Genomic DNA, 72,089 nt, shown 5'->3' on the forward strand with positions numbered 1-72,089 from the left:
CTGGTGTTAGTTGATACACATACAAATTCCTAAACCCTATCCCAGAAAAACTCATTCAAAATTTGAGTAGACAGAGCCCAGGAACCTGGTACATTAAAGTCTGAAAAACCACCCCAATTGAAAAATATGGCTACTTTTAGGTCCCATAGAATGCAGAAACAGAAATGGAAGGATTGGGGAAAATGAGTAATTAAATAACATGCCCTTTAAACCATCTCTTGATATTAATTGCTTCCACTGTGCTTTTGGCAGCCAATTAAGTGCTGAGTTCTTTGGTAAGTGCCTGGGGTGCAAACCTTCAATATTATTGACTGAACCTTGGCAATTTAAATACTTTGAAGTGTGTAAGTCTACCAAAGAAGCCGTACTATAGATCATCTCTTGAAAAAAAAAGTCTCAATAAACACTTGAATTAAAAAAAAAAAAAAGGTTGATCATATTTTCACTTCTATTTGCCCAAAATGCATTGGAGAAGGAAATGGCAACCCACTCCAGTGTTCTTGCCTGGAGAATCTCAGGGACGGGGGAGCCTGGTGGGCTGCCATCTATGGGGTCGCACAGAGTCGGACATGACGGAAGCGACTTAGCAGCAGCAGCAGCAGCACCAGCTGTAAGCATGTTAGCACACTGCATTACCCATCACAAATGGGACATAAATATTTTTGTGAAAGTGAAAGTGAAAGTTGCTCAGTCATGCCCGACTCTCTGCAACCCCATGAACTATAGACTCCATGGATTTCTCCAGGCCAGAATACTGGAGTGGGTCGCTGTTCCCTTCTCCAGGGGGTCTTCCTAACCCAGGAAACAAACCCAGGTCTCCCCCATTGCAGACAGATTCTTTACCAGCTGAGCCACCAGGGGCTTTTTAAATTTTACATATTTGTTTTTTGCTGTGCTAGGTTGCTTGGGTTTTTCTCTAGTTGCAGCAGGTAGAGGCTACACTTCTTTGTGGCAAGCACTGGCTTCATATTGCAGTGGTTTATCTTGTTGCGGAGCACAGACTCTAGGATGCTCGGGCTTCAGCGCTCCTGGGCTCTAGAGCACAGACTCATAGCCAAGGCCCACGGGCTTAGGTGCCCCGAGGCATGCGGGGTCTTCCAAGGTCAGGGACTGAACTCGTGTCTCCTGCCTTGGCAGGCAGATTTTTTACCACCAAGCCACCAGGGAAGCCCACAGATGGGACATAAACACAGAGCAGGAGGCCCTTAACTTGGAAATACCTTGCCTGAAGCTTTAGTTCCCGTATGAGCCAGAAAGTCACAAACCATAGTTTTTTAAAACTATTCTTAAGTTTAGATTGTACTCCCACACTTCATTGAGGTTATTGAAGTGTTACAGTCTACGTTTTGTGACTCTCCTCGTTCTTACTTCAGTAAACCACAGGAGGATTAGTCAATTTTCTTGTTAAAAACAGGATAAACAGAAGAGGCGAACCGGTGAGAAATAGAAATTTCAAGTCTAGAAAACATACTGCATTTATTTTATAATCCCATTTATATTTAGATCTAGCGCATGCCCAGAAGACCTTGATATACATTTATTTCCTTGGGAGGAGATGCCAGCCTGTATAACAATATCTGCAGTCATTATCTCTGTCTGGTAGCAGATCACATTTGTTAAGCCCTTGTGGGCATGTGTGAATGCTGGATGAGTTATAATTCCTCTATAAGTGTTTACATTCTAGGGGTGGTAAAAAAAAATAACCTCCATGTTAACATTGAATGTTGGAATAACTTGGATTCCTAAAACCCAGTAGAAAACTAGGAAGACAACTCCCACTGAAAATAACATGCTTTTGAACTTTAAATCCACGCAATTAAACATACCACTCTTCCTGTCAGAATATGCAAAGAAAACCAATAACCACCACTCATTGTTTGCTTTGGAACGATTGGAAAAACAAAATATGTGAACATTATATTTGACTTATGATTAGATTTAACTTTCATTGCTATTTAACCCAATCCTTTTCACCTCATGAGCTGAAAAATTCTGGTTCTCATTCAATACAGACCATCCTTTCTTCTCCCCACCCCCAACTTGAGCTCTCAAGGAATGTATTTCCTAGAGGAATTTTCTGGTCGGTGTTCTCATTCCTGCACTGCACACTGTTATGCATACACATAAGTATATACTTTGTGCCGTTTACCCTTAAAGGACTGATGTGGATGGTTACCCTAACAGTTGATTCTTTTTCAATCATGCAGTTGATAATAGCTGGAAGTTCCCTTAGAGTTCCCCAATTTTTAAACATTAAGTGTTTTAGACTCATTCCAGGCCATTTCCTTTTCTAGTCTTTGACTCTTTCTTGAAATGACCCCTTTTAGTTCAGCCAAATGTAAACAGAACTGAATTTTAGCCCTGCTCTTACAGGGCTGTGTTTAGATTGCGATTCACTTCAGGCCAATGCTTTCCAAAGGAGGAGATTTTGATCTCTGGGAATCCTTGAAGGTGAATAATGACAAGGATCGGGAAGGCAAAATTAAAATTATATATATATATATATATTTATATATATATATATTTGTTCATCATTCTTGCTAGAGGGGGAAAAACTAGATTTAGATGCAAGTAAAAAGCATCTAAGCATGAACAGACACTGTCATAATTCAAAAACACAGAACTAGTAACCATTAAAATAACTGTTTACTTATACATCCATATTATTTCAAAATGGATTTTATTATGGTGCTCAGTCTCTCAGTCGTGTCCGACTCTTGTGACACCACGGTCTGCGACCCACCAGGCTCCTCTGTTCATGGGATTTCCAGGCAAGAACACTGGAGTAGGTTGCCATGCTCTCTTCCAAGGGAACTTCCCGACCTGGGGATTCAACCTGAGCCTCCTTTGTCTCCTGAATTGTAGGTGGATTCTTTATCATGGAGCCACCAGGGAAGCCCTTAATTTTATTATATGATTCCATTTAAATGAAATATCCACAATAAGCATATTTGTAGAGTCAGAAAGGAGACTGGCAGTTGCCTAGGTCTGGAGGGTGGAGATGGGGAAAAGTGGGGAGAGGCTGCTCGGGGTGCAAGGCTTCTTTTGGAGATGATGAAAATGTTCTGAAACCAGACAGTGGCGATGGTTGCCCAACTCTGTGCAAAGACTGAAAACCACAGTATTGTACACTCTGAAAGGGGGGAAGTGTTACGGCTTCGTGCATCAGATCCCAATAAAGCTGTTATTTTTAAAATGTACATGGTTCCCATCCTACCATAAGAAGATAATAAATAACCCAAGAGAAAATGCACAAAGGATATGTATTGAGAACTCTCAGAAGAGGAACCAGAATTAGATGAATAAGTGGTTTCCCCCCAAAAAAGGTTGGGGAAAATGCAGAGAGCAGACAACAAGGAGATAGGTAAGCCCACTATATTGGCAAAAATGGTAACAATTCCAAATGATATCAGGATGTGAAAGTGAAATTCTCACTTTCCCACACAGCTGGTGGGAATGTAAATTGGCACAAGAGCTTCAGAGGGCGATTTGGCAACATCTCAAAGGTAAAGATAAGCATACCTTCCCACCTGGCACTTCCGTTTCACTCCTCAGCACACTCTCCCACAGCAGCATGAAGATATATGGACAGGGACATCCGTTAGCATCGTTTGTAATAGGGAAAAAAGGCAACAACTGAAGGATCTATCAATAATGGGATGGGGAATTAAATTGTAGTACATGTTTACAACAGAATACCGTAATATTAAAGTAAATTAGATTCACTAGGGGAACCTTTAGTAGCCAATGCAAAAAAAGGAAATTTGATCAATCACAGAATCAGACCGCGATGGAAAAACACACAACTCTTCCTGACACTAAGATCCAAGGGAAACTTCCCCCAGGGTTTTCAGAAAGCGACAACAACCACAGTAGTGGAGTAATTAACATCCTGGCTGTCATTGTCTCATTCATAAGAGACCCTCATTTCCACAAAAACACATCCCTATGCTTCGGTCTCCAAGTGTCTGGCTTTGTCAGAAGATTCATTTTTGAGAACAGAGGTTAGAAACTGGGTGCCAAAATACTTTGCTTGGCCAGCATGGTGTTTAAGATTTTTTAATTTGAATGCCTCCAGGTGGGACATGTAGTCCTTGGAGGAGCCTTGGTAAAAACTTTCTGCTGTGATGAACATGCTCTGTTATCTGCACTGTCCAGCGTGGTAGCTGACAGTCCGATGCAGCAACCTACTAAGTATGTGAAACGTGGCTGGTTTAGTAGAAGAACAAAATTTAAATTTAATTTCATTTTAATGTAAATAGTCATGTGTGTCTCGTGGTGACCCTACTGGGCAGTACAGCTCTAGAAGACCGCAGGTCCCGCCATTTTCTACTTTATTAAACCTCCCATGCTCAACATCACACATTTAGGTTGTCTGGCCCCTAGAGGTATTTTTGTGTGTCACTCATGTTCTAAAGTACCACGTTTTGAGGAAGGACAGATCGTCATTTTATTGTATATCCTCTTTTGTTAATTGATTCAGCACTCTTTCTACATATATCAGTCTGGGGCAACACAGCACTTACCATCTCGGGGGCAGCACAGACAAATCAATCTATGACAGCCCTGCAAGGATGGGTGATGTGTATGACGGGGGAAAAGCAAGGTCCATGGGGGCCACACAGGATGGAGAAGCTCTGTAAGGGAGAACGAGGAATAAGCATAAATCAGCTGTGGGGAGGAGCAGTTTTCAGAGGAGGGAACAGCATGGCCTCCTCTACAGATTCAAAGAAATTCACTAGAATTTAGAATGTGGGGGTAGAGGATTGTGAAAGATTGTCAAAGGGTGAGATCACGCAGGATGTTTGACCTGACTTTGGACTTTGTCCTGAAGGCAGCGGAAAACCACTGAAATATTTTACACAGAGAAGAAGATTCTTATGATCTCTACATTCAAAGAAATCCACTAGAATTACCATGTGATCCATTAATTCCACTTCTGTAGATACCAAAAAAATTGAAAGCTAGGTCTTGAATATGTATTTCTATGCCCATGTACATAGCACCACTATTCACAATAGCCAAAAGATGGAAACAACTCAAGTGTCCATCAAGATGAGTGGATAAATAAAACATAGTCTATACATACAGTGGAATATTATTTGGCCTTAAAAAAGAAGGAAATTCTGGCACATGCTACTATATGGATGAATCTTAAAGACATTATACTAAGTGAACAGGTTAGAGACAAAAAGAGAGATAGTATATGATTCCACTTACATGAGGTAACTAGAACAGTCAGATTCATAGAGACAGAAAGTAAAACGGTGGTTAGCAAGGACTAGGGGGAGGAGAGAATGGGAAATTACTGTTTAATGGGTACAGAGTTTCAGTTTGGGAAGATGCAAACTGTTTCAGAGATGGATGGTGGTGATGGTTGCATAACAATATGAACATATTTAATGCCAGTGAACTGTATACTTAGAAGTGGTTAAAATGGTAAATTGTCTGCTATGCATATTTTATCAAAGAAAGGCAATGCCAAAGAATGCTCAAACTACCGCACAATTGCACTCATCTCACACGCTAGTAAAGTAATGCTCAAAATTCTCCAAGCCAGACTTTAGCAATATGTGAACCATGAACTTCCAGATGTTCAAGCTGGTTTTAGAAAAGGCAGAGGAACCAGAGATCAAATTGCCAACATCCGCTGAATGATCAAAAAAGCAAGAGAGTTCCAGAAAAACATCTACTTCTGCTTTATTGACTATGCCACAGCCTTTGACTATGTGGATCACAATAAACTGTGGAAAATTCTGAAAGAGATGAGAATACCAGACCACCTGATCTGCCTCTTGAGAAATCTGTATGCAGGTCAGGAAGCAACAGTTAGAACTGGACATGGAACAACAGACTGGTTCCAAATAGGAAAAGGAGTTCGTCAAGGCTGTATATTGTCACCCTGCTTATTTAACTTATATGCAGACTACATCATGAGAAACGCTGGACTGGAAGGAACACAAGCTGTAATCAAGATTGCCGGGAGAAATATCAATAACCTCAGATATGCAGATGACACCACCCTTACGGCAGAAAGTGAAGAGGAACTAAAAAGCCTCTTGATGAAAGTGAAAGAGGAGAGAGAAAAAGTTGGCTTAAAGCTCAACATTCATAAAACGAAGATCATGGCATCTGGTCCCATCACTTCATGGGAAATAGATGGGGAAACAGTGGAAACAGTGTCAGACTTTATTATTTTGGGCTCCAAAATCACTGCAGATGGTGAGTGCAGCCATGAAATTAAAAGACGCTTACTCCTTGGAAGAAAAGTTATGAGCAACCTAGATAGCATATTCAAAAGCAGAGACATTACTTTGCCGACTAAGGTCCATCTAGTCAAGGCTATGGTTTTTCCTGTGGTCATGTATGGATGTGAGAGTTGGACTGTGAAGAGGGCTGAGCGCCGAAGAATTGCTGCTTTTGAACTGTGGTGTTGGAGAAGACTCTTGAGAGTCCCTTGGACTGCAAGGACATCCAACCAGTCCATTCTGAAGGAGATCAGCCCTGGGATTTCTTTGGAGGGAATGATGCTAAAGCTGAAACTCCAGTACTTTGGCCACCTCATGCAGAGTTGACTCATTGGAAAAGACTTTGATGCTGGGAGGGATTGGGGGCAGGAGGAAAAGGGGACGACCGAGGATGAGATGGCTGGATGGCATCACTGACGCGATAGACGTGAATCTGAGTGAACTCCGGGAGTTGGTGATGGACAGGGAGGCCAGGTGTGCTGTGATTCATGGGGTCACAAAGAGTCGGACACGACTGAGCGACTGAACTGAACTGAACTGAAATAAACTCTTCATTATTTCTTGCACAAACTCTGCAAAACCCTCCTTACTGATCTCTTTTGGACCATTCTTGATCCCTTCTACAAAGTTTATTTTCTACTCAATAGAGCAAGTGATGGATGAAACATGAGTCAGGTCACCTCCTCTCTGGCTAAACAGTTTTCAGCGGCTGGACAGCCTCTAGATATCTGGTCCCTCATCACCTCCGTGGCCTCCTTTCCTCCACTTACCAAAGGCTGATTCTACTCCAACCTCACTGGTCTCTTTGAGCTTACCAAGAAAGCTCTTTACTTTAGGTCTTCCTCATTCTGGAACATCCTTTCCTCTGATGTTCACCTAGTTTTCTTTCTTATTTCATTCTGAAGGTAATATTACCCTTGGAACAAATTCCTTGACCTCCTTACCTAAAAATATGGCTACCTTGCTTTCCTTCATAGCACTCAACCCACCCATCATTTTAGTATATATCCATTTGTTAATTTCTTATCTGTCTCTCTTGCAATGGTAAGTTCCATGAAGACTAGGACTTAGTTTTGGGTGCTACTGAATTCCAGTCATTGGAACAGAGGCAGTCATGCAGGAAACGTTCAATATATATGTGGTGAATGAAAGAATAATGATAGTTCTGTTTCAGCAAGATAGTGAGGATGGATTGCAACGGGGACTAGAATGGGAGAAACCAGGTTGGGTGGCTGCTTCTTAATCACACAAGTGGTTAAAACAGCCAGGATGGATGATGGTGGGGGTGGTACACAAGAAGATTCCGGGAGACAGATATTTAGAAGAGGAAATCAAGAGGCGGGATGGTGGGTTCTCTCAATGAAGTAGAAGAGTCAGAAAGAGGAACAGGTTTGCAGGAGAAGTGAACTCCATCTTAAACTCAGAGTGGACTTTCTTCATAGAAATATTCAGTGGGCAGTTCAATTTCTTCAACAGAGAAATCTGGGTTAGAAATGCAGATTTGGCAGTTCATAAATATAATCTGAGTGGAAATTTTGATAACTGTTGAGCAGCATTTAGTTGGAGGTTATACTGTTTGAATTAGTATTTAAATGTACATATTCACTGCTGCCAATTAAACAGACTCATGTGCTCTCATAGTCAGCCAAGCTGGTCATATTTTTCAAACTGTAAGGAATGCAGGAAATGAAACTTCTATTTAAAAAAACTTGGGGTAATGCTACTCTTTTTTTTAATTGCAACTGGGTCAATTTTAATGGATGATATCCAATCTTAAACTATATATTCTATAATCCACCTAATTAAAAATACAGATTAATGTTTGGCCTTTATAGGAACATCGTTATGCTTTATATTTTAAAAATTATCTCCTAATCCAACTCATCATTTCACTTATGTGGAAATAATATCCTTTGGATGCTAGTGACCCACCCATCTGAAAGTGAAAGTGTTAGTTGCTCAGTCATATCCAACTCTTTGTGACCCCAGAGACTGTAGCCCTCCAGGCTCCTCTGTCCATAGGATTTCCCAGGCAAGAATACTGAAGTGGGTTGCCATTGCCTCCTTCTTTGACCCAGGGATTGAACCAGCATCTCTTGCATTGCAGGCAGATTCTTTGCCACTGAGCCATCCGGGAAGCCCAACTCACACAGTTGGATGTAACAAAATAGAACTGGAATCCAGAGCTCGTACTGTTTCTCAGCAGTTCATAATTGTGGGCACACTGTTTTGATTTCTGTTTCGGTGTATCCTTGGAGGATACCTTCAGAACTGCTCATCACAACTGTGTGTGGTTTACCAAGGCCAAAACTACCCAGAGATCCTACAGTTACTGCTGTCCCACTCAGGGAACCATTGTTAGACACCAAGTCTTCACTCTTCATTAGTTTTCTGCAAAGGTGAATATGTACAAGAACTGCTTGAAAACAGAGATATGGCCTCCAAGACATGCTCAGGATTTCACATTACTAAAAAGGACAAGGCATTTTTGCCTTCTTGATTTAAAGTCTGGACTTTACAACCACTCCATGCTTCTTCTCCAGCGTATTTCTTACTTCATGGAAATACACTTTTAGATGACATCCCTAAGGATCAAAGTTAAGTGCCCACATCTAGCAATGAAACCTCACCTTAGAAGCAGAATAAAGAGCCATCTCAATTGTGAGGGTCACTCAATCAGAGTTGGTCATTTTCTAACCATAATGGAAACTAATTATGGCAGACTCTTTTATCACATGTGTAATTACAAAGGCAATCAACTTTATTAACTTTTTGTTTTGTATTGGGGTGTAACTGATTAACAATGTTGTGATAGTTTCAGGTGAAGAGCAAAGAGACTCAGCCATGCATGTATATGTATCCATTCTCCCCCAAACTCTCCTCCTACCCAGGCTGTAACTGCAGCAAACTTTAAATGGCCACCCCAAGCCTCCCCCACTTCTCCTTAGACCTTCCTACTACAAATTCCTCACTGAACTGCAGATACCCAAGGGACTCAATTCAGATCCATGATACATAGCAGAAGTCTTCCCAGGCAGATGCTGGTAGTTGGCATGATCCTATTCCCGTTTCCCTTTCCTCCTAATGGATGTGATGGCTTGAGATATGGCAGCTTTCTTGCGTTTATGAAGGAAAGGGCCAAGCAAATCACACAATAGGGGCCCTCCCATTGTCTCACTGCTGAACCAAAACCCGCCAATGCCAGATCTCTCAAGTGAGAAAAGTTATTTTCTTTTTGTTTAAGCCACTGAAGATGTATTTTCTGTTTCCCACACCTAAATGCAATTATATTAGATTATTCAATCTAATTATGGGGAGGTGGTGGTGAAGCAGTAGAAGAAATGGGAGAATTGGGTTCTTTTAGTTTAAGTAAGTTTTATTATTTTAATTTTTTAAAATAAATGAATTACAAATAAATACAAGTATAGCCAAAACACTAATGAAACAACTCAAGTTGAAAGTGTTGGGGACGGGGGTGGGATCTATCAGAATATTTGTAGTTGGAAACTAGTGTGTATATGAATATACACATTATAACTATGTGTGTGTGTATATATGTATGTGTGTGTGTGTGTGTGTGTGTGTGTGTGTGTATAGCCCCCAACACCTTCCCTCCCAGTTGGGAATTATTTGTGTATAAGGTTTTCTTATGAGGTCCAGTTTTATCCCTTTATACCACCATAATCAAGCATCAAAATAAAATTTAAAAAAAATTTAAAAATGACCTAGAAAGTCAATATCTGAAGACAACTTTCATACACAGGGAAACTTTCCTAATTTGTTAAAGACTGAAAATTGCCCCTAAAATTTCAGAAAATATCCTAGGAGTATGAAATTGTACAAACCATTAGAGATCCTCTTAGGCCATTTGTGAAGCTCTCTAGGGCTGCACCCGCAGGACCATGTGCTGAAGAGATTAGGGAAAATCTGCTTTGCTCAGCCTGGGACTCGGGCTCCACACGTGTCCTGACATGACCCTGGGACAGCCCACTCCCTCGTCTGTGCAGTACGAAGGGCCTCAGCTGACGAAGGAACTGCGAGCCCCAGGCTCTGTTGCTATCAACGCCTTGGCCACATCACTGCCAACCATCTGCTGGTTTTCTTTGCCTCCATCACTCTGTGAAGATCACGGTTCAATCTGTTCTTTCACACCAGGGCCAAAGCTTCCTGATTGACAATGCTAGTCGACCCAGAAGTCAAGATGTTGTCAACAGTGGATTTTTTCTTAGGTCCTTGGTGGTTTTCCACCCAGTTCTACAAATAACAAGGGTAGGAGGCCTTTGAAATCCAGAGGCATTTTCTTGGTTCTCTGACTTTGCAGGTAACCGCTGAGCATTATGTTGTCATCCTTGATTTGATTACCAGGCTAGGAAACAGTGAAATGGGTGAAGTCAGCCCACCCTGGCTCTGTTAGGACACCTGCTGGCACCCTCAGAGCTTCTTCTCCCAGGTGCCACCTGATGACTCTCTGCCCACCCAGAACCCTCCCCAGCCACACCGGGGACAGAGGCCCTTAATGAATAACTTAGCCTAGACTTAAGGTTGTATGCCTTGTGGGCACTGGCTCTTTAACAACGACCCCAAATCCAAAGGCATGAATCGGGTGGTACTATTTCAGGCACCAGTTGACAGGCTGCTGGGAGACATTCTTCAGCAGCAACAACCCCAAGCATGTCGAGATCCAGCCTGCCTTCATTAGAAGCCTCTGCATTCTCACTTTTGTGAGACATTTTGATTACTCTAGCACTGACAAATAGCAAAATAAAAATAAATACAATCTGCACACGTTTTATGTGTCCTCTTTCTACTATCAGCTATTTCTTAAATCATCTTTTTTTATTAATCATAGGAGTTGTAAAACAGTGTCAATGTTTGCTGGAAATCCTAGAAGATCACCAAACTAGCCAACCTGTAGGTATACCACACTGTTGTAACCACATACAGGCAAAACTTGTTCAAACAAGGCAGAAAAACAGCCCATTGGGTCACTTTCCTTCACATTAGTGGCATTTCCCAGTGGCCACTAAGAGTCATCTGGTCAGCCTCTCTAATCACGAATGTTCCCTATTGTGACGTTGTTGTTGTTCAGCCGCTCAGTTGTATCTGACTCTTTGTGACCCCATGGACTGCAGCACACCAGGCTTCCCTGCCCTTCACTATCTCCCAGTTTGCTCAAATTCATGTCCATTGAGTCAGTGATGCCATCCAACCATCTCATCCTCTGTCGTCCCTTTCTCCTCCTGCCCCATTCTTTCCCAACAGCAGGGTCTTTTCCAATGAGTCAGCTCTTCACATCAGGTGGCCAAAGTATTGGACTTTCAGCTTCAGCATCAGTACTTCTAATGAATATTCAAGGTTGATTTCATAGTCTATATTTTTGTTTCATGAATTAATTTCTTTGTTTTTCTAGCTAACACAAATGAAACACCACCTGATTTTTCTCTCATTCAATGCAGCATAGACTCCCCCACTAGCTCTGCAAATTATTTTTTTCAGTGGTGTGTGGAAGCTGGCAGAATAAGCGATCTGTTATTTGTCCTGCTGCAGTGGCTTATAAAGAAAAAAGCATGACAATTACAAGAGCAATGTTTTGAGTACTTAAGATTGATGTAACTAATTTTAAAAGTCCTTCTAATTTTAAAAGTCCTTCTGATCATCGTAAGCTCCTCCCCTACCTTCTGCCAGATCTTTTAGGTCCTGTTAAAAGAGCCTCTAAAATCATGGGAATTGTGTTCAAAGTAATTTAAGAAAACAAACTTTACACCTTTGCAAAAATAGTCCACTGGGAATTATTGGTGTCAGTTTTCAACCCCGGCAGACTGCCTGGTGTGAATTTCACCTGCCATTTGTTAAGGATCCCAAGGCTTGATTCAAGGCAGCCGGGGGAGTCAACAGGCAACTCCTCATAACGTAATTAGAAGGGAACTCTTTGTCCCAGGAGTATTTTTTTCTTTCTTTCCTGCCCTCTGCAGTATGGGCTCCAGGTCTAAAAATGCTGCTTCTAAGAAGAAGCATAACAAGCAACAGGCAAATGCATTCTTGTCTGTGATGGAAAGCAAGCCCGCACGGCTCATTCTTACTGGGATAAAAACAAACCAACACGGAGACAAAATGCATTACGAGGCGTACGAGCCCATGGGTGGAAGATTTCACCTCAGAGGCTGTTTCTGTCATGTGATGGGCAGGTGCTCAAAGGTACCAGTTCTGTTAACCAGTCCTGCTGTGTGTGCCCTTCTCTCTCCCTACTTCCCTGGGTGAGACATCACACGAAGCCTCTGTTCTCCCAGGTGTGAAACAAGCACAATGATAACCTCACACATAGTACCTCCTTGAGCCCTGGGCTCACAGTCATGCCGCTGTCTACGTCTGTGTCACTTTCCTTGCCTGCACCCGCAAAACCCCCATGAAAATCTGCAAGGGGAATTTCTGTTTCTTTCTCTGTCTTTATCACAGCCTCTTTTTCTATTCCCACTGTTGACACAGTCTCTCTAGTTCTACTCACTTCCATCTGGCTGCCAATTCATTCCCACAAAGCCAGATGGAATTACAACCCAACACTGTACCGTTCAAATGTGGATTTCCTCCTTGTCCCATACATCCTAGCTGTACTTTGATAAAATGAGACTCTTTGGACATCATAAAGTGATGATTACTTTGTAGTGTTACATGTTTGAAGGTCAAAAAGAAATACAGGAGGGAGAGTCTTATCCAGTTTCTTTCTTTCTTTTCTTTTTTTTAAAATTTTTTCTTTTTGACCACACTGCACAGGATTTTAGTTCCCTGACCAGAGATCAAACCCATGCTCCTTGCATTGGAAGCACAAAGTCCTAACCACTGGACCACCAAGCAAGTCCCCAATTTCCTTTTTAAACTGTATACTTCCAGTCAATCTGATGGGATTACACAGTGAATTTGTATAAGAAGTAATTTTGCATCTATTGCCTGCTAATCTGCAAAAAAAAAAAAAAAAATAGGGGGAAGAATAGGACTATTGTGCAATGAATTAGCTCAGTTTTAACAAGTTTTGTTAGGTAAATGATATCCTCAAATGGTTTATGGATTAGAAAATCCCCGCACTGGAGGCACAAAAACATATCTGTAAAACAACGCCAACCCCATCAGCTGTTTTCCTTACCTTTGCATCTGAAGGGAATGGAATTCAGTACTAATTTCATGACAATTTTTTTCTAAAGCTAGGGTCAAATCATGGCTCTTCAAAAAACTTTGAGAACGAAAACATTTTTAGAGGTAGGGTTGTGAAAGTCCCAGAGTTATGTCCGACTCTTTGTGACCCCATGGATTGTAGTCTTCCAGGCTCCTGTGTCCATGGAATTTTCCAGGCAAGAGGCAGGGTTACCTGGAAGTATGTAGAGGCTAAGAAATGACACTTTAGACTAATGTAGGTTCAAATTCCCACTCTTCTACTCATCAGCTATATAACTTGGACAGATTACAAAGCTTTGGTTTTCTCATCTCAAAAAGAGGAATGAGAGCATTTTTTGTAAGATTTGTGGCATTGTGTATATAAAAGAGGCTGAGCACAAATAGTGGAGTTTTCGACTTGGGATTGGATCCTGGCATTGTTATGTGACCTTGACCTTGCTATGTATTCTAGCACCATTATAATTTAAATGGAACCATGATACATGTCTTACAAGACTGCTGTAGAATTAAATGAGACTCTAGTACAGGGGTCAGTAAACTTTTTGGAACAGGGTAAGATAATAAATATTTTAGACTTTGCAGGCCTTGAGGTCTTTGTCACAACTATTCAGTTCTGTCCTGGTCACAAAAATGCAGCCATAGATAATGTCGAAATGAATGGGCATGGCTGTGTTCCCACAAAAGTTTACTCATGAAAACAAGGCATGAGCCAGATTTTGTTTATAGGCTATACTTTGCCAATTCCTGCTCTAGAGATGATTAATAAAAGATAAAAACTGTAGTAAGGAACACACTCTTTTTAATTCACATAATGGATAATAGATGAGAGAGAAAGAGAAAGAACTGAAGATTCAATCTTTCCTTAGACATCAATATCCTTTTACATAATTATTCCATGTTATGGTAGCTCAGCTGGTAAAGAATCCACCTGCAATGCAGGAGACCCCAGATAAATTCCTGGGTTGGGAAGATCCCCTGGAGATAGGCTACCCACTCCAGTATTCAAGCGCTTCCCTGGTGGCTCAGACAGAAAAGAATCTGCCTGCAATGCAGGAGACCTGGGTTCAATCCCTGAGTTGGGAAGATTCCCTGGAGGAGGGCAAGGCAACCCACTCCAGTATTCTTGCCTGGAGAATCCCCATGGACAGAGTTGCCTGGTGGGCTACAATCCAAGGGGTGGCAAAGAGTCAGACACGACTGAGCAACTAATGAACAATAATAGTGCATACGTTGTTGTATAGCAGAAACTAGCACATTATAGACTAATTATATTCCAACTTTCGATAGTTTTAAAGTAGTGCAATAAACAATAAAAATACATGTACTCCAGTATTCTTAGCAGCACTGTTTATAATAGCCAAGACCTGGAAGCAACCTAAATGTCTGTTGACAGATGAATGGATAAAGATGTGAAGATGTGGTGTGTGTGTGTGTATATATATATATATATATATATGTATATGTATATATATATGTGTGTATATATATATAGGACTATTATTCAGCCATAGAAAAGAAAGAAATAATGCTATTTACAGCAGCCTGGATGGACCTAGAGATTATCACAGTAAGTGAAGCAAGTCAGACAAATATCATAAGATATCACTTATATGCGGACTCTAAAAAATGAACTTATTTGTTCTGTAAAACAGAAACAGACTGACAGATATAGAAAACAAATTTATGGCTATCAAAGGGGAAACATGGACAGAGTGATAAGACAGGAGTTTGGGATTAATAGAAACATACCAGTATACATAACATAAAATAAACAAGGTCTCACTGTATAGCATGGGGAACTATATTCAATATCTTATAATAACCTATAATGGAAAAGAATCTGAAAAGAAATATATGTATATCTATATATCACTGGATCACTTTGCTGTATATCAGAAACTAACAGAACGTTATAAATAAACTTCACTTTAAAATGATTTTTAAAGTATTTTCATAGGCTGAGTCCAAATAAAGCAAGGTCATGTGGGTCACGATATATATTTTGGGATATATATATTCCCTTCATCCTGAGGGAAATGGAGACCTACTGTGGGGTTTTAAGCAGGACAGTAGCAGAAGTCAGATTTGTGTTTCAGAAGACACGGTGGCTATAGTGTAGAGAACGGACCCATTAGGAATCTATTGCATAGTCCAGGCATGATGTAATGGTAGCCGAGACAGGATTGGGAGAAATGGTGGGGAAGAGCTAATGGACCAGAGAAATATTTAAAAGGTACAATTGACTCAATGTTAGGTTGGTTTCTGAGAATCAGAAGGCATGGGAAAGACTACAGTGAAAAGAGCATAACAGTCTGGGAGAAGACGAGGAGTGGATAGATGGTGACGTTATCTAGGGAGCTAGGGAAGAAGAACAGGTTGATTTAGGGCCAAGATGCTTTCGTTTTGCACTTGTGTCTGATGGAACCATGAGATGCCCAGTTGGAGAAAGCTTTTACCACACCTTCTCGGCTGCCCACCTCCCGCCATGTGCCTCTGACCTGCTTCCTTTCTCTTCCTTGTTCTCTTTCTCTCCTGAGTTTAAGGCCTCCCAACCTCAGGTCTTTGAATTCCCAACAGAGTAAACAAAAATAAAAACATATTTATGAGAAGGACTCATAATTAATTCTCCCTAGAGAAGACGTTTGGAGAAGGCAACGGTACCCCACTCCAGTACTCTTGCCTGGAAAATCCCATGGACGGAGGAGGCTGGTGGGCTGCAGTCCATGGGGTTGTGAGGAGTCGGACACGACAGAGCGACTTCACTTTCACTTTTCACTTTCATGCATTGGAGAAGGAAATGGCAACCCACTCCCGTGTTCTTGCCTGGAGAATCCCAGGGGCGGGGGAGCCTGCTGGGAGGCCGTCTATGGGGTCGCACAGAGTCAGACACAACTGAAGCAACTTAGCAGCAGCAGCAGCAGCAGAGAAGACATTTGACAATCTCATATCAGAGTCTGACGCATCTCCCTCCATTGATTGGATAGTGTTCACTGGTCTGGAATGTCCCCACAATAATGGTTAGTTATATGGTTCATCTCATATCTGTTGATTAAAAGTGGTCTCCAGTGGCTTCTTTCTCAGAAGACAGTAAGATCACTGAAATATGAGTTCTAACTTCTTTCCTAGAACCACCTGGGATTCCACCTACCCTGGTAGATGTCTCACAACGTATTTATATTAGAGCTATGATTTTTACCCAATATCTAGTTGTGGAACCCTTTTGTCTAAAGAAAGTTTTCCTAGAATAGAAGTTCCCTAGCACAGAAGCTGAGATGGAGATTCTTGCACAAGTGATTTATAGAGGAAATGCTCTTGGAGAGGAGGAATAAGAGAAGAAGGATAGGGAAGGATGAAAAACCTAAAAAAGGACAAGGATGCTGTCTCAGCTGGAGCCTAGCTTCAGTTTGATCCCCAGGGAGCCTGGGAGCCTATCTACACCAGAGTCAATTATGCATTAGGCAAGGGGTCAGCCTTTTGCATCCCACCAATTGGTCATTGACTGGGGGTGGCTGAGAGGGGTAAAACTTCCAGTCAGCTCCATGCCGAGGGCAATTCTTTGGACCAGGGGGGCAGCAGTGGGTCATAAACAGTCAATGTTCCCTGCAGTGAGGGGATGGGTGCACCCATCCCCCTAGATTAACTGGGAAAGGTAACCCAGACAGGGAACTCATGGCTTTCTTCAAACAAGATCTTATCAGGAAGCCCAATGCATGTAAAAGAAAACACATGCTCACGTACAGTGCTGATGCATGGCATCTTCACCGAAAACTTTCTGACTCCTCGTCACCCCCAGAAGGAGAGAAAGCTCACCAGTTTGTATGAGAAGCCTACATAAGTAAATAGTAAATATTGTGTTTAAATACTTAATGTTTAAAAATGTGAGAAAAGTAACCAAATTAGATAAGATGATCATCATCTCAAGATATAACAAGCTTAAAGCACATTCTAAAAACCCGATGAATGAAAGAAGAAAGAATAGCAAAAATAAAGATAATTTTACAAGGAGATGCAAGAAAAGTGTGTGACTAGTTTGATTATTGAACCCAATCCACACTGGATACTTAATAAAGATTTGCTGAATTGAATGGTTGAATTGAATATCTCCCTCAAAACATCATCCTCTGAATGTTTAATGTTTTAAATTCATTCACTGAAGTCTTAACCCCCAGTATCTCAGAATGTGACCTTATCAGGAGACAGGTCTCCACAGAGATAATCAAGTTAAAATGAGATCATTAGGGCGGGCGCTGATCCGGTATGGCTGGTGACCCTATAAAGGGGGAACTGTGGACACAGACACATAGAAGTAAGACAGTATGAAGAGAGATTGGGAGAAGACGCATGTCTGCGAGCCAAGGAGAGAAGCCTGGAACCACTCCTTCCCTCATAGCTCTTAGCAGCCTGCCAGAGCCTGGAGAACTGTGACTCACCTTTGTTGTGTAAACCGCCTGGTCTGTGGCCCTCTGTTAAGGTAGTCCCAGGAAACCAATACATGTGCCAAGGAACATGTTTGGGGAAAACACTGAGGGAGGGGTTGACAAGTGGTCTAGTGGTTAAGGCTTCAGCTCCAGTGCAGTGGGTGCAGTTCCGATCCCTGGTCGGGGAGTTAAGAGTCCCACAGACAAAAATTTGAAACATAAAACAGAAGCAATAACGCAACACATGCAACAGACTTTTTAAATGGTCCCTGTCAAAAAAGAAGAAAGGAAACTAAGAGTTGCTATCTCACTGCTTGATTTCAAAGTGAAATAAAGTCATTAAAGAATAATCAAAGTTATAGTAAACAGCAAAAAGTCTAAGAATACCAGCATACCATGCAAGGAAAATATAGACAGAAATAGAATTGTACTTTGAGATGATGGTGTTCCATACGACAAATCCGAAGGATCGAGATTGAACAAAGAAAGTGTGGGATTGATTATTATAATAAATTAGGTATAATTAACAGGCTTAGAATCACAGAAGTAAAACTTTGTTTTAGTACAATGGGTCATCAAAAATATCAATCAAATAAAGCACAAAAAATTTTCTTCACTTGAATAACAACAAAAACAGAGATTCTACACACCACATTCCCAAGGTAAAAAATAGTGCAACTTGAAAGAATAAACAATAGCAGAGTTGATTAAAATTTTAAATAATAACCTACATCAGAGAGGAAATCCACTATATAATTCAGTATATTTTAAACAACACATCCGTTTGGTCTAACACCCACATGTGGTCGATAAAGCTTATACATGACTGTCACAAAATTTTGCAAATGCAAGTAAATGCATCAGAATAAACGTAGTTGTCTTTGGGTTGTCAGACTCAGCCCTAATTTTCCTTATTTAATGAATTTTCTAAATTATCTGTTTTCTAAAAAGAAATAAAATCATTAAGAAAAACTAGGAAAAGGAGAACTAATAAACTAAGCATAAATAAAGAAGCAAAAGCTACAGAATGAGTAACAGGAGGTTCTTTGACAATTTTTAAAAAAGTGTTTATCAATGAAATAAAAAGAAAATCCGGATTAATAATATTCAGTCCAAAAAAACATAGCTATCACAATTCAAACCCAAATTCTTTTATTTCACTAAAATGGAGGACTATTATTTTCAATTGTATGTTAAAATATTTGATAACCAAAACAAAACAGATGAGTTTTCAAAAATATAAAAGCTAATAAAACTTGCAGAAATAAAAGGTCTCATTTTGATTAGTGTATTGTCCTAAAGAATACCTCATGAGGTTTTCTGAGAATGTCTTCAAAAATCAATCTCCAAGCACCACGTACCTTTGTTACTCCACCTTAGAGTGAAAAATTAACAACAGGAGATGATTTATTATAACACACTTACTATATTGAGTTGGCCAAAAATTCCATTCAACTTTTCTGTAAGATGTTACAGAGAAACCAAGGCAAACTTTTTGGCCAGACCAATAGCAGAGAAAAAAACTCCCCAGCAGAATTAAATAGAAGGGGAAAAAAAGGAAAACCTTTTACAATAAAATGAAAAAAAAAAAAAAAAAAGGAGAAAAGGCAACTGACCCTGCTAAATTTGCAGATCTTTCCAATAATAAATAATTCTGTCACATATTGTTTCAAAAGTGGAAAAAAACAATATGTTTCTGACCTGACTTTATAAGTTAAACATGAATTTATGGCCCAAACCTAAGGCCAGTAACAAAGAAGAAAACTATAATTATCAGCATAGATGCAAAGGAAGAAAGGGCAAAAGGAAGGAAGGGGAAAAGGTGAGGGAGTAAGTGAGGTAGTAGGAAGGAGAATGAGATTGTTCCAAACATCTAAACACAAATAATCACTGATGGCTGAGTTTGGTTTATTTTGGGAATGCAAGGTTAATATAACAAAACATGATCAAGACAATCATATTAACGGGAAAGAGTAAAGATCATATAATTACATGAATAGGTACAAAGAAAGTATTTCATTAATTACAAAATATTTTCTTGATTAAAACTCTAGGAATTTTTCTTTCTTAATTTGATAAAGAGTGCATACTTAAAACTGATAGTAACTATCACACATAGCATAGAACTTAGCATTAGAAATGTTCAACTTCAAAATAGGAAGATGACAAATTTCCCTTTGTCATTAATCCTACTTAATATTGTACTAGAAAAGTTGTCCATTGTATTCTAAATAAAAGAGATGCAAATATAGACAAAGGGAAAAATAATCTATGACTTTTTACAAAATGTTATATATGAGTTACATGAAGAAGCAGGTTATAAGGAAGATCCATGCATCTTAAATGGATTGTCATAAATTAGTGACATGCCTTTAAAAAACAACCAATGAAGTGGTGGTACTAGATGTTTGTTCTAGAAACCAGGAAACAATGATTAACCAAAAAGAATAGAAATCAGGAAAAGAGTCACTCATTAATGAGTATTATTGGGATAACTAGACATCCATATCAAAAATTATGTGGATTACTATGTTATATCATATAATGAAATAAAGCCTATTTTAAAAATAGAAGCTATAAGAGTATTACAGCTATGGATGGCTGGTTATCACTGTTGTCAATCAAAGATAAGATTTCAAAAGAGATGAATGGGTAGGATGAGAAAATACAACAAAACAAGGCATACAAAATTCACAGGCTTATCATTCATTATGAAAATCAAAATTTAATAACTCTAGGATCCACCTTTTAAATCACCTAAAATTGATTTATATAGCAAAAATCCAATACATTGGGACTGCATGCAGAAGGGCATACTAACAGCTAAGTTGGGGCATGTCTTTCCAGAAAGGAATCTGACAATATTTAAAAACATCATTAAACTCTTCTGCACGTTGACAAATCTATTCTTATTCTCCTCCAAACTCCGAATTTTAGGAATAATAGTTTACATAAGAATGTTCATGGCAGCCGTTTAATAGCAAGCTATTATAAACAGCCTAAATGCCCAACCAGGAGTAGATGCTTAAGCAGATGAAGGCGAGGGCTGTGTGAAGTGCTGGCTTTTCTCCTTCACCCCCTCTCTCAGTGAATGACAGCACCGCCCACACAGGAACCCAATAGAGAAACCTAAGACTTCTTTCTTTACCATATTCCAGCCCTCCCCCCATCTGTTAGCTTCCTGACTGGTCTGGGCCTCCAATCTCAGACTCCTCCAGGTCATTTTCCGCAACAGTGCCAGAGTGCTAATTCTGAAACTCGAGTCTACTTAAAAGTCCTATAGCGCCCATCCCCCTCTCCCCAATCGCCCATAAAATTAAAATCCAAACAGCATGATATCCAAAGTTCTCCCAGACCTGACCCTACCTACCCGGTTTATTTCTTCACACCACTCCCCATCCCCCACTCCCTACACACACACACACACACACACACACACACACACGCATACACCCTGTTCCTAACCATCTGGACCATTTTCAGTTCAGCAAGTTCATCACGCTGTTGACAATTTACAATGCTGTTTCCTTTGCCCGGAATGCTCTCCCCTCCCCTCTTGTCCTCCTGACAAACACGCCTCACCTTTTAACCTTCACTCAAGCTTTACTTCCTTATAAGTCCTCGGTCACATAGCTGGGGTAAAATGTGTGCATTTTTGTCTCAGATAGGTAAAAATGCATTCCTACGTTGATTTCCCCTCTGTTGGATTACTCCTGCTAGTGATAGGGGCAGTACCAAAATGTATTGATAATTCCGGCTCTTGGGGTTTAAAACTTAACTTTCAGGAAGATGGGGAAGGTTCCAACACCTCATGAGTCAATTTCTTCTTTTTCAAAGAGACTCATGCGCCCCCACCACCCCCACCCAACACTGCCTGCAGGGACATCCCATATCTTCACCACTTTCGTCTGAAGATAGGAGTCTGAAGATACCAGTCTCCTTCCTGGCTTTGCTGAGATGGCACCTGCCTTGTCAAGTCTCTGAACATAATGAACTAGTAGTTGCTGAGATACGGTGTCGACCCGGTCTGAGGAGATTGTAATAATAAGAAATCCATTACCTTTGGCATCATGCCTATATTCTAAAGCCTCCTCAGTCTGAGCCCAGGAGTCTTTCCAGTCTCCTGGCTGAACGAACAGTCCTGCTCTGATGTGTGTGTGGAGCTTCTGGAACCCTCATGCCAAGTACAGGCTTTGGGCACCTGGTACTCTGCAATCAGGCTCATCCATGGTCCATCCTCTGCCAGTGCCATCCTATTGTTCTTGAGAGATACAGGGTGGGATGGTGTGATGAACTGCCCCCAGATAATACCCAAAGAAACAAGGGATCTGCCCCAATATAACACTAGACTGTTTCTACATCTTTTGCCAATCCTGAAGATGAAGTTCAACAGTTATAACTCAACCCTTGCCCTTCACCTCCTCTCTCCTGAGTGCCTTCTCCTAGTGCTGGAATGGGTTTCTGATGGCCCTTCCCAACTTAACAGGAATTACTCACATCAGTGCTTCTCAAACGTTTATGTGAATATAAACCCCCGGGGATGCTATTAAAACGCAGATTTCTAATTCAGTAGTTCTAGAGTGGGACCTGAGGAGTTTCCAGGTGACACCAAGCAGGTTGGTCAGCTGCTGCTTTTTCAGGAACCAGGCTGATCCATCCTCCTTCACTGGATTGTATTTGTTTCGCCCACTCCACTTCCCTGAGACGATAATAGCAGAGATGGCTCAGGGAAAGAAAGTAGGCGCTCAATGGGAAAATGTCTCAGAGAGTGTTCCACAGATATTATCTCAGTCCACCACCTTTTCCTCTCCCACTGGAATCCTCCTGCTTCTTATCTGTTGTACAAATTTCAGCCACTGCTCCTGTATCTGATTCTCTGCATTTCTCTAAGTTTCTTGAAAGTACAGAACAGAATTCCCAAACTGGTGGCAAAGGGCTGCATATGGTCCCACAGATGTTTTGTTTTACCATCACTGTTTTTAAAATATATGAATGGGTTGCCAAAGGCAAAGCACTGATTCTCAACCCCAACTGCACATTAAAATCACCCGGAAAACTTTCAAAACGTGTCAGTGTCTGAATGCTACCCTCTGAGCAATTCCACCTTAATTTAGTGCAAACACCTCAGTGCTTGTTTTTAACAAACTTTTTTTTTTTTCCTTGTCATGCCACACAGCATGCAAGATCTTAGTTTCCTGACCAAGGATCAAAATCCTTGTCCCCTGCATTGGGAGTGTGGAGTCTTAACCACTGGACTGCCAGGTAAGTCCCTTTAATAAACTGTTCATTCTAGAACAATGTGAAATGTAGAGAATTATTGCAAATGTGGTGGTTTAGTCACTAAGTCATGTCCGACTCTTGTGACCCCGTGGACTGTAGCCCACCAGGCTCTTCTATCCATAGCATTTTCTATAATAACAGGCAATAATTTTTATTCTAGTTACAACCACATTTCCTAGACTCCCACACAGCAATCAGGGGAGGGTGGTCCTGACAAACTTACTTTGCCCAACTTGGAAGGAGGCATGAAGCCACAGAAGGAGAAAGCTGGGCATAGGGAGAGTGGTTTTTCTGGCCAGCACAGTCATGGAGAAACATTTGGTTATTTGGAGACCGGCAGACCTGATTAGGGCCTGGAAGCAGCAGCCAGTGGAGCAGGCTAGTCCTCAGTGTGGTTCTGGGAGCTGTTCCCCCAAACACAGCCTCCTCGATCTATTCTTGCATCTTCCCAACAATTTCTCCCTAAATTTACAGCCTGGATTCTGTCATCTTCATTTACTCCTCTTGAGTGATAGAGTAATTGGTCCGAAGCTGCAAATTGCCTACCCTGTATCTATTCTCTTCTTCACTAACTTCTATATTTGGGAGGTGTAAATATGTCCTGCTTTAAAAACATATGCTCCATCTCCATATCCCTTTGCAGAATGAATGGCCAAGGAGATGAAATGGAAGAGTCTGGACAGCGCTTCTGGGAAAGATCTAGAGGCAAGACCTCAGAGATACCGCAGGGTCGGTCCAGACCACCGTAATGAAGCATATAGCACAATAAAGCCAGTCACACCAATTTGGGGGTTTCCCAGTGGATCTAAAATTATGTTTACACTATACTGTAGTCTCTTAAGTGTAGTCTCTTAACTGTGTAGTCTGTTACGTCTATACTGTAGTCTGCTAAGTAGCACCATGTCTTAAAAAATGTATAGACCTTAATTTTAAAATACTTTATTGCTTAAAAACATAAGTTAACCATCATCAGCTCATCCTGCTGAGCCTTAAGCAAGTCATAATCTTTTTACAATAGTCATATCAGAGATTGCTGATCACAAATCACCATCACCCATATAGTCATCATGGACAGGCTTGAAATCCTGCACAGAGGTACGGAGTGAGCAAATGCTGTTGGGAAAATGGCACCGACAGACTTGCCACAAATCCGCAATTTGTTTAAAAAAAAAAAAAAAAAGAGTCCAGTATCTGTGAAGGACAATGAAGAGAATCGCCATAAAACGAAGCGTGCCTGTACTTGCTGGCAAGCACTCATTTGTCCAGACCATCCTCCAACTTGGACGAGATGTTTTTAACACCAGCTCTTGTGAAGATGGAAGCCACGTGCTAGGGATGGCAGAGAAGAAAGCCAGGAGGAAGAGGCTGGATGCTGATGCCACAGCGGTGCTATCTCACCAGCCCTCAGCTGCCTGCTTCCAGGCTTCCTGTTATGTCAGCAACAAAATGATCTTGTTTAAGCTACTATTATGGGGACAGGGTGGGAAGGGGTTCTCCTCTCCCAAGCATTTAGAGCTGTTCCTTCATAATATCAACGTAATGCAACAAAACATCCAGCTGGAAATGAAACTTTTTGAGTGATTTTTGCTCTAGGGAAAGGGGAACTAGGAAGTCAGCTTGGTCTTTTCACCTAAGCAGTCTAATCTCCTTCGAGCAGTCAAAAGGGTCTCCTTTCATCTTCAGAGCCAGTTTAAGGTCACCCAGGTGGTCAAGGCTGAGATGATGAAAGATTGCCCTATTATCTGGCAAGGGAATTCTTTCATTTTAAAAATAAAAATTATTTATTTTGTGTGTGTGGAGTGTTTTTAACTTTTTCTAGTATACTGTAGTATAGCCGATTAACAAGGTTGTGATAGTTTCAGGTGGACAGTCAAAGGACTCAGCCGTACATACACCTGTATCCTTTCTCCCTCAAACTCCTCTCCCATCCAGGCTGCTACATAACACTGAGAGGAGTTCCCTGTGCTATACAGTAAGTCCTTGTTGGCTATCCATTTTAAATAGAGCAGTGTGTACCTGACCATTCCAAACTCCCAGACTATTCCTTCCCTTCATCCTTCCTGCAAGGGGACTCCCTCTCATCAGCCCTTTATCCAGACAAAGCCCTGTAGAAAGCCTGACTTTGGATTCATTTGTTTATTCAGGGCTTCCTAACTATTCATTGTGTGTCACACACAAACACTGTGTATGCCAGACACGGTCTGGGTAGTAAGTGGCAACAAGGAATGAAAGATCAGGCTCTACCCTCAGGGAGCGGGCACTCTGGTGGGGCTCCTGCTGGGAAGATGAGCTGAGTTATAGAATCAGCCAAGAGAAGGTGACTGCGTGGGTGAAAATAGAGAAGAAATCTCTGCCTATGACGGCTCTGCAGCCTGGGACAGAGCCCCCTCGCCCTTTAAGGGAGGGTTTCTCTCTCAGGCCAGCTGTCGCTCTCTAATTTGCCCTCCCCACCGTGATCCCAGCTGGACTCACCGGCTTCCCTGTTCCTTTGTAAATTATGGATAGGAACTCTAGGCGTCATGTTCTGGGAGTAGGAGAGTAAGCTGGGGTACAGTGAGCTTAGAGAAGGGGGAGCAGAGGTCTGGTTAGGTAGTTATTAAATCTTGGCTTTTAAAGACAGGTTTCTAATAGAATATACGCACTGATTATAACCATTTATTTTATAATGAACACAGACCGAGGCCTGCCACGTGCAAGGCACTTGATCTCACTCAGTCGTCACAGAAACCCAGAGAGTGATACACTATTATCTTCATTTTACAAATGAGATCAGTGCTCAGAGAAGTTCATTATCTTGATTGGGTGCAGTAAGAAATCAAAATTGATCCATCAGGCCCTAAGGTCACGTTCTTTCCACTTCACTGTTCTGCCTCCTCCATGCCAGCCTGCAGTTAAAGACCTTGGATCCTGGAGAATACGGCCAGTTTAAGTTTTGCCAGGGAACTCATACAAATTGAAAACACAGCCACAACAATCACCCCACAAGAACTGATGCTGAAGCTTCAAGTGGGCTGCCCAGCTTGGAGGAGAGCACTGGAACCATATGTATCCAGGAATTCAATGCTTTTCAATAATTATCTTTCTCAAGAGTATATTCAGCCATAAGAAATATTTGACAGAGCAATAAATCACTGCCTTTTTAAAAATTCTTTTTTTGGTAATTTACATGACCTATTCTTTCTGGGGATGTGGGCTTAAGGCCAGTTACTGCTGCCCAAAAGACAGAAAAATGTTTTTTTTTTTTTCCTCACCATTTCACCTGCTCAGTCTTTGATTAACGCTGTAGGGTCTTCAGAAATACCCACCAGTTAATGAAAATGCACAGACGAGGGGAAATTGGAGAAGAAAAGGAGTTACCAGAAACTTTTTTTCCAGACCACTGGCTCCTCCTAGAACTAATTAGCTAGAGGCATGTAGGAAGAGAGATTATATGTCTCATGGTCAGTAGGAGTGTTGGTTAGTCACCGACTGTTACCCTCTCCAGGCTGAGGAAACTTACTCCCCCAGACAGAGGCAGTGGCTCTGTTCCCACCACAGGAGGAAGGTATGTCTAAATTTGTACTTACCACACACCTGCCACCTCAGTACCAGGAATGACGTCTTGTCATTTATGCCTCTAGGTCAAAACTCTGAGTTGTTGGTGGCAAAAGAGAAAAAGTTAACTCAAACTGGCATAAGCTAAGAGGAAGTATGGTGTTTTATTTTTGTTTTGTTTTTCAAAGGAAATCTATTGGCTCATGAAACTGAAAAGTTCAAGGTTAGCACCAGATTGATAATGCCTGGACCCAGAGGCTCAAAGTTATCTTCAGAATTCCATTTTTCTCCATCTCAGCTCTGCTTTCCATAAGTGAAAGAAAGTGAAAGTGAAGTCGCTCAGTTGTGTCCAACTCTGCGACTCCATGGACTGTAGCCCACCAGGCTCCTCCGTCCATGGGATTCTCCAGGCAAGAATACTGGAGTGGGTTGCCATTTCCTTCTCCAGAGGATCTTCCCAACCCAGGGATTGAACCCGGGTCTCCCACATTGCAGGCAGACACTTTAACCTCCGAACTACCAGGGAAGCCCATGGTGTAGGTTAAACACCATGTGCTGACTGCTACCAAGGTCAGGTTCACCTCATTCTTACTATTATCAACCCGAGAAGATATTAATGTAGTGCTTCCCTCCGGAGAAGGCAGTGGCACCCCACTCCAGTGCTCTTGCCTGGAAAATCCCATGGACGGAGGAGCCTGGGGGGCTGCAGTCCATGGGGTCGCTAAGAGTCAGACACGACTGAGCGACTTCACTTTCACTTTTCACTCTCATGCATTGGAGAAGGAAATGGCAACCCACTCCAGTGTTCTTGCCTGGAGAATCCCAGGGACGGGGGAGCCTGGTGGGCTGCTGTCTATGGGGTTGCACAGAGTCGAACACGACTGAAGCGACTTAGCAGCAGCAGCAGCAGCAGTGCTTCCCTCTTAAGTTCTGGGTTCAATCTGATTGGAGAAACCTGAGTGACTCAGCCATTTCTGAACCAATCACTAGCTAGGAGAATTCAGTGCTGCTATTGGTCAGCCTTGAGGCACATGCTTCATCTCTGACGTGGGAGACTCTAAAGGTGGGGCGTGGAGACTCTAAACCGTTGGAACTGAGCAAGGTTGAATGGGAGTAGTTCCCTAAAAGAAACCCATGGAGCTTTTTCTGGAAGAAAAGGTGGAACAGACAGTAAGCGATCAAAATGTTAGACTCTTTGTGACCCCATGGACTGTAGCCCACCAGGTTCCTCTGTCCATGGAATTTTCCAGGCAAGAATACTGGAGTAGGATGCCACTTCCTTCTCCACCGATGGAACCTGGGTCTCCTGCGTTGGCAAGTGGATTCTTTACCATTGCTCCATCTGGGAAACCTGATACAACACATATTCGTACAGTATTCCTGCTGCCTAACACAGTGTTTGGCACATTGTAGGAGCTCATAAGTCTTTATTCAATTTATTATTGCAGTAAGAGGTCTTCCTGGTGCAGATCTGTGCTTGGAGGAGTGCCTTGACTCTAGCACCCAGTGGTGTTGGTAAGAGATGCCCCTCTTGGCTTTCTTTCCTCTCAGCGCCTCTCCTCTCAGTTCTGACTTGATCCTGCATAATCTGCTCTGCTTCACAGCATGCCTTCCATTTCCTAGTCATATCCAGTCAACCCTCTTTCCCCTGAGGTCGAGCTCTTTAGAAGGCAAAGTCCAAGTTGCCTCCCTCCCTGGTCTTCAGAACTCAACTGGACCTGAGCTGTTCTAGGTGAGACACAAGGGCCACCCAGGGCCTCCTTTCCACAGTTTATCTGATTGGTATCCTGAGAATAAGTCCAGTGATCTTTCAAGATGGCAGCAGTTAGTGTCTAAGCAGTATAACTACACTGGTAAATTTCCACCTCAGAGTGTTTTACTAGTTGGCCAGAAAATATTGTGCCCTTGAAATAGTCAATAGCTAAACCCTGTCTAGCATCTGTAAGAAGATACACTCATTTCCTGGCTACTGTCATTTTAGAGGTAATCCCCAAAGAACTTAAAGTTGACTAAATTGTCTTGAATTATAACTCTCACATGCTAAGTTAGCCTAACAGGATGTTAGTAATATTCTTTTTGTTCCCACAATAATTTTTTTTTTCTCCTAAATGTCTGCCTAATTAATCAGTTCAGTTCAGCCACTCAGTCGTGTCTTTTTGTGACCGCATCGACTGTGACATGCCAGGCTTCCCTGTCCATCACCAACACCTGGCGTTTACTCAAACTCATGTCCATAGAGTCAGTGATGCCAAATTAATGCACTCATTTTAAAAATTTACATTGTATAGAACAGCTATTGACCTTTATCATGAAAATTGTGCTCCAGAAGGTAAAATATCCAATTTCCTATTTTCACCACCCATATTATTTTTAAATAAGCCTGACATTTAAGACATTAATTATAGACATGCATTCTAGTTCAGGCATCATAGAAGAACCTGGAGTAACAAATAAACTTTTCATTTCTTATGCATTCCAAATAAGAACTTGAAAAGGAGAACGGGGAAGCAGTTACTCAGAACAGTGGATTTTAATGGGTGCTTGAGGATTTGTCTTCAAGTATTACTTTACAGTCAGAGGAAACCGAAAGTGAAATGTAGCATAGCTTATGATAAGAGACCTGGTCTATATCTGTACCGTGCCTTTCTTCACAGAATGTTGTAATCCTTATCTCAGTGATCTTTATAACCACAAGGGGAGCTGAGTAGGCAGTCAGTGATTCCATTTTACAGATAAAGAAATTGAGGTACAGAATAATTGAGTTTCTCAAAGTCACATACCTTAGAGATAACGCTGGGAATAAAATCCCAGTCTAGAAACTGGTCATATTTTTCAAAGCAAAAACCCACCCAGCTTGGTTATGAACCTTTATTCTGCACACTGCTGTTCTTTCTGTCTCCCTTGATTTTCATCTCAGATATCAATTCTCTTCCTGACACCAGAATCTTTTTTTTTTTCCCTAATCCTTGGTTGTCTCTGAGTATGAATTGATTTCCTGTTTGTGTTCCTAAAGCTCACGAGTGCATTTATTTTTACCAGCTAAAAGACATGAACCAAAATCCTTGTGACATACATTGAAATGCAGCTGAGTTGTTAAGTGGAGCACAAAATGTTGTACAATCAAAATACAACGGTTTGTGGGTGCAGAAAGTACGGGTCTTATGCTATTCAGCCTTCATTTCCAGGAGGCATGTGTCTGCCCTTTGCTGATGGAGGGCTAAATTTGACAAATTGATTTTTTTCCAACCAGGGTTAAATAACAATTAATTTCCCAAGGGGTATAACTTTCCTTAGGGGTTGTAGTCAAATGTCCTTGTCATTTCCATGGTTAGGCGACAGAAAAGTTGAATTTTTGGTTTTTAAATAGGCATTTGACAGCAGACGTTCAGAAAGCTTCCAAGGGCTTACACTAAACACCAAACTCTTCCTGGATCACATCACTTATTCTTAAATATATTGCAGATTCCAGGAGGGGAAGCATTTATTTAGCATGAATCGCCTTCATGCTAAATAAGGTGTCAGGGTCTTCTAGACACTGTTTCCCTAATCGAAAATGTATCATTGAAAATGAAGTAGAGAGAATAAAGAATCAATATTCGAGTAGGCTTTTAATAGGAGGATAGAGTGTGTTGATTAACAGCAATGGGCTGTAGAGAGCTGTGGACTCAGAGCTTAGCTCTCTGCTGCCTTGGGATAGTCAGTTGATTTCCTATGCCTGTCTCCTCCCTTATAAAACAATGTTGATGGTACCCAGTTCCTAGCATCCAAATGGAGCTGAAATGAGCATGTAAAGCATCCTTGTAATACTCAATGAATAGCAACTGTTTGAGAGTATGCTTAAACATTTTCAAAGGCTGTTAATTGCACTAGTGTGTATGAGAATATTCACGGCAATTTGTCCTTGATGATTGGTGATAACCTGAACTTTGCATCCCGTTCTGTTCATCTTGTATACTGTTGTATGTCTCAGACATAAGGTAGCAAAGTCACTATGTGTCCATTTATAATTTGAATGAGTTCAGATGGTCCAGTTGTCTCATGGGCAAGTGGTAGAGCTTTCAGTTTCTGTAAGAAATGAGAGCATTGATTTCCAATCTTTTCTAAGAGGAAGGAGACAGAGTTCCTCCCACTTCCCTAGGATCACAGAAAGGTAGTGGTGTATCCTTGAAGATTAGAGAACCCAGCTGGTTACCCTTTTGTAAGTAGAAAATCTTTGTAGATGTGATGGAATTGAATTTTATTTTTGCAGATGATCTAATTTGAAGCTCTGGGGTTAAGAGGGAAAAATCTCTTATTTACTAAGAACTGAATTAGAACTGGAGCTTATGATGTGTCCTTTGACACCCCCGTGGCCGTAAGGCAGCTGAGCCATGAGGACCTGGATGTAACCCAAACTCAGTTTCTCTTCCATCTCTTGCTCTGTTGGGTGTATTCTGCAAATGCTTAGGAGAATGCTTTAGCCCCCCTGCACCTTTTTACAACCAACGCGGCATCTGGAATTACCAGCAGCTGCCACTAGCAGAACTTTATGCAGCAGTTTCCAGGTCTTTGCTTTCGGTTCACTCTGATACAGGTGTATAAAGCCCTGCAGAATCCCTGCTGATCAGATCACTGGTCATAGTATGCACGGAGCTCATTAGCACTTTTCCTGTGTGAATGGGACCACTGCCTTGGTGTTCGATTGGTGGGAGTCAGTTACCCACAGTCAGACCAATTACCACCTATAAAGTCACTCTTTCTCTCTCTCTCTCACACACACACTCACACCCACCACCAGCTGCCTGACCTGTGGATAAACAGCCGCATCATATCCCCATCACAAGGTCAACACCAACACTAACTAGGAAGAAAGACCACAGGATTCCTTCATGTTGGGGAAAGTGGACAGTCCTACCCGAGGACGATCCTCACACCATCATTACTGGGAACAGCAATGCGAAGTGTATTTTAGCAACAAGGTAGGAAGAGTACGGATGTGGAATGATTCAGGAAGCAGGGATAGAGATAAGCATGAGGTCATGTTGGTGAGCTAATATTATGGCACTTAAAAAATAAAAAAAACCACAGAATGTACTTGGGCGTACAGGAGGGCCCAAGAAAAGTCAACTAATATCCATTAAGCAACAACGTTGATCACAGTATTGAGTTGGATGTGGTTGGAAGCACATTAGAAGTATCTAAATTCCACCCATCTTTTAAGGCCTAACTTAAGTACCACAGCTTCTAAAAAACCTACCAAGAAGAATCCTCTGAACTTCTATTTCTTGTCTGCCAGAAGTTTTCAAACTTTATTCTTACCTTGTTTTTTCCTCCCCTGTGCTATACAGTAGGTTCTCATTAGGTATCTATTTTATACACAGTAGTGTGTGTGTGTGTGTGTGTGTATAAATCCTAATCTCCCAATTTATCCCCAACCCTTGCTTTCCACCCTTGGGGTCTATACATTTGTTCTCTATGTCTGAGTCTCTATTTCTGCTTTGAAAATAGGTTCATCTGTACTATTTTTTTCTAGACTCCACATAAGCAATATTTGTTTTTCTGACTTACTTCACTCTGTATGATACTCTCTAGGTTTATCCATGTTTCTGTAAATGGCACACATTCATTCCGTTTTATAGTTGAGTAATATTCCATTCCAGCACTTCATGGCAAATAGATGGGGAAAAAGTGGAAACACTGGCAGATTTTGTTTTCTTGGGCTGCAAAATCACTGTGAATGGTGACTACAGCCATAAAATTAAAAGACACTTGATCCTTGGAAGAAAAGCTATGACAAAACTAGAGAGTGTATTAAAAAATAGAAACATCATTTTGTTGACAAAGGTCCATCTAGTCAAAGCTATGGTTTTTCCAGTTGTCATGTATGGATGTGAGAATTGGACTATAAAGAAGGCTGAGCACCAAAGAATTGATGCTTTTGAATTGTGGTGCGAATCGTGATGCTTTCAAATTGTCCAAGACTCTTGAGAGCTCCTTGGACAGCAAGGAGATCAAACCAGTCAATCCTAAAGGAAATCAGTCCTAAATATTCATTGGAAGGACTGATGCTGAAGCTCCAATAGTGTGGCCTCCTGATGCAAAGAGCCGACTCATTGGAAAAGATCTGATGCTGGGAAAGATTGAGGGCAGGAGGAGAAGGGGGCAACCTAGGATGAGATGGTTGGATGGCATCACCGACTCAGTTAACATGAGTTTGAGCAAATTCCAGGAGAAAGTGAAGGACAGAGAAGCCTGGCGTGCTGCAGTCCATGGGGTCGCAAAAGAGTAGGACAGGACTTAGTGACTGAACAACAACAACGATATTCCATTGTATATATGTACCACATTTTCTTTCTCCATTCTTCCATCAATAAACATTTAGATTGCTTCCATGGCCTACTTATTGTAAATAGTACATAAATATGTAAACATCTTTATTGAAGACAAGAATTCTGCAGAGGCCAATATGAACACCAGATATAAGCAGAGGGGCTCTGTGAGAAGTGGGGAGGTGCTTGCCTGGGCATCTCTCCACTGAAAACCTGAGGAAACCTAGGGTACCCTGGAACACTATTTGAAGAATGCTTGCTGTTAAGGTCCGTCTAGTCGAGGCTATGGTTTTTCCAGTAGTCATGTATGGACATGAGAGTTGAACTATAAAAAAAACTGAGCACCAAAGAATTGATGCTTTTGAACTCATGTTGGAGAAGACTCTTGAGAGTCCCTTGGACTGCAAGGAGATCCAACCAGTCCATCCTAAAGGAGATCAGTCCTGGGCGTTCATTGGAAGGACTGATGTTGAAGCTGAAACTCCAGTACTTTGGCCACCTGATGCAAAGGGCTGAGTCATTTGAAAAGACCCTGATTCTGGGAAAGATTAAGGGCAGGAGGAGAAGGGGACAACAGAAGATGAGATGGTTGGATGGCATCGCCAACTCAATGGACATGAGTTTGAGTAAACTCCGGGAGTTGGTGATGAATGGGGAGGCCTGGCGTGCTACAGTTCATGGGGTTGCAAAGAGTCGGACACGACTGAGCGACTGAAGTGAACTGATCATTTACTTGGCAGTTAATTGGCATACACTGTATTATGCTTCCCCCTGATTCTTGTAGGTTTGCCAGCTTGATTACAAGTTTCTAAAGGGCAAAGATTCAAATGACGACAACAGAAACAGCAAGGGCTAGGAGCCAGAAGATGGAAGTTCTGGGCCTGGCACTGCCAGGCATCAGGCCTTGCATATGTGCCCACTCAGTGTGCTGGGCTTTTGAAGACCAAACTGGATAGCACATAAGAAATTCCCAGCATCCCATGATAGTCTTGGTTTCTGTGTGCTGTAGATCAATGACTTAATTATTTTTAGGGCTCCTTTCTGAGAGTAAAAGGAGCCCCCAAAATATCCTATGGACAGAGGAGACTTGCAGGCTACATTCCATAGAGTTTCAAAGAATTGGACCTGACTGAAGTGACTTAGCACTCACTCTCAGAAGTCTCCCGATTTGGGATGATAATCATATGACTTCTCTAAGGCTTATTTTAATTTTTAAAAAATATTTGTTTATGTGTTTTAATTTTTTTGGCTGTGCCAGGTCTTATTGTGGCATGTAGTATCTTTAATTGCAGTATGTGAACCCTTACTTAGTTGCAGCGCATGGGATCCAGTTCCTTTGGCCAGGGATTAAACCCAGGACCCCTGCATTAGGAGCAGGTATCACCAGGGAAGTCCCACGGCCTCTATTTGATTCACGATGCTGTGCTGGTCCTACAGTCTTCCCTGGTGGCTCAGATGGTAAAGAATCTGCCGGCAAGGCTGGAGACCCAGGTTCAATCCCTGGGTCGGCAGGATCCCCTGAAGAAGAGAATGGCAATCCACTCTAGTATTCTTGCCTGGAGAATTTCATGGACAGAAGAGCCTGGCAGGCTACAGTCCATGGGGTGGCAAAGAGTCAGACACAACTGAGCAACTAACACTTGCATGCTGGTGCTTCATCTACACATTCACATACCGTAACACATACACATGCACACCCTAGGATCCAGCATTGGGCTTAGGACATAATAAGGACTCAATGTATATTAAATTAATTCATGGTAAGACATAATTATTAACCTAAAGGGACTCAAAACCTAGCTGAGGAGATGACTTACATGTATGAAATCTCTGGAAATCAGTACAAACCAGTGTCCGAGGAGGGCTGGTAAATTGCAAGACACATGAGAAGGCCTGCAGGCAGATCCCATGTGCTCTGTACCACAGGTGGTCCTTCCCGTCACAGCAAGTGAGATTCTGAACATCAGAGCCAGTGAGAGAAGCCAGCTGAGCAATGGCCAGGACCCAGACACAGCAGACCACCAAGTGGGAACCATGACTAGGGCCACAGGGATTGCAAGGTAGTGAGTATTAGGGAGGCACAGTGTGGGCTTGGTTAGCTGGCTGGCTGGCAGCCCTCCACAGAGTGAGACAATTGACAGCAATCCAGGCAGGCAGCGGTGTCAGTCAGGTCCTTGTGTAAATAGGCCAACAGCAGTGGGGGTAACATGCTATGGGCAAGCCAGGCATTGGGTCCAGGCAACCCCATGCAGCTGCCAAACCCTGGAGAAAAACAAGGCATAGTGGTTTAGGCAGGAACTTTCTGAATGTTGGGGGAACGTGGATGCTCTAATTTGGGCTGATTTGGCCAAGGGACGTGCTGGGATCTCAATGGTGGGTGAGAACTGAAAGAATGAGCTGAAAGTTGGCGGAGACTGAGAGGTGGGATTAATGTGGTTGTAGGCATGGCCCCAAGGAGAGAAGCGGATGTCCAGACCACAAACTAGGGTCTGACTTGGGTTAGTACCAGTGTTCAAATCTGGCAGCAGAAGCCCAGTCCTTGCCTCCTGTTAGACAGAACCAGGCAAAACCACAGGGGCTAATCCCACCAGATATGATGGGTCCCTGGGCATAACACGACTTTCCCAGGGCGAGGGTTGCAGTGGGTGAGGCTGAAGGGAGAGACTTCTTTTTTTTAATATAAATTTTAATATTTACACTGGATGTGTTTTAAAACTGACTTTGTATTCGACTTCATGTTTTATACCAACAAAAATATTGCACAGGAATTAGATATAATAAAATATTAGGTGGCCAGTAGAAATGTGCTCCTAGACTCTAATAATCCTATAAAGAAGTATTTTCACTCTTGTGTTCCTACAACAATTCAATCTCTGTGGCACGAATAGCTTCCTAAGACGAATGAATAATATCTGTTGACATAATCTCTTCAGCTCTATTAGGAAAGAGTAACTCAGGACTCTTAGTAAAGACAAATCTTTATAATGTTCACAGCAGCACTGCTTACAACAGCCAAGATATGGAAACAATCTAAGTGTCCCTCCACAGATGAAAGGCTAGAGAAAATATGGAGCATACGCACAGGATGGAATACTACCCAGTCTAAGAAGAATGAAAAATTTTCCATTTCCAACAACATGGATGGGCCTGGAGGGTACTACGCTAAGTGAAATAAGTCAGACACAGAAAGCAAATACTGCATGTGCTATCACTTATTTGTGGAATCTAAAAAATACAACAAATGAATATAATGAAACAGAAATAAACTCACAGGTATAGAGATCAAACTAGTGGCTACCAGAGGGGAGAGGGAAGGAAGAAGGGATACAATAGGAGTAGCAAGTTAAGAGGTACAAGCTACTATCTATACAATAAATAAGCTGCAAGAATATTATTGTGTAGCACAGGGAATAGAGCCAATGTTTTATAATAACTTCAAATGGAGTATAATCTGTAAATTTTTTGATTCACTATATTATACACCCGAAACTAATATAATACTGTAAATTAACTATACCTCAATAAAAAAGTAAAAAAAAGTCATAACAAATTTCAACACACAAAATACTTAGGCGGCAAATCTAAAACTAGGTCATACTCAGTCAATGAAAAGCCGTGAACTCTTTGTTTACTATCAATATAACCCTCCCAACTTCCTCTTCTGCTCCATAAAAGCACCCTCTTTCTCCTGCTGTAGGGAGACTTAACATGGCTCACCATGGTTGCAAACCCCAGATTGCAATTCTCTGCTGATTCCTAATAAACCCATTCTGCTGGGAAAAATAAATAAAACTAGGTCATACAGCAAGGGTTTGATTGAGAATAGTTTTTGAGTTAAAGAGCCCACTGGGAGATCAGGAAACTAGGGGAAAGGGGTGAAGAGTGCGGAGCACCCAGGACAGCTTCCGGGGCAATTTCATGACAAAATGTGAGCCCCTAGAGTGGCCTTTATGTGTAACGGTCCCAAGAGGACTGACATAGATGTGCTTGAGCCCCTGATAGAGGAGCCGATGGTGCATGGCAACAACCATCTGCAGATAAAGGTCGGGCAAGTGGTCAAGCAGGAGGGAGGCTCCTGGTTCGATGAGAGCCTGGTCAACTGAGCACAAGATCGCACCAGGCAGCTGGAGGGCACAGCTGCAGAAGAGGAGGTAGGGAAGGTCTGAGGCAGGATGCGAGGACTTCAGCAAAGCAGACTGGGAGTCAGGCTGGAGCTCTGGTCTAGGAGGAAACGTCAGAATCGAGGACAGAAGCACATACACACGGATGAGGCACAGGCAGTGAGGAAAGATGTGAGGTCGGAGCATGTTGCACTCGCCCAAGTCCACAGATCCTGGCCGTGGGCAGCAGGACTGCAGGGGGTGGAACCTGGCATCCGCTCTGGACTCAGACTAATTGGGGTTTTTGTCTTGATTCTACCATGAGCTGGCTGTGAGACTGTCGACAGGTTAATTAACATCTCTGAGTTGCGGTTGTCTCATCCTCAAGAGGAGGATAACATGGGCTTGGCGCACGGGGGCTGTGAAGATCATGTGACGGGACGTGTATGAAGCACTAAGCCTGGTGCCTGGCGCCATGCTAGATGCTCTGTAAACAGAGCTATTACTGTCATTAAGACTAAATCCAAACCACACCTGCAGTGAGGAAGGCGGATGGAGCCTTTAATACGCTGCCAGGTTGGTCCAGATCAACAAAGGAAATGGATGATGCCTAGCCTGGAGGCTCAGAGAAGGCAATGGCTCCACTCCAGCACTCTTGCCTGGAAAATACCATGGACAGAGGAGCCTGGTGGGCTGCAGTCCATGGGGTCGCAAAGAGTCGGACACGACTGAGCGACTTCACTTTCACTTTTCACTTTCATGCATTGGAGAAGGAAATGGCAACCCACTCCAGTGTTCTTGCCTGGAGAATCCCAGGGATGGGGGAGCCTGGTGGGCTGCCGTCTATGGGGTCGCACAGAGTTGGACACGACTGAAGTGATTTAGCAGCTTAGCAGCAGCCTGGAGGCTGAATGGTGCTGAGACAGAGGGACCAGGAGTGGGCTTGGTCCTATGGAGAAAGCAAGGGCTGTGTTTCTTAAAATAGGGGTTCAGATTCAGAGAAGAACCAGCCTTGGGGTGCTGACTCGCTGGCCTCTGTTTGAGCTCAAAGAGCGCCAAGCCAATAAGCAAGGTCCAGACAACCCTTGCAGAAACAGGGAAGGGATGTGGGATTCAGCAAATAAACAGCTCATCACCTTGAGAGCCAGTGGACCCTGTCATCCAAAAAATACCCCCTCTCCTTAATTCAGGACCATTGGTACCTAAAATTCCATTATTACATGTCCATTTCTTTGAGTTAAATATTATTCTCCCCGGGCATAACTATTCAAAAACGTAGCCCTTGGAAGATGTGGAACACACTGAGTCACTCAATATTTGTGTAATGAGACCTCAATCTGCTGAGATGCCTGCAACCCTCCCAGAGGATTCACATGGGCACCGACCTTCCCAGACCTGGGGCAGCCAGCACCAGAGGAGATGAGGAAGCATCTTTAGGAAGACTTGGGAAGAAAGTGAGAAAAGATGGAAGTTCACACAGCATTTGTTCTCTTCTTCCTGCTCACATCAGGGTTGCATGGGGTCTAGTTTCTAGATTCAGTTCTAGAGGCGTGAGGACTACAGGCGTCTGGTCATAGGAAGATGGTCTGGAAAGCTGGTAGAGAAACATTGTCTCCACCACTTCCTTCTCTTGGTGTCTAAAACCCTGATGAGACCTTCTTCATTTGTTCTCCAGACTTCCCCCGACAAAGCTAATACTTGGACACAATCTGGCTGAGGGAGCTTTGAATTCAGGTCCGAAAGCTACATGAGAAACTTATGTGTGGTTGGCTTGCAAAGGTAACTTTTTGACCTGTAGCCCAAACTATGTGTGGCTCCTGAGCCCTTGAAATATGGCTGGTTCAAACTGAGATGTGTTATAAATATAAAATACACACCAGATTTCAAAGACTTATTACAAAAAGAATGTAAAATGCTTCTTTAATAATTTTATACACTGATTACATGTGGAAATGATAAGATTTGGAATATGCTGGACTAAATAAAATATATTATTGAAATTTAATTCCACTTTTCCTCACTTCAGTTCAGTTCAGTTGCTCAGTCGTGTCCGACTCTTTGCAACCCCATGAATCACAGCATGCCAGGCCTCCCTGTCCGGCCTCCCTGTCCATCACCAACTCTCGGAGTTCACTCAAACTCATGTCCATCGAGTCGGTGATGCTATCCAGCCATCTCATCCTCTGTCATCCCCTTCTCCTCCTGCCCCCAATCCCTCCCAGCATCAAGGTCTTTTCAAATGATTCAACTGTTTGCATCAGGTGGCCGAAGTATTGGAGTTTCAGCTTCAACATCAGTCCTTCCAAGGAACACCCAGAACTGATCACCTTTAGGATGGACTGGTTGGATCTCCTTGCAGTCCAAGTGACTCTCAAGAGTCTTCTCCAATACCACAGTTCAAAAGCATCAATTCTTCGGTGCTCAGCTTTCTTCACAGTCCAACTCTCACATCCATACATGACCACTGGAAAAACCATAGCCTTGACTAGACGGACCTTTGTTGGCAAAGTAATATCTCTGCTTTTCAATATACTATCTAGGTTGGTCATAACTTTTCTCCCAAGGAGTAAGCGTCTTTTAATTTCAAAAATAAAGTCTGACACTGTTTCTACTGTTTCCCCATCTATTATCCATGAAGTGATGGAACCAGATGCCATGATCTTAGTTTTCTGAATGTTGAGCTTTTTTAATTTTTTTTTTTGAAATTTTTTTTGAATGTTGAGCTTTAAGCCAGCTTTTTCACTCTCCTCTTTCACTTTCATCAAGAGGATCTTTAGTTCTTCTTCACTTTCTGCCATAAGGGTGGTGTCATCTGCATATCTGAGGTTATTGATATTTCTCCTGGCAATCTTGATTCCAGCTTGTGTTTCTTCCAGCCCAGTGTTTCTCATGATGTACTCTGCATATAAGTTAAATATGCAGGGTGACAATATACAGCCTTGATGTACTCCTTTTCCTATTTGGAACCAGTCTGTTGTTCCATGTCCAGTTCTAACTATTTCTTCCTGACCTGCATACAGGTTTCTCAAGAGGCAGGTCAGGTGGTCTGGCATTCCCATCTCTTTCAGAATTTTCCACAGTTTGTTGTGATCTACATAGTCAAAGGCTTTGGCATAGTCAATAAAGCAGAAATAGATGTTTTTCTGGAACTCTCTTGCCACTTTTCTTAGGTTTTTTTAAATGTGACTACTAAATTTTTTCAGTTCCACATGTGGCTTGCTGCTGCTGCTAAGTCACTTCAGTCGTGTCCAACTCTGTGCAACCCCATAGGCGGCAGCCCACCAGGCTCCCCCATCCCTGGGATTCTCCAGGCAAGAACACTGGAGTGGTTGCCATTTCCTTCTCCAATGCATGAAAGTGAAAAGTGAAAGTGAAGTCGCTCAGTTGTATCTGACTCTTCGTGACCCCATGGACTGCAGCCCCCCAGGCTCCTCCATCCATGAGATTTTCCAGACAAGAGCACTGGAGTGGGGTGCCACTGCCTTCTCCGCATGTGGCTTGCATTATGTTCCTACTGGACAGTACTGTTTTAGACAAATTGATGACTTAGTTTTGTCCAAAGAGCCCTAGCTCCCAAAGGTCTGGCCACCCCCACAGTGATCGGTCAATCGGGTGGATACCTGACCTCTGGCCAATCACAGAGGGGCAGCTCCTCTGGTGAGAGGGAGGTGGTGGTTCCCGATAGGCAAAGATAATTGAACATTCCATACAACAAAGGAAGCCATCAACAAAATGAAAAGACAACCTGGATGGGAGAAAATAGTTGTAAATGATATAACTAATAAGGAGTTAATATTCAAAATATATAAACAGCTCATCAACTCTGTATCAAAAGGACAAACAATGCCATTAAAAAAATGAGAAGATTGGAATAGATATTTTTCCAAAGAAGACAAACAGATGGCCAACAGAATGTGGAAAGATGCTCAAGATCATTAACCATGATAGAAATGCAAACCAAAACCACAATGAGCTATCACCTTACACCTGTTGGAAGGCTTTAATCAAAAAGAAATAAGTGTTGGTAAGAATGTGGAGAAAAGGGACACTTTGTGCACTGTTGGTGGGAATTAAATTTATACAGCCACCATGAAAAGCAGTGTGGAGTTTCCTCACAAAATTAAGAACAGAACTACCATGTGACCCAGTGATTCCACTTCTGGGTATATATTTAAAGAGAATGAAAACATTAATTTGAAAAGATAGATGCACTTCAATGTTCATAGCAGCGTTATTTACAATAGCCAAGATACGGAAGCAAACTAAATGTCCATCAACAGATGAATGGGGAATTCCCTGACTTAGGGGCTTTGGATTCTGCACTTTCACTGCTGAGGGCCCGGGTTCAATCCCTGGTCAAGGATCTAAGATTCCACAAGCTGCATGGCACAGCCAAAAACAAAACAAAACAAAACAAAAGGTGAATGGATTAAGAAGGTGAGGTGTCTACACACACACACACACACACACACACACACACACACACACACACACAATAGAATACACATACACGCAATAGAATACTATACATACACACAATAGAATACTACTCAGCCATGAAAAAGAATGCAGTCTTGCCATTTGTACCAGCATGGATGGACCTATGGGGTATTAGGTTAAGTGAAATAAATCGGACAGAGAATGATGAGCTCCATCTGAGCTCACTTATATGTGGAATGTAAAAAACAAAACAAACAAAAACAGACTCACAAATACAGAGAACAAACAAGTGGAGAAAAGGAAGGTGGGAGGAGCAACATGGGGTAGCGGATTGAGCAGGCAAACTACTATGTATAAAATATGTGTAAATAAGCTACAAGGATATAGTGTATAGAACAGGGAATGTAGTCAATATTTTATAACTAATAATTGAGTATAACCTTTAAAAATTATGAGTCAGTATGTTGACACTATGTTGAACACATATATATATAAGCCTATAGAAACTCGTATAATATAAATCAACCGTACCTTAAAAAATAGATTTTAAAAAATAACTGACATTCCTTTTATCCCTGCTGCTGGGATCTGTTAAGGAAGTGCTGTCTTGCTTCTTGTCAGACACGAAGGACACTCAGGCAGCAGGAGAACCACTCCCACCCTTTCCCCATAATCAGCACCTTACAGTTCCTGCCTGTGTGTGTAGAAACAGAAATTCTTAACTCTCTCTTTTTTCACCAGCTGGTACCTTGGAGGACAGAACCTCCATTAAAATATCTTGTAGGGCTCTTGACTCTGCTAGCACCCTCTCACCTAGATCCAAAAACCTGCCCTAGCTCCACCTCTGAAACAAGAAAAATTAGTCCTTGATTAGATTACTAAGGACACAGACCTTACCTCATTTCTTTATTCATTCAACAAATATTTGTGCAATGTCTACTCTTTGCCCAGCATTGAATAGAAGAGCTATCAAAACAGACATCTGGCTCTACCAGCAGAATTTGATGAGTCCACCTTGAAATTTCCTTCCTGAAAAACTTGCTCCTTGTTGCCCCTAGACATCCCTTTTTCTTAGTTCTTCCTACTTAATTGTCCAATCCTCCATCTCTTAACTAGTTCCCAACTGCCCCAATCTTTTAATCCTGGAGCTCCCTCAGTCTTCATACCTCATGTTTTACCATCACAAACTCCCCAAGTTATAACTATCTTCCAATGGCTGCAAATTCAATCTATGCTGCAGCAACATCTCATCTTCTCCATGAACAAATGCTGGTCCCACCTCCCCCTTGGACCCCAGACTCATATATCCAGCTCCCTTTTCAACATTTCCACTTGGATGTGCAGTAACCATCTCAAATGGAACACATCTAAAGCTAACTTCTACTTTCTCCTCTAAAATCTGCTCCAATTTGACATCTTGAAAACCCATTCTTCCAGCTGTTTAGGTTTGAAAATAACTCTGCTCAGTGTTATGTGGCAGCCTGGATGGGAGAGTAGTTTGGGGGAGAATGGATAGATATATATGTATGGCTGAGTCCCTTTGTTCTGCACCTGAAACTATCACAACATTGTTAATTAGCCATACTCAAATATGAAATAAAAAATTTAAATAAAAAAAGACATGGAGCAGTCCTCTTGCCTAGAATGAAAAATTAAATAAAAAATAAATAAAACAGGAAAAAAAAATCTTGGGATTGTCCTGACTCCTCCTTCTCTCACATCCCATTTCTAATCTGTCAGCAAATCCTATCTGCTGTATTTCAAAATATATCCATTTTCTGACCATTTTCTCCATGCTGACCTCTACTCCCTTGGGTGAAGCCCCACTCATCTCCTATGGGGGAATAGGGAGGAATATTACAGTTGTTTCCTAATCAGTCTTCCTGCTAGTATCCTTGCCTTCCCATACAGTCTATTATTAAGTCAAAGGCCAGAGGGAGCTTAAAAAATGTAAGCTATAGCATTATCATTCTCAGAACACTCCAGCCACTTCCATCCCTCTCTAAGTGAAATCCAGTGTTTACTAGATCAACCAGGCCTACCATAGTCCCCCTGTTCTCTCCAATCCAGCCACCCTGGTCCTTGGTGTCCTTGCTTTCTTCAGACATACCAGCCAAGATACACACACTTCAGAGGCTTTCAATTTGCTATTGCCTCTCCCTAGAAAACTCTTCTCCTAGACATGTGCGTGTCTTGCTTCCTTACTTCCTTCCGGTCTCTACTCAGACGACTTTCTCCAAGAGGCCTTCCCAAACCTCCTCTTATAAAGTAGCACTCTATTCCTTGCTATCCCCTTCTTCTGTTTGATTTTTTTTTCCTGATGCTCATCAGTACCTGTTGTATATTCACTTCCATGTTTTTTGTGTTTTGTTTTTTGGCTACACCATGCAGCATGTTGGATCTTAGTCCCCTGACCAGGGATTGAACCCACACCTCTTGCATTGGAACAGCAGAGTCTTAACCACTGGACCACCAGGGAAGTCCCTCACTTTTGTGTTTATTGCCTGCCTCCTATTAGGATGTAAATTCTCTGACAATAGGGAGTGTATGTTTTTGTTCACTACTGTCTCCCAGCATCAGGTATAACACCTGAAAGTGAAAGTGAAGTCACTCAGTCACTCCGACTCTTTGTGACCCCATGGACTGTAGCCTACCAGGCTTCTCCATTCATGGGATTTTCCAGGCAAGAGTACCGGAGTAGGTTGCCTTTTTCTTCTCCAGGGGATCTTCCTGACACAGGGATCAAACCTCCGTCTCCCACACTGCAGACAGAGGCTTTACCCTCTGAGCCACCAAGAAGCATGGTGAAGCATTGTTGTAAATGCTTGTTCAGTATTTGTTGAATCCACAGAGGCAAAGAAATGCTTTCCTTCATGAAGATAATCATTGTAAGAGGCAGACAATAAACCAGAAAAGAATACACATATATAATTACAAGTTGTGATGAGTGCTGTGAGGAAGCTAACAGGTACAGTGATGGAGAAACCACTTTAAATAGGCTGGTCAAAAGGGATCTTGGGAAAGAAATGATGTTTAGGATTAGAAGAATAAGATAGGGCCAGCCCTGCCAAGAGGGGAGAAGACCATTCTGGAAGGAAAAAAAAAAAATAACACATTCAAAGACCTTGAAGCAGAAATGAGGTTGACATCTTCAAAGTATTTGAAAGGGGACCCAGAGTAAAGGAAAAAATGACAAGAGATGATGTTGAAGAGGACCTGATAGACTATGGTAAATCTAGATTCTATTCACCTTTCTAAGGCAAGATTTGTTAGTAGCAAGTTGAGAGGCAGAGGTGTCCAGAGATGGAGTATGGATTTCTGGCCTATTTCTTTAAGTTTCTTACTTAGGAGTGAGGTGGCCTTCACAAGGAGAGTGCAGACCGGTCCTCCTACAACAGAACTGCCAAGATGCCGTTTCCCATGCAGGCAGCAGCAGCATCCTCTCTCTATGGGAACCGGTCCCCGGCTGCTCCAGCTGTTCTCTTCTCTGGGCCCTCTGTAATTATGTAGGCAGTTTCTTCTCCCACAGCAGCAATGTATCGCATGACATTTTCAGTCCAGGTGGCCTGGTCCCGACTGTCTCGTCTACATCCTCTTGGCTGACCCCTAGGCCATTGCTTATGCCGTTTCCCTGCAAAGAAAACCCTGGCTTCGCCCACATCTTCAGAACTCAACTCTAATCCTGAGACAACCAGGAGATCTGACTTATAGGCCTGCTCACCATTTCACATTTACTCCACTAGCGCAGAAGCCTGAGTAAATGCCCCCTCCTACTGCCGTCTCCCCAGATACCTAATCTCTCTCCAGAGATCTAATCTCTGGAGCCTGTCAATGTTATTTCCCGTGTCTACAACAGGACTTTGCAAATGGGTCTAAATGAAAGATCTCGGCATGGGGAGAGTATAGTCTACTGTCTGGGCCCATCCTAAATGCCATCACAGGGATTTTTATAAAAGAACAGTAGAGGGGAAAAAAACACAGACCAAAAGGGGGAAGGCAGTGTAACCATGGAAACAAAGACGGGAATGATGCAGCCACAAGCCTGGGGATGCCAGCAGCCGCCTGAAGCTGGAAGAGGCAAGAAATGGATCCTCCCCTAGGACCTCTGGAGAGGGTGGCCATATGACGTCTGGTTTCAGCCTAGTGATTCTGACTTCAGATATCTGGGCCTCCAGAACTGTGAGAGAATAAAGTTCTGTTGCTCAAAGCCACCAAGTTTATGGTAATTTGTTACAACAGCCACAGGAAACTAACACAATTATGCTGCTCTCTCTCTTGGCATCTTGTCCCTTTGGGAGGTCACAGCACCTTGCTGTCGGCTTTCCTGGTGAATTGCTAGATAATTCCTATTCTTACCCTTGATGCAATGCCCACTCACATTTGTTGCATCCTAATTTCACAGTTTTATGCATGGATGTTCTCTCTCTTGCAATCTTCATCTGAAAGCCCCATGTCCTAGCTAGTCAGACTCCAGGTAAATATCTTTATGATGTGGGTGGCAGAATCCACGATAGACTGTGCTCAGCAGGTCTAGAGGCTAGTTCAGTCATCCATGGGGTGTGGACTAGTAGGTGGTTTGAGCTAGTTGGATTTTCTTTTTTTTTTTTTTTAATTTTGATAATACTGGGCGCCTAGAATTGTGATGACTAGGGGCAGATAACAAAGGCTTCTGGCTTTATTGTACCCAGGGACTTGATGACCTGTAAGGAAAGGGAAGAACTAGCAAAATATAATAACTGAATGGCTCCAGGGGGTAAATAAAATAGAAACACAAGGTTTTAAACCTGAATCACTGGGAAGATAAACAGTAGTACTATTTACAGAAAGGGAAATATCAGGATGCAATGAGTTGGGGAGAGAAAATTATAGATTTTTTATTTGAAATGTTGAGTCTTAGGTAAGTGGGAATGGCCACTTGAAAGGTCATCTCCTGTGAGAGGGCTCCTCCTCACCTTTGGTGCTTTCAGAATCCTCTGGTTATGTCTTAATTGTAGGCCTGATGCCCCTAAAGCATGATTACTGGCTTTTCTGTCTCCATAATGGGCTTCCCAGGTGGCTCAGTGGTGAAGAATCCGCCCACCAATGCAGGAGACATAAGTTTGATCCCTGGGTCAGGAAGATCCTCTGAAGATGGAAATGGCAACCCACTCCAGTATTCTTGCCTGGGAAATTCCATGGACAGAAGAGCCTGTTGGATGCTACAGTCTGTGGGGTCGCAAAAGAGTTGGACGCAACTTAGCAACTCAGCAACAATTGTCTCCCTAACAGCCTGTGAATTCCTTAGGTGAAGAATCATGTCTTCTTTTCTCTCCAGCACCAAATACACTATCCAGCACCTAACAGATGCTCAATAAATAAATTTTCAATGAATTAACGAATGAGATGACCCCCAGACAAGATGTTCAGGCTTCAGCCAAAGTCTTAGAGTTTATAACCCACATTCATTGGTAAGCAGTGAAGCCATAAAAAATAGCACAGTTCAAACAGATGACAGCTTGTCATCAGTTGGGTTCTATAACAACAGGAGGTAGTTCTAGCTAAGTAGATTTGTAAACTTTGACCCAATATTCAGGTGTCAGGGATCACAATAATCAAATAAGGAAGAAGACAGGAGTCTGAGACATTATCATCCATCCAGAGCTTTCACGAAACTAAAAGTAATTTTTCACTAGCCAGGCAGGTCAAGGTTCAGTCATCCTTATCCCTGTTGTCATGCAATCTTATAATAAGCTGCCGTCAGAGGCATAAAGATATTCTTTATGTGATGTGCCTGACTTCTGGAGACTGGTAATTATATTTTATGCCATATCAAAGATCTAGTCAGGGCAGGAAGATCTCCAGGCAGTATACTTTCTTTGTTGGATATTTCTGCTCCTAAAAAGCCACCAAAGGTATGGAGTATTCTCTAAAATGCATTTCAGGCACTACTGGAAAATGCTCTTCCTTAAATTCCCAGCCAGATCCTTTTTGTACCTCCTGTAGATATCTGGATATGGAGGTCAACATCTTCTGAATGCCAAAAGATTCAGATAATAACCCTGGCTGTTTTAGATACTGCTCTTACCTTCATAGCCTGGATCTATCATTGAATTTCCCTGGGCATTTTATGATATATTGATTGAACCTAATTAAGTCAAGAACTTGCTTACTATTATCTGCCTTCACAGCCTCTGCACAGAGCTATTCAATTCAAACAACATTTACTAAGCTACTAATAAGTATAAAGCTCTGAGCTGGACACAAAGATAAATAAGACACAGACCCTCTTGTCTGGCAGACCATGGTCTCAGAACAATTAGGGTTTGTGTGCATATACACTAACCCAGGAAAATTAAGATAAATAGTGCAAAAGCAATGTAAAGAGAGATCAACCTTTTTCACAAAGTTTACCTTCAGTTACTGGGTTGAAATGGTAATGATCTGCATTATTTGTTGAAAATAGTAATGACCCTGCCCACAGATTTGTATGCACTTATTCCTGAAACAGAGGATAAGGAATACTGACTCATGTGGTATTATAGATCTTAATCACTTTCTTCACGATTAACCCAGACATATTCTTCTGGTAACCACCTCTATTGCTCCTCTGGTTCTGGAGCCCCTGTTTAGACAGACACAAAAAGATGTGGGATTATGTCCTAGGAAAATGCAGGAACATTTTTAGGATGACCTTGGAGAGCTTTGCTTCTTTATTTTTTTAAAATAATTTTATTTGTTTGTATTTCTTTGGCTGTGTTGGCAAAATGGATGTTTGAGGAGGCCTTACAAATAGCTGAGAAAAGAAGAGAAGCTAAAGGCAAACGAGAAAAGGAAAGATATACCCATCTGAATGCAGAGTTCCAAAGAATAGCAAGGAGAGATAAGAAAGCCTTCCTCAGCGATCAATGTAAAGAAATAGAGGAAAACAATAGAATGGGAAAGACTAGAGAACTCGTCAAGAAAATTAGAGATGCCAGGGGAATATTTCATGCAAAGACGGGCTCAATAAAGGATAGAAATGGTATGGACCTAACAGAAGCAGAAGATATTAAGAAGAGGTGGCAAGAATACACAGAAGAACTGTACAAAAAAGATCTTCATGACCCAGATAACCATGATGATGTGGTCATTCACCTAAAGCCAGATATCCAGGAATGCGAAGTCAAGTGGGCCTTAGGAAGCATCACTATGAACAAAGATAGTAGAGGTGATGGAATTCCAGCTGAGTTTTTTCAAATCGTAAAAGATGATGCTGTGAAAGTGCTGTACTCAATATGCCAGCAAATTTGGAAAACTCAGCAGTGGCCACGAGACTGGAAAAGGTCAGTTTACATTCCAATCCCAAAAAAGGAAATGCCAAAGAATGTTTAAACTATCACACAATTGCACTCATCTCACATGCTAGCAAAGTAATGCTCAAAATTCTCCAAGCAAGGCTTCAACAGTATGTGAACTGAGAACTTCCAGATGTTCAAGCTGGATTTAGAAAAGGCAGGGGAACCAGATATCAAATCGCCAATGTTCACTGGATCCTCAAAAAAGCAAGAGAGTTCCAGAAAAACATCTACTTCTGCTTTATTGACTATGCCAAAGCCTTGAACCATGTAGATCATAACAAACTGTGGAAAATTCTTCAAGAGATGGGAATACCAGACCACCTTACCTGCCTCCTGAGAAATCTATATGCAGGTCAAGAAGCAACAGTTAGAACCAGACATGGAACGATGGACTGGTTCCAAACTGGGAATGGAGTATGTCAATGCTGTATATTGTCACCCTACTTTGTAAACTTATATGCATAATACATCATGTGAATGCTGGGCTGGATGAAGCACAAGCTGGAATCAAGATTGCCAGGAGAAATATCAATAAACTCAGATATGCAGATGACACCACCCTTATGATAGAAAGAGAAGAGGAACTGAAGAGCCTCTTGATGAAAGTGAAAGAGGAGTGAAAAGGCTAAGATTATGGCATCCAGTCCCATCACTTCATGGCAAATAGATGGGAAAACAATGGAAACAGTGACAGACTTTAGTTTGGGGAAGGGGTCCAAAACCACTGTGGACAGTGATTGCAGCCCTGAAATTAAAAGATGCTTGCTCCTTGGAAGAAAAGCCATGACCAACCTAGACAGCATATTAAAAAGCAGAGATATTTCTTTGCTGCCAAAGTCTGTCTAGTCAAAGCTATGGTTTTTCCAGTAGTCATGTATGGATATGAGAGTTGGACTATAAAGAAAGCTGAGGGCCGAAGAATTGATGCTTTTGAACTGTGGTGTTGGAGAAGACTCTTGAGAGTCCCTTGGACTGCAAGGAGATCCAACCAGTCCATTCTGAAGGAAATCAGTCCTGAATATTCATTGGAAGGACTGATGCTGAAGCTCCAATTTCTTGACCCACCTGATGCGAAGAACTGACTCATTTGAAAAGACCCTGATGCTGGAAAAGATTGAGGGCAGGAGGAGACAGGGACGACAGAGGATGAGATAGTTGGATGGCATCACCAACTCAATGGACATGAGTTTGAGTGAACTCCGGGAGCTGGGGATGGACAGGGAGGCCTGGCGTGCTGCGATCCATGGGGTTGCAAAGAGTCAGGCATGACTGAGCAACTGACCTGACTGACTGTGCTGGATCCTCATTGCTGCACTGGCTCTTTAGTTGTGGTGAGCGGCGGGGGACTGCTCTATAGTTACCATGTTTGGGTTTCTCACTGTGGTGCCTTCTCTTGTTGCAAAGTGTGGGCTCGAGTCTCGCAGGCTTCAGTAGCTGTGGATCCCGGGCTCTAGAGCACAGGCTAAATAGTTCTGGCATCAGGCTTAGTCGCTCCGCAGCTTATGGGTTCTTCCCAGATCAGATATCAAACCCGCATCCCCTGCATTGGCAGGCAGATTCTTTACCACTAAGCCACTGAGGAAGCCCTGTTTCTTTATTTTTCTTTATTTTTTTGCAAATTATCATACACCCATGAAATCAATTTTAAATCTCTGAGGGGACATGGATATTTCTTGTTTTGCTCTTGACATCTTAAAACTATTCCTAGCTTTTTAAAGTTATTACTTCTTTTTAAGTTTTTCTCAAATTGGAGTATCTTTGTTTTACAATGTTGTGTTGGTTTCTGCTGTACAACAATGTGAATCTGCTATATGTATACATGCATCCCCTCCCTCCTGAGCCTCCCTTCTATTCCCCAGCTTTCTTTCTTTAGTTGCAGAATCCTTTAATCACATTCTCATTACTTGATTCCCAGTTCTCGTGGCTCAGCGCCATGTTACCCAGAAACATTTGAGAGCTAAGTTTCAACAGTTGTGTGTGGACTCTCCTCTCTGTGGGACTCTGCCTGGTATCTTAACAAAGGCTATTGATGCTGAGATAACATCCTTCACAATTCTTTCCCACTCCTTCCTTTTGAGAGCAGCTAACATTCTGACATGTCTCCACCACTGCCAACACTCCAAGACAGGCACTCAAGAAGTGGATGAATCCAAATCTTCAAGCAGACAATGCTGTATCCTAAATTCTGATAGAAAATAATGTTTGTGGAAAACCATAGCTATTTATCTGGAATATTATTTTATATAAAACTTCAAGGTAAGTGGTACTTGCTTATGTGTGTGTGTGTGTCCATGTAGATAGATAGATAATCTGAGTGTCAACTTCCTAGTTACTTTCAAAAACTATAATTAGAGCAACTTATGACGAGGCAGTAAGTGAACTGATTGCATCTCACAGACTTCTAGACTTCAAGTGTAAGGGTGGTTAATTTAGGAAGAAATTACCATGCTTTTCCTATACATAGTAGCTTTAACAAGTCACTTAACCTAAATCTTAGTCACTGTTTTACAAAATGAGATGATATCTGACCTTCTGAACTTTCAAAGTGGTTATGAGGAACAGATAGAACCATATTGGTAAGACCACCTTGTATAAAACAAAGGGATTGTGACGATAATGATTCAAAAGTGTCTTCGAGACCTTTGGGTTCTTTGCTCTCTGTAGACCACTTGGCAACCTAGGTATTGTGGGCATTAAAGGTGGGCTTCTTTCCATTAAAATTACTTATAATCTTGAATCCCAAACATCTAAGACTAGAAGGTATTCGACTCATAATATCTAGAATCTTGTGTGCTGTGCTTAGTTGCTCAGTTATGTCCGGCTTTTTGTGACCTCATGGACTGCAGCCCACCAGGCTCCTCTGTCTGTGGGCATTCTCCAGGCAAGAATACAGGAGTGGGTTGCCATGCCTTCCTCCAGGGGATCTTCACAACCCAGGGATCGAACCCAGGTCTCCTGCATTGCAGGTGAATTCTTTACCATCTGGGCCACCCTGTCAATTGTTCACTATTGTGTGTTATTAAATGTTCCTCTGTGCCAGGCATAGCAATAGACCTTGGAGATGCTAAGACAAGGAATTCTGAATTCCTGCCTATAAAGGGCTTGGAATATAAATGAAAGAAACAAATAAATGCAATAAAAATTTATGGGCAGTATATAGAAGTTTGTATGGAAAAGAAATAGCACTCAGGAGGGAGTGGTTGAGTCTAGTGTTGGTTAGGGGTGGGAGGGTGACAAACTTTGCTGACTGCCTAGCTAACAATCATCCTTTCCCCTTCCCCAGCTCTGCTACCCACTGGACAGACTTCAAGGTCAAATATTCCCTTTCTCGCCCTCCCAAAGCAACTAAGCATGCATGTGACACAGATGTGTTCAGTGAGATACAAGAATAAATTTACTAGAATTGCTTTCTTAATAAAAGCGTTCATGGAAGATTGTATTTTTCAAAGATGGCCACAACAAATGGTATCGATGAACTCATTTACAAAGCACAGATAGAGATACAGATGTAGAAGACAAATATATGGACATCAATGGCGGAAAAGGGTTGGGATTAATTAGGAGATTGGGATTGCATAAATACACTACTATGTATAAAACAGAACTATTGGGAACCTACTGTAGAGCACAGGGAACTCTAGTCAATGCTCCCTGGTGACCAAAATGGGAAGGAAATCCAAGAAAGAGGGGATATATGTACATGGGTGGCTGATTCACTTTACAGCAGAAACTAACACAACATTGTACAGCAATTATACTAAAAAAAAAACACACACAATAAATAAAGGTGGCCACAACAATGGCTGTCAGCGCTATGCTCTTCATACAATGTGATCTTAAAGCGTTTCCCATTAAGAGATAGGGTCAAGGTCCCGTTCCCTCGATCCTGGAGTGAGCATTGACTGTCTTAGACAACAGAGTGCAGAAGTGGCATTGTGACATTTGAGGCTAGGTCATAAAATTGCCACGTGTTTCCATCTTGCTCTGTTGGGATATTTGCTTCTGGAAGCCAGCCACCATGTTGCAAGGAAGCCCAAACTGTGCCAGGAGACCACAGGGAGAGACCATGTTGCGATGTTCTGGACAATATAGCGGAGGTCCTAGGCCCCAGTTGGCAGCAACTACAAGATGTGTGGGTGAGGACATCTCTCAGTGACTTTAGCCCCTTCCAGGGAATTGTGCCTGGCCTTCATCCTAGCTGAGACCCAAGACACGGTGGGACAGAAACCATCTTTCCCTACTGTGCTCTGTACAAATTCCTATAGAATCTACAAGCAAAATAAAATGGTTCTTCAGGGATAACTAGGTAACTAATGAGAACCAACTGTATAGCACAGGGAACTCTACACAGTGCTCTGTAGTGGCTTAAATGGGGAGGAAACCCCGAAAAGAAGGGATGTATGTATACACATAAACTGTTTCACTTCGTTAGACAGCAAAAACTAACACAACGTGTTAAAGCAACTACCCTCCAATAAAACATTGTTTTTAAATAAAGTAATTCCTTTTATGTTACTTAGCTTTGGGGTGATTTGTTCATATCTGGAGTGTGGATATAGCTGGCCTGACCCTTTTTTCTTCTTCCAACCTTGATTTTAGGAGCTGAGCAGAGTGGGAACGGCAGAAATCTTATAACCATGTGGTGAAAGCACGATCTTGGCCTTGACATTGTTCAGCTGCTGAACCAACACCCACAACTATCTATCTCCAAACCTCTTGAAATGGGGAAAAAAATTAACACACTCTTGTTTGTTTATGCTGCTATATTCCAGATTATCTGTTACTTACAGTTAGCCTGGTAAGATCTGGTGGATTTTGAGGGGATAAAATTTGATTTTAAAATATCAGTGATTGTCTAATCAGAAAGTGGAGGTAGCAATTGTAATCTACTCTTCTCAGAAATCTGACTCTGAAGAAAATAAGAACATGAAGCGGTAGCTGGGCTGGGGATGGGGGATCCCATGGGGAAATTTTATAATCCATGAGGCACTATCTAGCAAAGCCTGAGAGATTAAAGACTGGAAAGAGGATGACCTCAGCAATTCTTGGCACAGCTCAATCTTCCTTTGGTTCTCGTTGTCTTCAGCCGGCCTACCATCTAAGTACTAACCAGGACCGACCCTCCTTAGCTTCCAGCATCAGACAAGATTGGGCACATTCAGGGTGGTATGGCCATAGGCCAGCCAGTCTCAGGACTCCCTTGGAATTGTTAAAAACAGGGCCAGGACTTCCCTGGCGGTACAGTAGATAAGAATCTGCCTGCCAATGCAGGGAACACGGGTTTGATCCCTGGTCCAGGAAGATCCCATGTGCCGCAGAGCAGCTAAGCCCATGTGCCCCAACTACTGAGGCCCACGCACCCCAAAGCCTGTGCTCCACAACCAGAGAAACCACCGCAATGAGAAGCCCGCACACCACAACTAGAAAGTAGCCGTGTTCACCACAGGCAGAGAAAGCCCACACAAAGGAACGAAAGGCACAAGGCTCAGCACAGCCAAAAATAAATAAATAAATAAAATTATTGTTTTAAAAAAGAACAGGGCCAGCTTCCAGGGCATGCAACCTATACAGCTTCCCAGAGTTTTGTGCTGAGAAGGACCTCTCGTGTGATGTAACACTCTACTCTCTGTCTTGAATGTCTTGATTTTTGAGTAAGGGCCCCATGTTTTCATTTTGCAGAGTCCTGCAAACCACATAGACAGTCCTGCCTAAAAGTTTCTTGCTCCAACTACCCACATATGTGAGGTGCTAAGAAACAACTTGGACTTTTAATATTAATGGATTTTTGTCTTAAGGGAACTATACTCCTCTAGTTTTAAATAATGTAGCTCAGGGTGGCATATAGACAGATCCCCAGGTGGCCATCAAGAAAGTAGCCTCTAAAAAAAAGAGAAAGAAAGTGGCCTTTTCCATCTGGGAAATTTTCCAGTTCCCACGAGTCCTGGGCCAGATGACCACAAGAGAAGTGAGACTCTTGTACCTCCATATTCAGACCATTCATTCAAGCCCAAGAGTCTCCTGCCCAACACCTGCATCACAGTGTCAAACGTACAAGCAGACCTGTGAATTAACTCAAGAACTACACCCCATTATGCCCAGATAAGTGGGCAGTTGAATGGCCCATGGCTGACTAATACCTTCTATGTGACCAGCTGAAATATTCCTCCCACAGTAATTATGAATTCTCTGGTCCATCCAGCCCATGACTACAACTGCACCCACAGGATGCGCTCCTGGTCAGTCTCTGGGACACACGTCATGGGGCAAAGGCATGGTATGAAGTCCTTGAAAAAGAATGCAGCTGATTAAAGGGGATTCTATATGGATGCAATGACCTTGGTTGCCATACTCATTATATTTTATCTTTCTAGCTGTTCAGAAGACCTCAAGATGTCGCTCTGAGGATGTGGAGAGCTAAAAATAGTTAAGCAAGTGATCTGATCCATCCACTCTTACTGATGTAGATGAACAAAACACTGTTCTCTTTTTCCTTTCTATGTTTAAGATCACCAGAAGCTAGGACTTCACCCATTGCTCCCCAGAGACACCCCTAAGGTGGGGCAAAGAGGACAACAGAGTGTTTTGCGAAGCTGTCATTTATGAGCTGTCAGGTGTGTTAAAAAGCAGAGACATCATTTTGCCAACAAAGGTCCATATGGTCAAAGCTATGGTTTTTCCAATAGTCATATACGGATTTGAGAGTTGGACCATAAAGAATGCTGAGTGTCAAACAATCGATGCTTTCAAACTGTGGTGCTGGAGATGACTCTTGAGAGTCCCTTGGATAGTAAGGAGATCAAACCAGTCAATCCTAAAAGAAACAACCTGAATATTCATTGGAAGGTATGATGCTGAAGCTCAAGGTCTAATACTTTGGCCAAGAGTGCAAAGAGCTGACTCATTGGAAAAGATCCTGATGCTGGGAAAGATTGAGGACAAGAGGAGAAGGGGACGACAGAGAAGAGATGATTGGATGGCATTACTGATTCAAAGGACATGAGTTTGAACAAACTCCAGGAGATAGTAAAGGACAGGGAAGCCTGGCGTGCTACAGTCCATGGGGTCGCGAAGAGTCAGGCATGACTGAGTGGCTAAACCACAAGGCGTGTGCCATAACTGTGGCTCAGGAATCCCAGATGCAGAGCTCATTCCTATTCTAGATAAAGGCACGGTGATCAGGTCTCCAGCCAGCTAGGCTGAGCTTTAGTCATACCAAGAATGGAAACCAAGCAAGGGGATGGGAGGTCTGCTGAGGCGGCGGCCCACAGATGGTAAGGGTTTGATTAGAACCAGGGCCTGCATGTCCATGAGAGTGTCTATGGCCCCATTTTCCAGAAAGAAAGCAGCAGACTCTTCTCAAGCTCCCTCGTCCTCCCCACCAGTGGGCAGAGAGCTGCTGACATACACCACCTGCCCTGACTCTAACTGGCTCAGGGAAGCAGATGGTCATCTCTAGCAGATGGGGGTGAGTGTGCCTGTGAGATGAGGGCAGTGAAAGCAGGAACTTCCCTCCTCTCCCTTTCCTTCTCCCTGTGCTAAGGGAAAAGGCTGAGATGAATTTATGCCTCCACAGCCCCTTGTGCTGGAGAAGGCAATGGCAACCCACTACAGTACTCCTGCCTGGAAAATCCCATGGACGGAGGAACCTGGTAGGCTGCAGTCCATGGGGCCACTAGGAGTCAAACACGACTGAACGACTTCATTTTCACTTTTCACTTTCATGCACTGGAGAAGGAAATGGCAGTGTTCTTGCCTGAAGAATCCCACGGTCAGGGGAGCCCGGTGGGCTGCCATCTATGGGGTCACACAGAGTCAGACACGACTGAAGTGACTTAGCAGCAGCAGCAGCAGCCCCTTATGCAGGGCTCAGCAACCATTTAAAAAAGTAAATTTTAACACTTGTTTTTAATAACAAACACTGGCCAAAAGGCAGAAAACAAAATGCTACTCACTTAGAGGTGCTGTGTTTAGTCACTCAGTTGTGTCTGACTCTTTGAGAGCCCCACAGACTATAGCCCGACAGGCTCCTCTGTCCATGGGATTTCCCAAGCAAGAATATTGGGGTAGGTTGCCATTCCTTTCTCCAGGGGATCTTCCCCACCCAGGGATCAAACCTGAGTCTTCTGCATTGCATGCAGATTCTTTACCATCTAAGCCACCAGGGAAGAGGAAAAGCTGGTAAAAACTGTGGGTGGTTGATAAATGTCTTTAAGACTCATTTCTGTGCCCACAATAGAGAGCCCCGTGGTCCAATGCTTGCATATCATAGCAGCCTGAAATTACTTCACCCCGAATATCTTGACAAGGCATATGACATCCTTTTAAAAATCTTCTTTTTCTTCTCTCACCCACTGTCTCACACTCAACAGCTCACTTCTCAGTTCGCAAAACCCTTCAGAAAATATCCTCCTTGCCCTAGCCAATATGCCTTTCCTCTTAATATTCATCACAAAAGCCAAAAGGAATTCATCTGGCAAGACAAGCCCTTCCATAGAGTTTAAGGAAGAGAAAAGAAACCTCTCAGGCAGTTAGAATTCTCCGTTGCAAGTGGAGAGAGGGGAAAGTTGAGGTCATGTTCTGGTAATCGTTGTCTTATATGTGCATTAAAAAAAAAAGAATGCTTTTCTACATCAATCAATATTCTATGTTGTAATTTTAACTGGCTTCATTGTATTCCATTGTACAGAGAAACTATAATTTCTTTAACCAAGCCATTATTAAATTTATTTGCAACTTTCATATAAGGTCTATAATAAACTTGGTTTTAAAATCTTTGTACATATCCCCAGTTACTGACTTAGGGTAAATATCCAAAAGTAGGAATTCAGAGGCATTACTTAGGATATTTTGGGCCATATGTGTGACATAATAGTAGCTTAAATAACATGAGTGTATTTATATCTGGGATAAAATCAGAGTTGGGATGGTGATTCTGCATCGTGACATCCAAGATCCAGGTTCTTTCCATCTTGTGGCTCTGCCATCTTTAGACATTGCTCTTAGCCATGTGAGTGAAAGACACACGTGAACGCCAGGCAAGGAAAAGAGGGAACAAGACACAGCACCCCTACACTCCTGCCCTTTTAGGGCTCAATCCTGAGGTTACACACGTCACTTCTGCTCTCATCCCATTGACCAGAACTTACTCATGTACTCATTCATTGCTGCAGGGGAAGCTGGGAATGTGATCTTTATCCTGGGTAACCTGGCTAAAAATTCCATTACCATAGAAGAAGGGGTTAACAAGGATACATATTTTTAAGGTGTTTGATATAAACTACCTTACTGGTCTGCAGAAAGACTGTAGCTATTTATATTTTCCTCTCTTGTGCCAACACAGGACAATTCAAATATCTTGCCAAATTAATAACTCAAAAAAATGATAAAAAAAATGATCATCATGCTATTTTATTTTGCATTTTCCTAATTTCTGGTGATTTTTCTAACATTTATGTTTCTGGTGAAATACATGTTAGAAGTGTCTTCTGAGATTCTAAATGCAGAGGCAAACGGGAAACCCCGACTTCAGGATTAGGGACACTCAGCAGGGCGTGCCAGCTTGCCTAGCATCTTCCAGGGCTGGGTGGTTGCAGACAGTTCTAGTCCTGGTTCTTAGGAGTGGCCCTTTTTTTCCACCAGGTATGGATCTACCGTTACCAAGTAGGTACCCATGGGTTTTACTATTTCAAAGACTTCATGGCATGGTGAGGCAGCCCCTTTGAGGCTAGGGCTGAATTCCTTAGAACTTAAAAGGTCTGTTCCTCCCAGGAATTCCAGGTAAACTAAATTCAGTATTATCTTTGTTCCTTAAACTTTACTGGTCACCCAGGACTCTGAGTCCTAACTGAGAGCCTGATCCAGGACCACAAAAACTCCTGCCAGCTCTGGGAGACGTTCACAGTATCTGTTATGCTGAGGTAACAAACCCTTCCAAACTTCAGTGGCTTAAAACAACAGTGCTTTTTCACACTTACAGCACTATCTTGGGACTGTTTAGGAATAGCGGGCTCTACTCCATGTCACTCTTAGCACGAGACCCCATCTAATAGACCCTCACCATGTGGAAGAGGGCCAGCCCCTAGCACAGCAAATCATGTACTTGCTCACAAAAGCTTTTTCTCAGAAGTGACATGTGGGGACTTCCCTGATGGCACAGTGGATAAGAATCCGCCTGCCAATGTAGGGGACGCAGGTTTGATCCCTGGTCTGGGAGGACTCCGCATGCCTCAGAGCAACTCAACCTGGGCGCCAAAACTATTGAGCCTGTGCTGTAAAGCCCTCAACCCGAAACTACTGACTCCCACGCACTCGAGAGCCCAGGCTCCACAAGGAAAGAAGCCACCGGGATGCAGAGCAGCCTCCCCTCGCCTCCACTCGCCTCCACTGGAGAAAGCCCAAGCAAAGCAACTCAGGACAGCCCCAAATAAATGAAATAATACATTAAAAAAGTGACATGTGACTTCCACTCAGATCATATTGACCAAAGAAAGTCATACGGCTAGACTTCATTTCAAGGGGGAGGAGAAGTGAAATTCTACCAGGATCTATGAAGGAGGAGGACCAGAAACATTGGGGAATAGCACTAACGACAATCAGACTCTTAGTCCCCAGGACGTAGGGGATGGGGAGTGCACTTCAGGTTTTAGGAAACTTCAAAGGCATCTTGGTTGGTTTTCTAAGGGTTTTCAGGTTTGTTTTCCATTGTCCTTATGAATCTGCAGTCTCCTTAAGATGCAAGTTCGTCTCATTTGCTTTCGATCCCCAATACTGGCACATCTCCTGGCAATTACTCAGCAAATATTAATTGAATGAGGGATGAGAGAGGGAATTGCTCTTATATGAAAAGTACTGGAGGATGGAGAGCATAGGAACAGAATGCTAAGAAGAGTGACTGCCTGCTTGGGGCATTTCAATTCACCGCATGAAAGGAGCCAGAAATAACAAGTTTATATAACTAGGAGGCATGAGTGAAATGGTGGACAGCTAGCTAGGATGGAAGGATATTGACCCACTATTCTCATCATCACACACTCAGACTCATATCGCCTTGACTCACACACACACGCTCAGTGCGTCTGAGTTCACACATGTATCAGTTTAAATTCCAATTACCTCATAATGCTACAGGGACACATAAACACGCACATACATACACCCAGCATTAGCTGATTATAAATCTCTTGTTCATTTTTTTAAAGGCTTGGTAATAATTACCATCACCTTGAAAAAAGAATTTTAAAAGCCCAAAACCTTTCCATGATTTAATTTTTCATAGGCTAGAGGACAAGATTGATTTATTCTTTTGTTTTATCTCACTAATCTTTTAAACTAAACAAGCAATACATGTTGTGTCAGTAAAGTGATACTTTTGTTGCAAACTGCCAAATCAATTTAGGGTAACTGAAAAACTAAAGACAAAACAAATAGAAGAAGCTGGGTAACCCTAAAATCAAAGAAATTCCTAAATCCTCGAGAAAGATAGAAACCAAGGAAATTTCAGGTCTCTCTTTTAACACGGCCAACAGGAAATTCGACACCAAAAACCATCTTTTCCTATATTATCCGTATTAAGATTTAGATTCCAGGAAAGTATCAGATTGGCTAACTTTAGGTGATATCTGTCTGCTTTTCTGTTGGTGGGATAGAAGGTGGTAAACAGAATCGCACGGACAGAAAGCAGGGTAGTTACTCAATAGAATGAACATCGATTAGGACAGAAGTAATAGCTGTTTATGACATGTGCTTATACTTTTAGAATAAAAATAAATATACAGAAAGAAAATTTCAATCACCTATATTCCCAAGAAGTTTATATTCTGGTATATAGCCTTTCAGACACTTCTCTAATCATATATTTCTTTTCCTTGCAAAATTTGAGTCATACTGTATACCCTGCATTATAATTTGGCTTTTTTTCACTTAAAATATTGAGTTGGCCAAAAAAATCCTTTGAGTTTTCTGTAACATGTCATGGGAAAACCCAAAGGAAATTTTTGACCAGCCTAATACCTTGTGAAAACTCTATATAAATAGCAACAAGATCGAAATATAGTTTTTAATTCAGAGTAAGGACAATCAAATGAATTGTAATCAGAGATAGTGACCACTAGACTAATCAATCAATGTTAGAGTAAACATTTACAATTATGCTTTCCAGACCTATATTCCTACCCATGAACAACTACTACCAGTACATCTGAATTTTCATCTCTTTGTCTATGTATCTTTCTACCAACATACATACCTATTCACCATCTGGCTAGCAACCTACTATACCAGTCATGATAGACTAAGTTATGCTCCAGTAACAAATACCTGTGAAATTTCTGTGGCTTAATAAATGTATTTCTTCATCCTACCACATGTCCAATCTTGGTTGGGGAGATTCTGTTCACCTAGGTACCTAGGAACCAGGGTAATAAAATTTCCATTCAACCCAGCAGGGATACCGAATATGGCAAAGCACACCCTAGTTCGCAAAGCCTCACCCAGAAGTGATACATCTTTTTACTTCTGATCATAACTCATTCATCAAAGCAAGTCTCATAGCCAAGCTAACAACTCTAAGGCAGCAATCCTGCCATGTGACCCTGACATGTCCTCAGAAGAATGAAAATATTTGTGAGTGGCAAGTGGTAGAGATGACATTTTGTTTTTTGGAGTTTATAAACAATTTAGTAGTTGAAATTAGGTTTGGAATGGAGAATAAAATCTTTCCCAATTTGCAAATCCTCTAAGAGGATCAAATGATTTAACCATATTAGTCAGAGTGTGCATCATAAATCATTTCCATTTCTATCTCAAACTGTATTTTTCCCTTGCCCTAATTCCTCTGTTCCTCTATTACCAAATGAACAAGAAAGTAAGGATGTGGACAGCTGGTGTCAGTAACTCGCACAGAAGATGACTTTGTGATATGCTATTAAATAAAAAGCCCAGAGTTATTCATTCTAGGGGATCTAAAACAAATTCTGAATAGTTTTGATTATTTAAACCGCTTTAAAAACTATCCCAAGGAACAGAATATTAATGTCAGAGCACTATCATCAGTGATTCAGACCAGGAAACTGTTATGAAAATACGACCTATAATAGTAGGTAGCTCAGGGACCAGTTTACTTCAAGGGTTGCCTACCAAATATATTAACTGATTAATGTTTAAAGTGTTTTTAAAGAAGTGATATATTATATGGCTTTCCTGGTGGTTCAGTGGTAAAGAACCCAGCTGCCAATGCAGGAGACATGGGTTTGATTCCTGGGTTAGGACAATCCCCTGGAGAAGGAAATGGCAATCCATTGCAGTATTCCTGCCTGGGAAATCCAATGGACATAGGAGCCGGGTGGGCTACAGTCCATGTAGTCTGAAAGAGTCAGACACGACTGAGTGACTGAGCTCACATACAGATATATTAGATAGACTATGGGAAAGCGAGATCTTTTAGCCATTGTACGATGCAACTAAGAGATATCAAACTGTTACCTATATCGGTAGATCCCGAAGGGCACGGTCTTGGGGAAGAGAAAGATGGGCGAGGTCATCTTAAGAGGGGATCTGAGTCTAGGACAAGTTGGGTACCAAAGTATACAGCCTTCTGAGTTAGGTGGCAGCAGAGATGGAGGCAAAGGCAGCTGATTAAGTCATACTAGAAACTATGGCTTTGAGGCAGACAGGTTCCAGGGATGACCTCTGATGAGACTAGACACAAATGCTCGTTTATAACCAATCTTGTCAACTCACTGGTAAAGAGTGGAAAAAGGGGAGATGATGGGATGACAGTCTGCAGCCCTTGGAAAGGGGAACTGAGCCAGCGGTGGGCACACAGAGGACTCCGTGAGGCCCAGGGCAAGTCTTACTGGGATGTGGGCAGAAAAGGACTTCTGCACCTGGGGTAGCAGAGGAGGATGCTTCCTAGAAAAAATTCATGAAGACACTGAAGAACCAAAGCTTGCTGCAGAGGGAAATTCCAAGCTGGTGGTTGAGGGCTTGGCTTTTACTTCCTGGTCCCTGAGCAGTTTAGGGAGGGTGGAACTGGCCTCTGTCACCCACACCCTTCTTGCTAGACCTCAGCTACTCTGAGCAGAGAAGTGAGGGTCTCCTAGTCCTAAAAATGGAGGGGACAGGCTGAGGGAAGAGGGATAGAGGAGGCGAAACTGGATTCAGAAAAATTCTGCCTATCCTGCCATGGCCCAGTTAGTCCACCCTTCTTTTAGAGTCCAGAAGGTGTATGTTTGGCGATATACATGCGTGTTTCAATCAGTCAGGTCTTACCAGCTGAAGCCCCCACATGTCATAGAGCAGACAAACCATCTGCTCGAATGACAAACCCACTGTTCGAATTCCTGATTCCCAGAATCTGTGAACTTAATAAAATGATGTTTCAAGCCAAGTTTCTGGGTAATTTTTCAGGTAGCAATAGTAACCGGGTCAAACATTTTCAGGGTCCTTGATTTATCCTGTCAATTTGTTTTCTAGGCAGCTTATGGCAATTTGGCCTCCCACCTAGAGCACACGAAACCTCCCATTGCACTGCACTAATCCACACTGACATATTACAGACTTCATCTCATGTTTAATCTTTAAAAATTTAACTATGGAAAATGAACATTCACAAAAATGAGGAAATAATATATGAACGACCATGTACCCATCAGCTAGCACCAATAATTCCCACTCTTACATCATCTCTGCCCCTTCCTACTCCCATTTCTTCTACCAGCAGAGCTGTTATATTTATACATTATTCTTCTTAAATAAAGATATATTTGCTCCTGTAGTCAATGAAGACCAAGATTTGCCAGAAATAGCTTCATTAAACAATAAACAACGGAGTAAGAAGATTGCTAAATACATATTAAATACTACATATTAAATAGTTACAACAAGCAAAGAGCTATTGTATCACATGTAACTACTTATTTATGCCTCTTAGGAATTCTAAGAGGTAGGTCAAATTAATTATAATCAGCCCATTTTACAGATGAGGACACAGGAAACGAACCTGTTCCAGTTTGCATAGCTAACTAGGAAGTGGTAGAGACAGAAATGGAACCCAAGCAATTTGGCTCTGAAGCCCAGGCTGATAATCACTCTACTACTTCACTGCTCTCTAGGAAGCCTAAATTTTGAAGTTGCTCAGTCATGTCTGACTCTTTGCAACCCCGTGGACTGTAGCCTGCCAGGTTTCTCAGTCCATGGGATTCTCCAGGCAAGAATACTGGAGTGGGTTACCATTTCCTTCTCCAGGGGATCTTCCCAACCCAGGGATCGAACCTGGGTCTCCCACATTGGAGGCAGACGCTTTAACCTCTGAGCCACCAGGTTGGTTATAGCAAATTAGCTTGTATGGCTCACTGCACTGATCATCTAATCCACCATCATCCCAGTTACTAGGAAGATATTTGAAGGGTGAAGATAGATATGGTGCCATTTGATGAGGTAGCGCAAGTATTTTTGGTTTGTGTGGAGCCTTATAAAGAAAAAAGCCAGGCTAGAAAAAAAAAAAGACAACTGTGTTATAGGCTCATGAATCAGGGTTTCTACTGCATATGAAATAGGTTGTTTTATACTAAAAGGAAAAAATACAACCTCTGGATTAATATGGTAGAATGAAGCTGAATCTTACTGCATTCCTAAGGAAATAATGGGAAAAAGCAGAAGCAAGTCCTCCAAAAATTCATCAGCAGCAATCAGTGAGGAAAGGAGCCTATTCTACTGCCATAAACCTTGAAACGATGGTCCAGAAAGAACACAGTCGCAGGGTCAAGCAGGGCTGCCAACCCCAGTTCCTTGGGTCCCAAGTTACCAAACCCTAAACCTTCTCATCAAAACTTCGTATCTGCAAATCTATGTGATTACCCTTATTTTTTCTGCTTTCTGGATTGCAGGGAATGGAAATGGCTGCTGAGGTAAATTGGGTGAAATAGTCAATTGGAATAAGCTGGACGGGAAAGCTCCCAGGCTACCCTCTAAACCAGGGGTCCCCAACCTCCGGGGTCTAATGCCTGATGTTCTAAGGTGGAGCTGATGTAATAATAATAGAAATAAAGTGCACAATAAATATAATGCTCTTGAGTACTTCCTTGGTGGCAGAGTGATAAAGAATCAGCCTGCCAATGCATGGGACACGGATTCGATCCCTGGCTCGGGAAGATTTCACACACCATTCCACAGCTACTGAGCCCATGCCCTATGCCCAAGCTCCACAACAAGAGAAGCCATCACAATGAGAAGCCTGTGCACTGAAAAGGAAGAGTAGCCCCTACTCCATGCAACTATAGAAAGCCTGAGCACAGCAACGAAGATCCAGAGCAATCCAAACAAAAAATTATATAAATAAACAAATGTAACGCACTTGCCCCAAACCATCACATATCTACTACCATCCAGGGAAAAATTGTCTTCCACAAAACTGGTCCCGAGTGCCAGAAAATTGGGGACCACTGCTCCAAACTGGAGAAGGGATCCAAACCCTGTAGAAATGCAAAATGAGGAATGAACTCAGAGAGAAGCACATAGCCCAGGTTTTCTAAGAGGGCTCCAGCCTCAGCGGAGCCCCCCTACCGTGGCCAGAGGGTACAGAAAAACAGGAAATGCATCCAGCCCTCCAATTACCGCACCACACTGAAAACAAACTGGTTTCAGATAAGGCGGGAAGACAGTCACGGAGTCACCCACACATCATCAGAGCAAACTGGGGGGTTGACAGAGTTGCCCGAACTTGAGCAAGATGAAAAGCCTCAGCACTGGCGAGGACGCACCGTGCTGTGGGGCTGGGGGCGGAGTGGGGGTGGAAGGAACCAAGTGGAACAAAAGGCAAACACACTGCAGCTGGCATGAAGATGTCACTCAGGGAAAAGGAAGATCTGACCTTACCAGCATCTAGGACAAGGCAGACCCAGGCAGCGGGACCTTTGAGAGAGGAGAACCAGCCAGAATGTGTCCACCTGAGACAGTGCTGAAGACCTTATTCCTTCATGAAATTCAAGGAAGTGAGCCAGCTCCAGCTTTCGGACTAATATTGAACCCTTCAAGGGCTTCCCAGGTGGCGCAGTGATAAAGAATATGCCTGCAATCGTAGGAGACGCAGAAGGCTCAGGTTCCATCCCCGGGTCAGGAAGGTTGCCTAGGGGAGGAAATGGCAGGCTACTCCAGTATTCTTGCCTGGAAAATCCCATGGACAGAAGAGCCTGGTGGGTGTCCAACTCTTTGGACCCAACTGAGCATGCATGCGTGGACACACGCATGCGCACACACACGCACACACACACACACTCACTCACTCACTCACTCTCTGAACCCTGCAGAAAGAAGACAGCTATTTGAGTACCTTGATGTATTAGGTACTAAGCTCTTTTCCTGCATTAAATCATTGAATCCTTACAGTAACCCTACGAGATTATACTCTTATCATCCCATTTTACAGATAAATAAATTTACCCAGGGGCTGAAGAGGTGGTCTGCATTCAGAATCTACCCTCTTATCCATTATACTCCCCGGATTCCCTTTTACTCAAAAAAAAAAGAAAAAGAAAAAGAATCTTCCTCTAGAGCTAAAGGAACCCATTAGAACTACTGGACAGACAGAACTAACCACAGCCTGCCTATCCTGAGAGAAGTTAAGAGTTTTCTTCGATTTTTTTTTTCCTTCCCACTCCTATCCTCAGAAACAGGTAAAGAAGGAAAGCATCAGCCACCCACTTGGTTACACTTTTGCTAACAAACATTATTGTCCATGTAAAAAACCAGGTGAAATTAATGTGATCCCTGTTAAGTGTTAAGAGCTTTCTCTTGGGTAAAAGAAAATCCCTCCACCAACAGGTTTGGCTTCCCAGGCTGCAGACTACACCCATACATAAAACACCCACACAGGCACACACAGCTTGCAGCAGTGTTTTTACACAGACATAATTATGACTCACAGATAACCATGGCTGGAGCATAAAGCACTCAACCAGAAGTTACATAAGCATGGATGACATCCATTTTCTACTAGAGCAGTACTAACATGATGTGTCGTGGGTTGGAGATTCAATTAACAGAAGGCAGAATAGGTCATTTATTGTAATGAATTCTTGAAACGGGGTGGGGGAGGGGGGAACTGTCTTGTAATCACTAGTCGACTGTGGGGAGTGTAATATTTCAGCAATTAACAATAAACTCGGTGATAAGCCCAAATGTTTCTTCCAGAGAGGAATCTGGTCTCCAAACCAGTGACTCTGACTCAATATTTCGTGTTCTAGGGTTGATTACCCTTAAATAATTCCCACATGTGAATGATGATGTTTTCTTTTTTATATCTCCCGGAAAGTACCTAAATTATATCAAACTTCTCAAATCAAGAATAGGAGAGAAGGACAAAGCCAGGGTTCTCAGCTCAGAAGCGTGAGGGATACAGGAAATACCTACAGCCTGTGGGGCCGCAAAACGTTCGACCCAAATGCTGTACCCTCCTCTCTGTTTTGTTTGTTCCTCGATCCTTCTCTAAAGTTTTTGGTGTACGAGTGTATGGAAAATTTGTGAGAATAGGAAGGGTAGAAGGAGCTGATTATTGGACACCTGACTATAAGAAGTTGACTGTAAAAAATAGATCGTTGGGGACTTCCCTGATGGTCCAGTGATTAAGAATACACACGTCCACTGCAAGGTGGTGCAGGTTCAATTCCTAGTCAGGGAACTAAGATTCCTGCATACTGCCTGACGCACCAAAAAAAAAAAAAAAAAGTCATTGATGGCCCTATCCTCTGTGACCTATTCTCTATAAAATATTAGTATTCCTGTCTCTATAGTACACCCAACTGTTGGCACATAAAGGTGTTAGGTGTAAAGGTGTTAGGAAGATAAGCAGGAAGAGAGATCAGATGACGTCAAAAGGAGGATAGTGGCTGAAAGTGGTGTTGGCGCCAGTAAAACTCCCCCCTGCAGCAATGAGGGTGTGCTATAGGAAATGATCTCACATCTAGGGAGACTCTGGGGCCGTCCCTGAAGCAACAGGAGTGTTTAGACTCTGAGAACAAGTCAGCAAGAACTACTACTACTCAGAATCATCAAGGATATTTAAGTACTTGCACTGGTATGAGTGCAGGGGACAGAAGAACAAAGTGTATCAGTGGAAGAATCAGGAAGAGTGAGAAGAGGGGGAAAAAGGGACCAGTGAAAAGCAATTACAGGGAAGCCAAGAAGGTAGGGAGTTTCAAGAAGAGAGAAATTAAGTGTCCAAATAGTAGATGTCTTGAAATGTTTACTCCTTAAAAAAAAAAGTCCCTTCTGAATCCTACCCATCTCCCTTGTGCTCTCTCCCAACTACTGTCCAACCACGCTCTTCCTCAAGAGAAGTCCACTGTCCTTTTGTCACTCTCCACCCTGCCTCTGAGTAATTCCATCCACTCTTGTACCTCCTTGCTCAAATGCCCAGGTCACAGTATCTGACGCATGTATTCTGAGTTAATTTATAGATGTGAAAACCCTAACCAAATGGAAGAAATTAATTACTTGATAATCATGAGCAGGTAGCCCCCATGCCTACTGAAGCCTAAGGTGATCAGGTTAATACCTGTGACATCTGTTACCTCACCATGAACCAATCAGAGGATTGGGCATGAGCTGTACCCTGGAATGCATCCCTCCCACCCCTGCCCCGCTTACCTGGCCTTTAAAATGCATTGATGAAAACTTTGGAGGAGTTTGAGCTTTTCGAGCACTCACTGTGGATCCCTTGCTTGGTGCCCTGCAGTAAATGCTGCACTTTGCTTCACCACAACCAGGCTGACTTTACTGTGCGTGGGTGAGCAAATCCAAGCTTAGTTTGGTAACACTTCCCTTATCTTACCCACCTCTCATCTACATGTTCAGACTCCCAGATCAACCTTACCTCTCTATATCTCTCCCTCAAGTTTAGGCATTTTCTTTTTTTTTCAACTACTTGCTAAACAGTTTCACCTGGATGTCCTACTGACCCAAGTGAACAATTCTCCCTGTCTATAACTTTCAGCTAGACTCACTACTATCTGACCATTACCGTAGCTGGAAACCCGAAAGGCCTCTTTTATAATTCCTTACCTCCAACCCTCATTTCTGATACCTGAGACTTGCCTCTTTTGAATTCTAAACATTTCTCAGATTCATCATCCCCTCTCCAGCCTGAGTGCTTCCTGCCACTTCATCTCTCCTCTACCACCACTGCTTGTATGCGCGTGCACGCTCAGTCAAGTCCGATTCTTTGCGACTGCATGGACTGTAGCCTGCCAGGCTCCTCTGTCCATGGATTTCCCAGGCAAGAATACTGGAGTGGGTTGCCATTTCCTTCTCCAGGGGATCTTCCCTACCCAGGGATTGAACCCACGTTTCCTGCATTGGCAAGCAGATTCTTTACCACTGAGCTACCTGGGAAGCCGCCACCATGATGAATTATTGATCTCTTCTCTGGTCTTGCCTCCCTCAAAGCCATCCTTCCCACATTCTCAGGGTCAGCTGATGGCAAAGCTCACCATTTCACTCTCCTCTTTCAAACTTCTCTGGGACTTCCACGGTGATCCAGTGGTTAAGAATCTGCTGTCCAATACAGGGGATGCGGGTTCTCCCTGGAGAACTAAGACCCCACATGCTGTGGGGCTATTGAGCCTGCATGCATGGAGCCCACACAGCACAACCAAAGAGGCAAACACAGGGTAACAAAAGATCTCGCATGCCGCAATGAAGATCCCACGTGTGGCACTGAAGAACCGATGCAGCCAAATAAATAAACAAATACCAAAAAACCCCAACTCTTCAATTGCTGCCATCATCCATGGACACTATGTAAACAACTTAAGTATCCATCGATGGAAGAATGGATAAAGGAAATGTGGTATCAACATACAATGGAAGATCATTCAGCCATAAAAGAGAAATTTGTCATTTGCAACAAAATCGATGAATCTTGAGGGCATTATGCTAAGTGAAATAAGTCCTAGAAAGAAATATCATGTGATCTCTCTTATACGTGTCTCCTCGGACAATTCATCTCCGAGTGTTAGACAAGAGCCCAGTTTCGGGCCCTGGAAGGGGTCTCTCTTCCTGGAACAAATGGCGACTCTGGCGGGGACTCTTCTTCACTGAGACTGACATCCTGACCACTCAGGGTACTCAGGGGCCAGCTTGCTTGCCAATGGACCAGACCCAGCGGCCGCAACTGGGACCTTTTTGTCCCTGGTCTCCTCCTGACGCGGACAACTGGACAGAGTGCCCCGACCGGTAAGGAACAAGAGACTTTATTGACCTCTCTCCCCTTCCCTCTCTCTTTCCTCTCCTTAACCCTTCCAAAATTCCCTGTTTTTCTAGTCCCCCGGTCCTGGACGCAGGAATTTGATCAAAGGGCCCTCAGCCTGAGCTGAGGATTGGAGACTGATCACCTCCTCTTGGCAGAGAACTCGAATTCTGGTTCTGGTCTGGTCTGATTTCTGGTAGGGCTGAGTTCCAGTCCTCCCTTCTCTGGAGGCCCAGGGAAAAGTCCTGTAACGCCTGGGTATCTGTAGGTGGCAGGAGACGTCTGTAAGGCCACCCCTTTCACCCCCCTCTCCCACCTCCTCCCCCTTCTTCTTTCAACCTGGCTTCCTTTCCTCCCTTGAAATCTTACTTGAATCTGAAGTTCTATGTCTCTATAGGAGGTTTTCTAAGAGACTGTATTCTTGTATTTAAGGGTTTCCCTGGTGGTGCAGAGTTAAAGCATCTGCCTGTAACGTGGGAGACCCGAGTTCGATCCCTGGGTCGAGAAGATCCCCTGGAGAAGGAAATGGCAACCCACTCCAGTATTCTTGCCTGGAGAATCCCATGGATGGAGGTGCTTGGTGGGCTACAGTCCACAGGTCGCAAAGAGTTGGACAGGACTGAGCGACTTCACTTTCACTTTCTCTTATATGTGGAATCTTAAAAAAATAACAACAACCCCTCATCAGTAAAGAGAACATATTGGTGCTTGTCAGAAGCAAGAGGTGGGTGTGGGTGAAATGGGTGAAGGTGGTCAAAAGATACAAATTCCAGTTATAAAAAAAATAAGTCATGGAATGTAACGTACAGCGTGGAAATTATAGCTAATAATGCGTGTGTGTGTGTTAGTCACTCAGTCGTGTTTGACTCTTTGTGACCCTATGGACTATAGCCCACCAGGCTCCTCTGTCCGTGGGATTCCCCATCCAAGACTACTAGAATGGGTTGCCATTCCCTTCTCCAGGGGATCTTCCCAATCCAGGGATCAAACCCGGGTCTCCTGCATTGCAGGCAGATGCTCTACCATCTGAACCTCCAGGGAAGCCCACAGTTAATAATACTGTGTTACATATTGGAAACTTGCTAAGAATGTAGATCTTAAAAGTTATCATCACTGGAAAATATTTGCTATGTATGATGACAGATGTCAACTAGACTTACTGTGGTGATCACTTTGCAATATACGCAACTATCAAATCATCACACTGTATACCTGAAATGGACATAATGTATGTCTATTATATCTCAGTTGAAAAAGAAACTTCCCTTGCTGCCCATCATGCACTGGATAAAAGCTCCATGTCCCTCCATCATCCAGCTCCTGCCTCCCTCTTCCATCTCCTCCCAATGCTCTCTTCCCCAAACTCCAACAACAATGAAATTTATGAGGTTCCAATTACACGTGATGCTACTTATTCCTCTATTTCTCTGCTCATGCCTCTTCCCTGAACTCAGCTCAGCCTGACCATCTCATACTTTAAGACTCAACTTTCTCCAAAAAGCTTATCTGGTCCTTCCAGGCTACTTTTCCTCCTAGTACCTTGTACTTTTTTTAGTTCATGCAATAAAACACTCAGAATTGTACCCAACAAGCGGCCTAGAGTAATAACTCTAGTACTCTACTGGTGCTGTTGCTAAGTCGCTTCAGTCGTGTCCAACTCTGTGTGACCCCATAGACAGCAGCCCACCAGGCTCCCCCATCCCTGGGATTCTCCAGGAAAGAACACTGGAGTGGGTTGCCATTTCCTTCTCCAATACATGAAAGTGAAAAGTGAAAAGTGAAATTGAAGTCGCTTAGTCATGTCCGACTCCTAGCGACCCCATGAACTATAGCCTACCAGGTTCCTCCGTCCATGGGATTTTCCAGGCAAGAGTACTGGAGTTGGGTGCCATTGCCTTCTCCACCAGTACACTACACAGCTACTCTATTGCATCCCACATCATATTTATAGTACCTGTTCTTATTTGTCTTAGATACTGAGCTACTTGAGGACGTGTAGGATTCCTTTCATCTGGGCATCCAGATCCACTCCACCCTACT

The 72,089-nt window shown here is 42.6% G+C and overlaps 1 long non-coding RNA gene across 1 annotated transcript; it reads left to right on the forward strand.

Moving 5' to 3' along the window:
- Nucleotides 1-26,570: 26,570 nt before the first annotated feature.
- LOC120870280 lies at nucleotides 26,571-53,650 on the forward strand. Its single transcript, XR_005722762.1, has 2 exons — nucleotides 26,571-26,654; nucleotides 53,408-53,650. It is a non-coding gene; the product is annotated as an uncharacterized LOC120870280 (long non-coding RNA).
- Nucleotides 53,651-72,089: the final 18,439 nt, after the last annotated feature.

The sequence above is a fragment of the Oryx dammah genome, unplaced genomic scaffold (genome assembly GCF_014754425.2).
Source record: "Oryx dammah isolate SB20612 unplaced genomic scaffold, SCBI_Odam_1.1 HiC_scaffold_11, whole genome shotgun sequence".
Taxonomy (NCBI): Eukaryota; Metazoa; Chordata; class Mammalia; order Artiodactyla; family Bovidae; genus Oryx; species Oryx dammah.